Below are 54,388 nucleotides of genomic sequence, written 5' to 3' on the forward strand. Positions count from 1 at the left end.
TGACTAATAGCTTATATTACTAAACCTCACCACATAATTGACCTGCCTTGGACAACAGGCTGCAGATATAGTATGTAATTATGAGAACAGTGTCACTGTCACCGGTTATATAAATAGATTCACAGAAAACAACAGTTGTTTCCACAAATAGAGTCAAGTTGACAGGTGCTGTTATTATGAAATTAATACACACTAACTACAGCGAGCTAGAATCCTACCTGCAGTACATTCTAATGAGCATGACAAGCCAACTGTCTTGGTACTGCCTTTAGAGATGGTATCAGTATGACTGCAGTACATTGATATGACCACAATATTCTAATAAAGCCCAGGAGAAAATAGGAACTGAATATGAGTTCTGTTCTGCACCTCACCACCCCACTGTTCTTACTCAGCATCCTCCTGGGACGTGTGTGTGTGTGTGTGTCCACAGACCAGAGGCTCAATAAGGAAGACAGTATTCAATCAAAAATTATAACCAGTAACTGGTTTTTGAGGATAAGCCATGAAGCTTAATTGTTCCTGGTCTTTTAGCGCCCCCCTCAGAGCTGGGCCTGTAAATATCACATAGCCTTACATCCCATGCATTTAGTCATGATCAAATATGTTGTTGTCACTGACATTTCATTGTGTTCGAATGTATGACAAACATATTTATTAAACTGGATGGGAAGAGTAAAACTGGATATTGTACTGTAAAATGATTTTATATTTTTTGGGGTTAATTCATGACAATTGATATACTGCAGTAAATGTCCCATATTGATCCCTTTCATGATCTCTTTGTTTTGAGGTGTTTCTCACATACTGTGAAAGTGGACACTGAGCACTGAAACGTTCTATTTTGTCTAGATGTTTTCAGAAATACTTCATAAAACAGAGAAGAAATGTCCATTTAAACACCTTTATTTAAAAATGAATTATGAAAATCTCAATTGGCAACTAAGCTCATGAGGCATTTACAAGTTATATTCTTTAAGATTCCCAAATGGATGTACCAATCACAGATTGTCTCTTGAACTCACACATTGAACTCACACATTGAACTCACACAAAAACTATTTTAGGCTGAAAGGAAGGCTGATAGAAGATGGTATGGATGGGTTGACTATAACCGTTTACTTGTGCATTTATGCCCTCTTGGGGATGATAAAAAAAAGTGAATTACAAAAGCAAATATATTGTAAAAGTATTCTTTAAAAACAAATTATAATATTCTGTGAAATGTATACACAAATACACTGAATTAAAATTTAAACTCAACATGCAACAATTTCAAAGATTTTACTGAGTTACAGTTCATATAAGGATATTAGTCAATTTAAATAAATTCATTAGGCCCTAATCTATGGATTTCCTATGACTGGGAATGCAGATATGCATCTGTTGGTCACAGATACTTTTTAAAAATGTAGGGGCATGGATCAGAAAAGCAGTCCGTATCGGGTGGGACCACAATTTGCCTCATGCAGCGCGGCTGAGTTGATCAGGCTGTTGATTGTGGCCTGTGGAATGTTGTCCCACTCCTCTTCAATGGCTGTGCCAAGTTTCTGGATTTTGCTGGGAACTGGAACACACTGTTGTAGACGTCGTTCCAGATCATCCCAAAGAAAGCTCAATGGCTGACATGTCTGGTGAGTATGGCTTCTTTAACAGCTTCGACCCTCAATCCATACGACTGCTGAACAGCTAATGGCTACACGGACTATTTGCATTGTCCCCCACCCCCCAAAAAAGAAAAAATGTAATGTATGCAGGCCATGGAAGAACTGGAACATTTTCAGCTTCCAGGAAATGTGTACAGATCCTTGAGACATGGTGCCATGCATTATCATGCTGAAACATGAGGTGAAGGGGGCGGATTAATGGCATTACAATGGGTCTCAGGATCTCAAATGCCAGTAAAAAAAATGCAATTGTGTTAGTTGTCCATAGCTTGTGCCTGCCTATACCATAACGGGGTGACAGGTAGCGTAGTGGTTAAAGTGTTGGGCCAGTAACCGAAAGGTTGCTGGATTAAATCCCCGTGCTGACAAGGTGAAAATCTGTCATTACGCCCCAAAACAAGGCAGTTAACTCACTGTTACTAGGCTTTCATTGTAAATTAGAATTTGTTCTTAACTGACTTGCCTAGTTAAATAAATGTATGTAAAAAACAATAATGAACATAAAATAAAAAACACAGCCACCATGGGGTACTCTGTTCACAACGTTGACAAAAGCAAACCGCTCACAAACAGGATGCCATACCCAGTACAGTTTTAACTGTTATTAATCTGTGAAGAGCAAACTTCTCCAGCGTGCCAGTGGCCATCGAAGGTGAGCATTGCCCTCCGAAGTCGGTTACCACACCAAATTGCAGTCAGTTCAAGACCCTGGTGAGGACGACGAGCAAGCAGATAAGTTTCCCTGAGACAGCTTCTGACAATTTTTTGGTGCAAACCCAGAGTTTCATCAGGTGTCCGTGTGGCTTGTCTCAGAACATCCCACAGGTGATGAAGCCGGATGTGGAAGTCCTGGGCTGACGTGGTTACACGTAGTTGTGAGGACAGTTCTCTGAATCAACGTTGGAGGCGGCTTATGGTGGAAAAATAAACATAAAATTCTCTAGCAACAGCTCAGGTGGACATTCCTGCAGTCAGCATGCCAATTACACACTCCCTCAAAACTTGAGACATCTATGGCATTGTGTTGTGTGACAAAACAGCACAGTTTAGAGTGGTATTTTGCTGTCCCCAGCACAAGCACCACCTGTGGAATGATCCTGCTGTTTAACACCTGTCACGTGTACGGATTATTTTGGCAAAGGAGAAATGTTCACTAACAGGGATGTAAACACATTTTACCAAAACATTTTTGAGAAATAAGCTTTTTGTGTGTATGAAACATTTCAGCTCATGAAACGTGGGACCAACACTTTACATGTTGTGTTTTATGTTGTTGTTGTAACGGGTTTCGTCCTCTTCGTCTGAGGAGGAGTAGCAAGGATCGGACCAATATGCAGCGTGGTAAGTTTCCATTATGATAATTTAATAAATCAAACAGACCACTGAACGAAAATAACAAAAGTACAAACAAATAACCCGAAACAGTCCCGTATGGTGAAAACACTAACACAGGATACAACCACCCACAAAACACAAAGGAAAACAGGATACCTAAATATGGCTTCCAATCAGAGACAACGACTGACAACTGCCTCTGATTGAGAACCATACTAGGCCAAACACATAGAAACAGACAACCTAGACACACAACATAGAATGCCCACCCACATCACACCCTGACCAAACAAAACATAGAAAGATACAAAGCAATCTATGGTCAGGGCGTGACACTTGTTCAGTATATACACTATATGGCCAAAAGTATGAGAACACTTGCTCATCAACCATCTAATTCCAAAATCAAGGGCATTAATATGGAGTTGGTCCCCCTTTTGCTACTATAATAGCCTCCACTTTAATGGGATATCTTTCCACTAGATGTATGAAAATTGCTGTGGGGAATTGCTTCCATTCAGCCACAAGAACATTAGTGAGGTAGGACAATGATGTTGGGCGATTAGGCCTGGCTCGCAGTCGGCGTTCCAATTCATTCCAAAGGTGTTCAATGAGGTTGAGGTCAGGGCTCTGTGCAGGCCAGTTAAGTTCCTCCACACCAATCTCGACAAACCACTTCGGTACGGACCTCGCTTTGTGCACGGGCGCATTGTCATGCTGAAACAGGAAAGGGCCTTCCCCAAACTATTGCCACAAAGTTGAAGCACATATTCGTCTAGATTGTCATTGTAGCCTGTAGCGTTAAGATTTTCTTTCACAGGAACTGAGGGGCCTAGCCTGAACCATGAAAACATCCCAACACCATTATTCCTTCTCTACCTAACTTTACAGTTGGCACTATGCATAGGGGCAGGGAGTGTTACAATGCATCCGCAAAACCCAGATTCGTACGTCTGACTGCCAGATGGTGAAGCGTGATTCATCACTCCAGAGAACACGTTTCCAATGTTCCAGAGTCCAATGGTGGTGAGCTTTACACCACTGCAGCTGATGCTTGGCATTGCGCATGGTGATCTTAGGCTTGTGTACGACTGCTCATCCGTAGAAACCCATTTCATGAAGTTCCCGACTAGCAGTTCTTGTGCTGACTTTGCTTTTGTGAGCTTGTGTGGCCTACCACTTCACGGCCGAGCAGTTGTTGCTCCTAGACGTTTCCACTTCACAATAACAGCACTTACAGTTGACCAGGGCAGAAATTTTAAAGAACTGACTTGTTGGAAAGGTGGCATCCTATAACGGTTCTACGGTGAAAGTGACTGAGTTCATCAGTACCGGCCATTCTACTGCCAATGTCTGTCTTTGGAGATTGCATGACTGTGCTCGAATTTATATACCCGTCAGCAAGGGGTGTGGCTATAATAGCAGAATCCACTTATTTTAAGGTGTGTCCACATACTTTTGGCTGTGTAGTGTAGTATTCTGTCATCTGAGTGACAGAAGTATCAAACCAAAGACAATACATGTCAATAGATTTACAACACAACAATTCAATACACAATACACTTGCTGTAGCTGCAGATAATAATCATAACACCATATCATTGTTTAAAAACCTGTTGCAGTTAAACCAATATTAAATCAAATATATTTGTTGAAATATATATATAAATCCTTTATGTGTGTGTATCTGTGGGTGTGCTTGCATGTCTGTGTGTGCGCGCATGTGTGAAGAATCTATATTCCCAGGTTTCTCCTGCTCCTCCTCTGATGGTGTGTCCCTCCATCTCCCTCAAGGACCTGTAACATATCACCACACAAAGTTATTTATCCCTCCATCTCCATCAAGGAACTGTAACATATCACCACATAAAGTTATTTATCCCTCCATCTCCCTCAAGGACCTGTAACATATCACCACATAAAGTTATTTATCCCTCCATCTCCCTCAAGGACCTGTAACATATCACCACACAAAGTTATTTATCCCTCCATCTCCCTCAAGGACCTGTAACATATCACCACACAAAGTTATTTATCCCTCCATCTCCCTCAAGGACCTGTAACATATCACCACACAAAGTTATTTATCCCTCCATCTCCCTCAAGGATCTGTAACATATCACCACACAAAGTTATTTATCCCTCCATCTCCCTCAAGGACCTGCAACATATCACCACACAAAGTTATTTATCCCTCCATCTCCCTCAAGGACCTGTAACATATCACCACACAAAGTTATTTATCCCTCCATCTCCCTCAAGGACCTGTAACATATCACCACACAAAGTTATTTATCCCTCCATCTGCCTCAAGGACCTGTAACATATCACCACACAAAGTTATTTATCCCTCCATCTTCCTCAAGGACCTGCATGAAGTAAAACAATCCCCTAAGAATAAAACGGAGATATACTTCAAATAGATACATTAGAATATGATATCAGAACATTAGTTCCATATTTATATCATTTTAGTATCATTAACAAAATGGCTATTATTCTTACCGGGGCATGACCGTGGCTTCAATCGAGAATAGACTGAATCTGCCTCTGGTGGGGTTGCTGTTTCTGTAGGAGGATAAACATCAACATAATAGTTATATCCAGAATCATAAACAAAATAATATCCAGACTAATACCCAGACTAAAACACAGAATAACATCCAGAATAATATACATTTATTCAATATGTGGTCAGAGGTGTGAAGTTCTGATAAGGGGAAAATGGGAGAAGGGATATTCAGTCTTACCTCTCTTCTTCTTGGCTTTGTTCTTCTTTTGGAGGTCAACCTCAGCATAGGTCACATCAACAGGTCCAGCTGCTGCTGACAATGGACATTTACAGTCAACAAATTAAGGAATTAGCTTAATGCATATTCTGCTTTCCAATTGGCCGGCCTGTATCTTCAGACAATTTAGTTGCAAAATAATATTTGCTTTGAGGATGCAAATCCATATGTATGTTAACATCAACACTATAATCGAACTATAATCGAAAATTCATCACATGGATGATAAAAACGTAACATGTGATCAGAAACGTTTTCTCACCAGTTTGTTAGGACATACTTAGATATACTCTAATATGAGAGATACTGTATAGTGTAGTTTCATACCCGTTTAATAGATTTGCTGATTTAGTCTTACCGTGGTCAGTGTATGGATTCACTAGAGAATAGACTGAATCTGTCTCTGGCGGGGTTGGTGTTTCTGTAGGAGAATAAACATCAGAATAGTACACAGTAATATACGGAAATATATAGAATAATATAGAGTTATATACAGGACAATATACCGTTAAATACAGAAAAATATCTAGAATAATGAACAGAATGATAAACAGTTATATACAGAATTAAATCCAGAATAATATCCAGGTATATACAGAATAATATACAGCTATTCAACACGGGGTCAAAGAGGTGTGAGGATTTAACCTTCTATTACAGTGTAGAGAAACTTGCAAGACTTTCCGGATGGTTGTACGAGGTTAGTGACGATTATGATGGTTGGAATATGGAAGAAGGGATGTCCAGTCTTACCTCTCTTCTTCTTGAGTTTGACCCTCTTTTGGAGGTCAACCTCAGCATAGGTCACATCAACAAGTCCAGCTGCTGCTGACAATGGACATTTCCAGTCAACAAATTAAGAAATTAGCTTATCGCAAATTCTGTCTCTTCGTCCCAAACATCACAATGCCATCAGATCTCAGAGAGAGGTAATATAGGTGTAGAATATAGTAGTGAATTTGAGAGATTCCAGTCCAGCCTTCATCTACAAATTAAATCGTATGTCACATGCGCCAAATACAAGTGTAGACCTTACCGTGAAATGCTTAATTACAAGCCCTTAACCAACAATGCAGTTAAAGAAAGAGTTAAAACAATATTTACTAAATAAACTGAAGTAAAACATTTACTAAAAAGTAACATAATAAAATAACAATAACGAGGCTATATACAGGGGGTACCAAGTCAATGTGCGGGGGTACAGGTTAGTCGAGATAATTTGTACATGTAGGTAGAGGTAAAGTGACTATGTTTAGATAATAAACAGCGAGTAGCAGCAGTGTAAAAACAAAGGTCTGGGTGGACTTTTGATTAATTGTGCAGTAGTCTTATGGCTTGGGGTAGAAGCTGTTAAAGAGCCTTTAGGACCTAGACTTGGCTCTCCGGTACTGCTTGCTGTGCGGTAGCAGAGAGAGCAGTCTATGACTTGGGTGACTGGAGTCTTTGACAATTGTTTGGGCCTTCCTCTGACACCGTCTAGTAAATAGATTCTGGATGACAAGAAGCTTGGCCCCAGTGATGTACTGGGCCATACGCACTACCCTCTGTAGCGTCTTACGGTCAGATGCTGAGCAGTTGCCATACCAGGCGGTGATGCAACCGGTCATGATGCTCTCGATGGTCCAGCTGTATAACTTTTTGAGGATCTGGGGACCCATGCAAAATCTTTTCAGTCTCCCGAGGGGAAAAATGTGTTGTCGTGCCCTCTTCACGACTGTCTTGGTGTGTTTGGACCATGATAGTTTGTTGGTGATGTGGACACCAAGGAACTTGAAACTCTCAACCTGCTCCACTCCAGCCCCGTTGATGTGAATGGGGACGTGTTCAGCCCTCCTTTTCCTGTAGTCCACGATCATCTCCTTTGTCTTGCTCACGTTGAGGGTAAGTTTGTGGTCCTGGCACCACCCTCTGCAACTGTATTTTGGACTTCCCGATGGACCGCCCCCTCCAACACCATAATTAAGTTTTGCTGACGACACAACAGTGATATGCCTGACCACCGACAATGACGAGACAGCTGACCACCGACAATGATGAGACAGCTTATAGGGAGTAGGTCTACTCCCTATAGGCTCTCTCATTGAGGTCGGTGATCAGGCATACCACTTGTGTTGTCAGCAAACTTAATGATGGTGTAGGAGTTATGCTTGCGCACGCAATCTTGGGTGAACAGGGAGTACAGGAGGGGACAAAGCACACACCCCTGAGGGTCCCCCGTTTTGAGGATCAGCGTGGCAGATGGGTTGTTGCCTCCCCTTACCACCTGGGGGCGGTCCATCAGGAAGTACAGGATCCAGTTGCAGAGGGAGGTGTTTAGTCCCCGGGGTCCTTAGCTTAGTGAGAACTTTTGTGGGCACTATGGTGTTGAATGCTGAGCTGTAATCAATGAATAGCATTGTCACATACGTGTTCCTTTTGTCCAGGTGGGAAAGGGGATCTGTGGATCTGGGCAGCTCACAGCTGGGTTTCCCTTTGTAGTCCGTAATAGTTTGCAAGCCCTGCCACATCCGATGAGCGTCAGAGCCGGTGTAGTAGGATTCAATCTCAGTCCTGTATTGATGCTTTGCCTGTATGATGGGTCGTCTGAGAGCATAGCGGGATTTTTTTTAAGCGTCCGGATTAGTATCCCGGTCTTTGAAAGAGGCAGCTCTAGCTTTTAGCTCGGTGCAGACGTTGCCTGTAATCCATGGCTTCTGGATGGGATATGTACTGTGGCTGTGGAGGCGACGTCGATGCACTTATTGATGAAGCCGGGGACTCAGGTGGTATACTTCTCAATGCCATTGGATGAATCTCGGAACATATTCCAATCTGTGCTAGCAAAACAGTCCTGTAGAGTAGCATCCGCGTCATCTGACCAGTTAAGTAATTGAGCGAATCACTGGTACTTATTGCTTTAGTTTTTGCTTGTAAGCATGAATCTGGAGGATAGAATTATGGTCAGATTTGCCAAATGGAGGGCGAAGGAGAGCTTTGTATGTGTCTCTGTGTGTGGAGTAAAGGTGATCTAGACTTCCTAGATATAGGACTGTAACGGCTGTCCTCCTCCTCTTCATCCGAAGAGGAGGAGCAGGGATTGAACCAAGGCGCAGCGAAGTTTGAATACATATTTATTTAAACAAGACGAAAAACGAACACGAACTACACTTGAAATGATACAAAATAACAAACGACGTAGACTGACCTAAACATGAGAACTTACATAGACACGAAGAACGCACGAATAGGAAACAGACTACATAAACCGAAACAGTCCCGTGTGGTACGAAATAACATACAGACACGGAAGACAATCACTCACAACGAACACTGTGACAACGCCTACCTAAATATGACTCTTAATTAGAGGAACGCCAAACACCTGCCTCTAATTAAGAGCCATACCAGGCAACCCAAAACCAACACAGAAACAGAAAACATAGAATGCCCACCCAACCTCACGTCCTGACCAACTAACACACATAACAACTAACATAAATAGGTCAGGAACGTGACAAGGACATCGCTCACCAGCTGTTATTCACAAAGACACACACTCCCCCCACCCTCGTCTTTACAGACGTAGCTGTTCTGTCAATGCACAGAAAACCCAGCCAACTAAATGATCCGTGTCATCATTCAGCCACTACTCGGTGAAACATAAGATACAGTTTTTATTGTCCTGTAAGTAGGATAGTCTGGAATGGAGTACGTTCTTCGCGTCGGACTCATTAAAGAAAAAAATCTTCATCCAGTTCGAGGTGAGTAATCACTTTTCTGATATCCAGAAGTTATTTTTGGTCATAAGAGATGGTAGCAGCAACATTATGTACAAAATAAGTTACAAACAATGCGAAAAAACACAAAATAGCACAGTTGGTTAGGAGCCTTTTAAACGGCAGCCATCCCCTGCAGCCATCCCCTTTTTACAATTTAAATGCAAGATAATATTTGCTATGGTGAAAATACAAAGTTATGTAAAAACACTATAATCACAAATTCATCGCACCGACATAAAACGGTAACGTGATCATAAATGTTTTCTCACCAGTTTGTTAGGACATGCTCTGATATTAGAGTATATCTAAGTATTAGTTCCATATCCTTTCAAAAGATTTTGATTAGGGCTTGATTCAATCCGTATCGTGGAAGTTCAGCGCTATAGCAAAATTAACATGTCAATTGCGCTTTAGCAATGAACTTCTGCAATACGGATTGAATCGAGTCCTTAGTCTTACCGGGGGCTGTGCGTGGCTTTACTTGAGAATAGACTGAATCTGCCTCAGGTGGGGTTGCTGTTTCTATAGGGGGTGATAATAAAATATCAGAAAACATTTACAGTTATACAGAACATTATACCGTGGCATTGTTGAATACTCATTTCTGATTGGCTTGAAGGGCATTCTAGAGCATGCATGATTTTGATTTATAAACTGGGTGGTTCAACCCCTGAATGCTGATTGTCTGACAGCCGTAGTATATCAGACCGTATACCACGATGTCCTATATCTAGGAAGTCTAGATCACCTTTACTCCACACACAGAGACACATACAAAAAAGATTGATCTAATTACATTGGTAACCAGTTTATAATAGCAATAAGGCACCTCGGGGGTTTGTGATATCTGGCCAATATACAACGGTTAAGGGTTGTGTCCAGGCACTCCACGTTGCGTCATGCATAAGAACAACAGCCCTTAGCCCTCGGTATATTGGCCATACACCACACCTCCTCGGGCCTTATTTCTTAAGTAATGCAGTGCAATATTCAATGGCTATGAAGTTAATTCTTACATGTCCTATGTTTAAGCTGCTATTGAAAGCAAAAGTCAAATTGATAATATCATTGTCATTGATGAATTTGATTTTCATAATTACAATCTAGGAGGATGGTTAATTAGCTAAGCTAGCAAGTCTCTTTGTTTGGTTACCAAGGCAACTACTGTAGCTATCTAATAACTTGCTACCTAGCTACTTCATTGGATCTTGAATACATTTCTACCGGTAAATGAACACATTTTTACTGTGTTAAATTATAGCCATGGTACAAGCGAGATAATCAACTCAGGGCTCTATGTGTTCTCTGGAAAATAATGCAACTCTGTGGAAGGATGGTGCATTTGTTTTCCAGCAACCTTATATGGAGTAGCATTATTTATAAAGAACAACCTTTCACACCATGCATCATTTTCCATAGAATGCATAGCCCCTCGTTGGTTATCCCTTAGAAATATAGCTATTCAACAATATTTACCTCTCTTCTTCTTGGCTTTGGCCTTGTTTTTGAGGTCCACCGCAGCATAGGTGACATCAACAGGTCCAGCTGCTGCTGACAATGGGACATTTTCAGTCAACAAATGAAATTAGTTTATTGCATATTCTGCCGCTTCATCTGAAACTACAAAATTGCACATTTTGATTTGAATGACTACCAACTTGCAGACTGGGTCTTACCTGTCGCTTTCCCTGTTTTCACCACAGAGTAGACTGGATTTTTAGCTGGATCAGCTAGCTTTTCTGAAGAAGAGGAAGAAGAGCAGAGAATTTGTTAGTTAGTATAATTAGTTATTTTCTTTAATACACTGCTCAAAAAAATAAAGGGAACACTTAAACAACACAATGTAACTCCAAGTCAATCACACTTCTGTGAAATCAAACTGTCCCCTTAGGAAGCAACACTGATTGACAATAAATTCCACATGCTGTTGTGCAAATGGAATAGACAAAAGGTGGAAATTATAGGCAATTAGCAAGACACCCCCAAAAAAGGAGTGGTTCTGCAGGTGATGACCACAGACCACTTCTCAGTTCCTATGCTTCCTGGCTGATGTTTTGGTCACTTTTGAATGCTGGCGGTGCTTTCACTCTAGTGGTAGCATGAGACGGAGTCTACAGTGTATATACATTATATATAATTTTTATACTACAGCTGGGATGATAAACCAAATATGATCGACACCAACCACTTATCGTGGGAATTTTGCTGATATTGTTTATTACGATAAGTAGCTTATACTAGAGAAATGTGAATTTTAAAATGAAATAGCTTTGCTAATATGTGTAATTGTTAATTGGGCAATAGATGTCTACAACCATCCAACAAGTCATATTAGTTAACCTCTTGGGTAGGGGGCAGTATTTTGACGTCCGGATGAAAAGCGTGCCCAAAGTAAACTGCCTGTTACTCAGGCCCAGAAGCTAGGATATGCATATAATTGGTAAATTTGGATAAAAAACACTAACGTTTCTGAAACTGTTAAAATTATGTCTGTGAGTATAACAGAAATGATATGGCAGGCGAAACCGCGAGGACAAACCATCCCAAAAGAAAAGAATTTCAGCCTACCACTATTTTCAATGACTGTCACTTTAATTATAAGGCCAAGTCCTCCCAGATTGCAGTTCCTAGGGCTTCCACTAGATGTCAACAGTCTTTAGTTTCAGGCTGGTTTTTGGAAAATTAGCCAAAAATTGTAGTTTTTCTAGGTGGCTGCCATTTTGGCTGTAGTGTTTCCAAGTGCGTGGAAGAGAGCGTGTTCTTTGGTATTTTTCTCCGGTAAAGACAATAACGATTCTCCTTCTTAAATTGTATTGTTTATTTACGTATCAGGGTACCTAAGGTTTGATTATAAACGTTGTTTGACTTGTTTGGAAAAGTTTATTAGTAATGTTTGGGATTCATTTTGTATGCATTTTGATGGAGGGAAACTGGGTGGATTATTGACTGAAGCGCGCCAGCTAAACAGAGTTTTTATGGATATAAAGAAGGACATTATCGGTTTGCATTCGCCGTAAAGCCTTTTTTAAATCTGACACGTGGCTGGTTTAACAAGAAGTTAAGCTTTATTTTGATGTATTGCACTTGTGATTTTATGAAAGTTAAATATTTATAATACTGTAGTTTGAATTTCGCGCTCTCCAATTTCACAGGATGTTGGCCAGGTAGCGTCCTGCCCATAAGACGTTAAATGAACTCAGTACATTTATCACAATATGGATTTTTTGTCCACATCGCCTGGTTCTTTTTTGTACATCATTTTAACTCTTCTTGGACACACTGCACATTTTTTTAAATAAATATATGTCACAGTTGAGTCACCTTTCTTTTTCTTGTCCAACTTTTTCAGTTGAATCTGGGCGTAAGTCACATGACTTGGTCCAGCAGCAGAAGCACCAGCAGCATCTGAGACATAATACACAAACACCTCCACTTAGTCAAACTCCACATGTCATATTAAATGAAGAGCAGCAGACTACTACACATTCATATTGAAAACATTACATTACCATTATCATTGTTGTCTGAGGAATTGATCGTATCATAGATGTTAGCGTCACCTGTTGATCAAAGAAGAGAGAGACAGGTTAGTTAGGTTGGTTGCCTAGGGACATGTTATCAGGCTTGGGGTCAGTTCCATTTAAATTCCAGTCAATTCAGGAAGAATAATGCATTTGGTTTACTTTCTGAATTGACCAGAATTAAAATTTCGACCCCAAAGCTGGATGTTATAAAAATTACATGTTGATGAGTCAGTGTATGAGGTTACATAGAGAGGAGTGGTAGAGGTTTGGGATGAGATACTGACCATGCTGCTGATGTGTATACCCAGATCCTTGGTCCTGTTGGGGGTCCTGGTTGGTTCTCTGGGGCTGAGGGGGCCTACAGGGAGAGAGATACTCAGCATAAGAAGCACAGAGAAGATGTTATACTGTTTGTATCAGTATGAGTGAGAGACAGCTGTACTCACCAGAATATTCTGTTGAAACAGGAACCTGTAATGACAAACACATTGTGTTATGTACTGAACTTTCTTCACCTATTTCTATGTAGACATTTTTGTTCCAAACGTAATAATACATTTTCCATTAAATGAGACATAGTAAAAGTCTCACCTTTTCTGTTTTGATATCTCACCAGCAGGACCAGGATAATGACCAGTATGACACCAGCAACAAGCAGACCCACAACCACTCCTACTAGGACTGATGTAGAGGACCCAGGAGATACGACTGGAGAGACTGGAGAGGGAACAGCACAACACCATCAGACTGAGGTAGAAAATAAATAAAGTAGTTAAATTCCTGTATGTATCTGAGACTGGCGAGACTGGAGAGAGAACAGGACAGACTCAGAAAGGTTATATGGGTTTACAGTATAGAGCATGAAAAGAAAGCAGGCTGGCCCGTCTTTTGACAATTTAGTTAAAATATCATATTTTCTAGGTCTGTAAATTGCAAACTATATTAACAACTTCTTATGGCTGGGATCCTGTTAACGGGATCGATATGACAACAGCCAGTGAAAGTGCAGGGCGCCAAATTCAAAACAGAAATCTCATAATTAAAATTCCTCAAACATACAAGTATTTTACACCATTTTAAAGATAAACGTGTTGTTAATCCCACCACAGTGTCCTATTTCAAAAAGGCTTTACGACGAAAGCACAACATATCATTATGTTAGGTCAGCACCTATTCACAGGAAAAACACAGCCATTTTGCCAGCAAAAGAGAGGAGTCACAAAAATCTGAAATAGAGATAAAATGAATCACTAACCTTTGATGATCTTCATCAGATGACACTCATAGGACTTAATGTTACACAATACATGTATGTTTTGTTCGATAAAGTTCATATTTATATCCAAAAATCTCAGTTTACATTGACGTTCAGTAATGTTTTGCCTCCAAAACATCCGGTGATTTTGCAGAGAGCCACATCAATTTACAGAAATACTCATAATAAACATTGATAAAAGATACAATTATTACACATGGAACTTTAGATAAACCTCTCCTTAATTAATGCAACCGTTGTGTCAGATTTCAAAAAAACTTTACGGAAAAAGCACACCATTCTATAATCTGAGTACAGCGCTCAGAGCCCAAACAAGCCATGAAGATATCCGCCAGAATAGTATTATAAATATTCACTTACCTTTGATGATCTTCATCAGAATGCACTCCCAGGAATCCCAGTTCCACAATAAATGTTTGATTTGTTCCATAAAGTCCATCATTTATGTCCAAATACCTCCTTTTTGTTTGCGCGTTCAGTACACAATCCAAACTCATGATGCGCGGGCAAGTCCATGCGAAAGTTCAGACGAAAAGTCATATTACAGTTTGTAGAAACATGTCAAACGAAGTATAGAATCAATCTTTAGGATGTTTTTAACATACATTTTCAATAATGGTCCAACCTGAGAATTCCTTTGTCTTCAGAAATGCAATGGAACGCAAGCTAACTCTCTCACGTGCGTGGTCAGCTCATGGCACTCTGCCAGACCCATGACTCAAAGAGCCCTCATTTCCCCCTCCTTCACAGTAGAAGCATCAAACAAGGTTCTAAAGACTGTTGACATCTAGTAAAAGCATTAGGAAGCGCAATATTACCAATATCCCACTGTATATTCGATAGGCTATGAGTTGAATAACTACAAACCTCAGATTTCCCACTTCCTGGTTGTATTTTTTCTCAGGTTTTTGCCTGCCATATGAGTTCTGTTATACTCACAGACATCATTCAAACAGTATTAGAAACTTCAGAGTGTTTCCTATCCAAATCCACTAATAATATGCATATATTAGCAACTGGGCCTGAGTAGCAGGCAGTTTACTCTGGGCACCTTATTCATCCAAGCTACTCAAAACTGCCCCCAGCCATAAGAAGTTTTAACATCAACACTTAAATCAAGTTTTTAACACAGATAATAAAAAGGTAACTTAGTTGTGATCATACACATTTTCTCACCTCTTACTGTCACCCAGCTATCTGGTGATTCTCCTTCACCAGATTTACACTTATAGAATCCTTCATCTGACTTGGATACTGTAGGGATGGTCATCTCTCCTGTGGTCTCATTCTTGATGAGTACTCCGTCTTTGTAGAAATCAGCCTTGAAGTTTGATCTGATTGTCCGGTATTTACAGCACAGAGTCACAGAGTCTCTTTCAGTCACGGGATGGACAGGGCTCTCCAGGATCACATCACCATCTGTGTAACATAATATATCAATAATACTGTACATCTGGAGTCATCACTCACAATAAATAAACATATTTTGAGCTTGTATTTTATGATATGCAATCATTTAGTTAAAGAATTTAATGACCTGGCTAGATCATAATTTACTTTTTAGGGCTGCAGGGGCAGTATTGAGTAGCTTGGATGAAAGGTGCCCATTTCAAACGGCCTCGTACTCAATTCTTGCTCGTACAATATGCATATTATTATTACTATTGGATAGAAACACTCTCTAGTTTCTAAAACCGTTTGAATTATATCGGTGAGTAAAACAGAACTCATTTTGCAGCAAACTTCCTGACAGGAAGTGGAAAATCTGAAATCGATGCTCTGTTCCAGGACATCCCTATTAATTTGCTTGATATGTATTAGTATACATGCACTTCATACGCCTTCTACTAGATGTCAATAGGCAGTGAGAGAAGAAATGGAGTGTATAGCTTGATCTGAGGTCGAATAAGAGCTCTTGGCATGACGTGACACCAATTTCCTGTTTTCAGGAAGGCGCGAGAAGGAACTGGGGATTGCCTTCTGAAAAGCTGTCGTTATAGACGGCTACTATCTCCGGCTTTGATTTTATTTGATAAATGTGACAATATCATCGTAAAGTATGTTTTTTCAATATAGTTTTATCATATTATTGAATTTTTTTCGAGAGGTTAGGCATGTTGTGTTCTGTGCGTTTGTTCACGAAGGAGAGCTTAGCGCCACTTGGCTAGTTATGCTTGCTAATTCAATTGGGAAAAAGGCCATATCGGGTAACCCCGACAGATATATGAAATAACATCATAAATTGTTCTTACTTTTGCTGAGCTTCCATCAGAATCTTGTACAAGGAGTCCTTGGTCCAGAATAAATCGTTGTTTGGTTTTAGAATGTCCTTTTCTCCTGTCGAATTAGCAACCTTAGCTAGCCATGTGGCGCGAACATGCCCATTTTCTCTTGACGCAAAGAACGGAAAATTCCAAAACTACCAATAAACGTTAAATAAACTGATAAAACTTGGTTGAAAAAACATACTTTACGATGTTATTATCACATGTATCAAATAAAATCAGAGCCGGAGATATTCGCTGTGTATACCGAACGCTTATCAGAAGACAATGTCGAGGTACTTCGCGCGCCAGAGAAGAGAAAGAAATTTCCAGACCTGTCACTCCAAAAGTTATTGTTCGGCCTCAGATCAAGCTAGACACCCCATTCCACCTTCCACTGCCTGTTGACATCTAGTGGAAGGCGTATGAAGTGCATGCATATCAATAAATAAAAGCCAGTTGAATAGGCAGGCCCTGGAACAGAGCATCGTTTTCAGATTTTTCACTTCCTGTATGGAAGTTTGCTGCAAAATGAGTTCTGTTTTACTCACAGATATAATTCAAACAGTTTTAGAAACGAGAGTGTTTTCTATCCAATAGTAATAATAATATGCATATTGTATGATCTAGAATAGAGTACGAGGCAGTTTAATTTGGGCACGATTTTTTCCAAAGTGGAAACAGCGCCCCCATATTAACAAGAAGTTCTTAACCCAACTCAACACAGGCTACTGTTTGAACGTAGCCCACGCCAAATAAATCAAGGATCACAGTATGAAATAACAGTGACCATCTCTTGTTAAGGCAAAACTTAAGAGAGTGAACAATGGCTAAGCATGGTCTTAAAGTTGCAGTGTTCCACACCCCTGCCAGGCCCTCCCGCTGCTCCACAAACCACAAGGATGCCCGGCACTGGAACATTCCAGGCTCACCCGTGGTTGGCAGATAGCAGGTTGATTGGCATGTAGGACCCCGCAAACACTGGGTACTGGTAAGTCCAACACAACAAACAAACAGCATAACTTATAACACACAGTCTGTGCGGGTCGCTACAATATGTAAAAACGCTAGTGAATGTTGTACAATAGACATACCATTTACTGTGATGTTGACAGCATTACTGTACTCTCCTGATCCAGACTCACACCAGAACACTCCACTGTACCATGTGTATGTGTAGCTGATGGTACATGTAGACCCTGTTATTGATCCCCAGTTAGAGACACACCCTGACTCTACTCCTCTCTCTGTGTATCTCATCAGTCTCCATCCAGTAGAGTTTCCCTTCTCCTCACAGCTCAGTGAGAGAGACTTTGATCTAAAATGCTGAGTTCTGTTGGGATTTACTGTAAGAGACACTGAAGGCTGCAGATCTGTAACAAAGAGAGACAGTCAAACCTATAGTTATATAGACACATGAGGGTGACTTAAAGATGATTCAATACAGTTTCAATGCAGTTAGTTACCTCCTGACCAGAGAAACTGAGGTTCACTGTAGAGTGTATCATAGACTGGGTCTCCTCTCCCAGCTCTACACACATATCCTCCTGTGGGAGTAGGACCAGCAGGGATCAGAGTGTAGGAGTCTTCACTAGTCCGATTGTCAGATAGGGGCTGTAGAGAGTAAGACTTGTCTGATAGGGAGGGTAACCCAGCTCTGTAGGGAACAGTCCTGTACCAGGAGAACCTCCAGCCTGTAGACGTCTTGTCAACTTCACAGCTCAGAGTCACTGAGTCTCCAGGGTTCAGCCACTGAGGAGAGATACTCAGGACAGGTTGAGGTTGATCTGTGATTTGATAGAGGACAGGTTTCAACCTTTCAGTCTTAGAAAGTATTCTAGTGAACCCAATTTATTTTATACATGATTAGATATACTTACCAGACACGGTCAGTTGTACAGCTTCACTGGTCTTGGAGATCTTGTTGCCCTTTACACCCACACAGGTATATGAACCACTGTTAGACCTGTAGACAGGACTGATTCTGTACTCAGGCTTTGTGCTAAAGGGGATCACTAACTGACTATTCTTATACCATCTGTAGTTCCAGTCAGAGTCTCCTCCTCCCTGTATGTCACATCTCATAGTAACAGTCTCTTTAATGAATATCTGGGTCCAGTTGGGTTGGAGGACCAGAACAGCAACAGGTCTCTCTGCACAGACACAACACAGACAACTAACTGAATAAACAGTTGTAAAATTTGAAATGTATTAATTTATCAATAGGTCTACTCATGAATATAGCTTCAAGTTAGCTATAATTGTTGCGATAGAATCAGCAGACAAAATATCATGCCCTAGATTACTTTCTATCCACACTAGCAACCCTTTATCATAAAACTGTTTTAGACTCACCAGTAATGTTTATCTGGACTGGGTCACTGTACAGGGTGTAGTAGACTGAGTCTCCTCTCCCAGCTCTGCACCAGTACTGTCCTCCATCAGAGACACTGACCCAGCTGAGTGTGTAGGAGTATCCAGAGGTTGTGGTTACTGGTGTAGAGTCTGGTCTGTGTCTGTACCAGTAAAACTTCCATCCAGAAGACTCTACAGTACAGCTCAGTGTCACACTGTCTCCTGTGAATATGTCCTCTTTGTCAGAACTCAGTGTAGCTGTCGGACGATTATCTGTTGGAATCAAGAAACGTGTTTGATGCATCTGGAAAACATGGATCTGATCTGCTGCATGATTTGTCCTCTTGATGGGTAACTGATCAGAATTCAGTGAGGCAGAATAGTGTACAGACACACAGAAAATGTCTACATGATTGACTTGGAGGCAAAAGAAATAACACACCTACTTAGGGTAGGTGCTGGCTAGTGGACACTTGAAAAAGAAAAGGAGAGCAGCACACTCTTAGAGCTCAGATGCAATAATGTCATAACCTAAGAACCAACGTTTCAACAGACACGCTGTCTTCATCAGGGTTTAATGTTAAACACTGTGGGTCACTAGTTTATATTGTGTCAAAGGACACAACACAGGTGTCTGTAATCATGGCTGGGTGTGGCTTGATATCATTGGTTAATTTACAGATATAAATAGAAAATATAAAAAACATGAAAGTAAAGCATTTGATCATAGATACAATGTGGCTACATAGGCCTACAAACATTTACAATGAATAGAAAAATCACAATAATCACTAGAATGGCTTCAGATCAAAGTCTACGTTGAGACAGAAGGCAGCAAGAGTCTTTAAATTAAAGATCCAGGCAGCCTCTCATTTGAACAATACATTGTCGCGGTCACCCCCTCTCCTATGGAGGGTGACGTGTTTGATGCCAAAATATCGTAGAGACGAAATTGAGTGGTTCGCTTACAAAAAGTCAGCTGCTACTGGATATGTAAAGTTTTTACACCAGTGTATAGAGCATTATCCTCACACAAAATCAGAATTGATTTGACGTGTGGCAGGTTGCATAGTAAATCTCAGGTGCTCAGAACAAGATGTAAGAAAAGCATGGAATGCCTGGAGCTGTTTTGCATCAGCCTTCATAGAAGAGAGTGATTGTAATTGGCTGGAGGTACAAAATAAGTCTTACTTCTAAAAGGAGTCAGAGTATGTGCAGGTGAGCAGCCTACATGTTAAAATACCACGATTAGGGTTTCTAAAAAACTTTAACATGTCTACCTTACTGTAACTCTAAATCGTTGCACTGAGTTGTAGGCAGAAAATATAACCATTTATTAACCAAGGAGACATGGGCAGGGTTCAATATCTTACTTGATAAATTAAACATGATTGACTCACCAACAACAACAGAGTCTATCTGTATGACGAGAGAGAGCACAGAACAAAGTAACTCACCTTTTACAGTGAGAGTAATAGCATTACTAGGTTGTGAAGATGTGGGTCTAGATACTCTGTTCCCTTCACACCAGTACTGACCCTGGTCAGACACATCAGCTCTACTGATGGTGTGAGAGACTCCAATGTTACTGTAACCAGACTGGGATACTACATTATCATTCCTGTCTTTGTACCACTGATAGCTCCAGATACTGTCAGACCCTACAGAACACGTCAGAGTAACTGTCTCTCCGGGGAACACAGGGTTGGGTTTTACAGTCAGTGTAGCTTTGGGCAGAGCTGAGAAAACAGAGCACAAAACATAAGGATTTATTTTTATTTTATTTAACCTTTATTTAACTAGTGTGGTGGTTAATTCCTTTACTATCAAATGAGGAGAGACAAACTTATCACACAAGTCAGAGTTATACTTAAACTAAATGTTTAATCACTTATTAATAAGGGAGCAGGTCAATACAACGCACACATATAAAGTGAATCAATTGAGTGCTCTACGATAATGATGGCTGGTCGACGAATCACCCTCAGATGATTCGTTGAGAGCCCCTGTCTCCGCCCACACACACACACACACACACACACACACACACACACACACACACACACACACACACACACACACACACACACACACACACACACACACACACACACACACACACACACAGAGAGAGAGAGAGCAAGAGAGGGAGATGGTACTGGGGGTCTGGCGGCAGGCCAAGGAGACACAGGATGAGCAGTAGAGGGCGTGGCAGGAGCAGATGTGACAGATACTTATAATTCACAGCAGACAGTGTCAGTGTCTTATCTTTGTGTACAGACCAGGGTCTGACCCTGGGGTCATCTCTCCTCGGTACCATATAGAACAGAAACATTAACTCATGCTCTGGAATGAGATCTCTTTAGGTTTTATCACCCAAAAGACATCATAAATCTCCTGTCAGTGTTAAATCTCCCAGAGGCCCATCCTCAGTAGAACACACACAGATGAGCGTTCTAACAACCCCTTGTTCTGTTGCATATACAATTTGATGCAATACAATTATTATAACATGATCTTGTAATTTCCACCATACTAGGCAAGTCAGTTAAGAACAAATTCTTATTTACAATGACGGCCTAGGAACAGTGGGTTAACTGCCTTCTTCAGGAGCGGGACAACATATTTTTACCTTGTCAGCTCGGGGATTTGATCTAGAAACCTTTCGGTTACTGGCCCAACTCTCAAACTACTAGGCTACCTGCCGCCCCGCCTCTGGATTCAAGCTTGTTAATTCAGCTGTTGTTGTGATAAAAAGTCTATTTTACATATGGGTGTGTTGACTCCATTCAGTTAGAATTTACAGTGTATATATCTGTATTTAGATTAACCCTCATTGGCTCTGAATTTACAAAGTCCAGATTGAAGACAAACAGTGAGCTCACCAGTGATGATGATGATGATGATGATGATGGGGAGAGAAAAGCTGAGATATGACTTCTGACAATGATTTATACAAACTGTCCAATCCATGAGTACAACCGACCCACCCTTATCAGCAGGGCGGGTAAGGACTGACATGTCGGATTGTTAATCAAGCAAAGATTGTTTTTCATCCTTAGATAAATTATGGAAAGGTATGTACTCACCAGTGACGATGATGGGGAGAGCTGAGCTGGAATATGACATCTGGGGCCGACCTCTCCTCGTCCCAACACACCTGTACTGACCAGCCTGGTCAGGGAGAGAGATGGTGATGGTTTTTCTGGTCTGAATGGGAAGCTCTTTATTGTATCTGAACCAGCGGTACGTCCAGGCTGTGTAGTCTGATATGTCACACTGCAGAGTGACTGTCTCTCCAGGGTAGAGGAGACCCTGTGGAGTGGCTATCTTCACTGAGGCGGTGGGCAGAGCTGTGGAAACAGTTATATGAAGACAAATGCAGTCAGAGCAACAATCTTTCCAAAGTATGATCTGACTTCAGTAAGTAATACGGTAACTGTTATTTTATATATATAAACTAAATATGCAAAAGTATGTGGACAGCTTTTCAAATTAGTGGATTCGGTTTTTTCAGCCACACCCATTGCTGACATGTGTATAAAATCAAGCGCTCAGACATGCAATCTCCATAGACAAACATTGGCAGTAGAATGGCCTTACTGAAGAGCTCAGTGACTTTCAATGTGACACCGTCATAGGATGCCACCTTTCTAACAAGTCAGTTTGTCAAATTTCTGCCATTCTAGAGCTTACCCAGTCAACTGTAAGTGCTGTTATTGTGAAGTGGAAACGTCTAGGAGCAACAACGGCTCAGCTGCAATGTGGTAGGCCACACAAGCGCACAGAACGGGACCGCCGAGTGCTGAAGTGCCGAGCACGTAAAAATGGTCTGTCATCGGTTGAAACACTAACTACTGCGTTACAAATTGCCTCTTGAAGCAAACTTAGCACAATAAATGTTCATCGGGAGCTTCATGATATGGCTTTCCATGGCAGAGAAGCTGCACACAAGCATAAGATAACCATGCGCAATGCCAAGCGTCGGCTGGAGTGGTGTAAAGCTCGCAGCCATTGGACACTGGAGCAGTGGAACAGATTCTCTGGAGTGATGTCCGACGGACAAATTTTGTTTGGCTGATGCCTGGGGAAGGTACCGCCCGATTGCATAGTGCCAACTGTAAAGTTTGGTGGAGGAGGAATAATTGTCTGGAGCTGTTTTTCATGGTTTAGGCTAGTCCCCTTAATTCTAGTGAAGGGAAATCTTAATGCTACAGCATACAATGACATTCGTGACGATTGTGTGCTTTCAACTTTGTGGCAACAGTTTGGGGAAGGCCCTTTCCTGTTTCAGCATGACAATGCCCCCCGTGCACAAAGCGATGGTCCATATAGAAATGGCTTGTCGAGGTCGGTGTGGAAGAATTTGACTGGCCTGCACAGAGCCCTGACTTCAACCCCGTCGAACACCTTTGGGATTAATTGGAACGCCGACTGCGAGCCAGTTCTAATCGCCCAACATAGTTACTCACCATTCAGGGTAATAGTGACAGGATCACTGATGATTGATGATATGGATCTGGACTGGATCTCTCCCTGACACCAGTAGAGACCCTGGTCAGACTCAGTAACTCTACTGATGGTGAGAGTGTCTCCTGTTATAGTGTGTCTGACAGACTGGGATACTACATTATAATTCCTGTCTTTGAACCACTGATAGTTCCAGCTACTGTCAGACCCTACTGAACACGTCAGAGTAACTGTCTCTCCAGGGAACACAGGGTTTGGTTTTACAGTCAGTGTAGCTTTGGGCAGAGCTGAGGAAACAGAGCAGAAAACATCTGGATACCTGCCTGGTAATTCAGCTGATGCTGTAACATTGTGATAAAAGTATATTTGACATACGTTGACTCCATTCAGTTAGAATTTACAGTGTATATATCTGTATTTAGATTAACCCTCATTGGCTCTGAATTTACAAAGTCCAGGTTGAAAACAAACAGTGAGCTCACCAGTGATGATGATGGGGAGAGAAAAGCTGGGATATGACTCCTGGGGCCGACCTCCCCTCGTCCCAACACACTCGAACTGACCAGCCTTGTCAAGGAGAGAGAAGGTGATGGTTTTTCTGGTCGGACTGGGAAGCAGTTGGTTGTCTTTAAACCAGTGGTACGTCCAGTCTGTGTAGTCTGATATGTCACACTGCAGAGTGACTGTATCTCCAGGGTAAAGGACAAACTGAGGAGAGATACTCACTGAGGCTCTGGGCAGAGCTGTGGAAACACAGTTAAATATGAAGACAAAAGCAGTCAGACCATGTAGGGTCTTACTTTAGTAGGTAAAATGGTAACTTTTATTTTGGATTGACATACACACGGCAATGTCTCCTCTAAGCTGTGCACAGGCGGACCGGGGAAGTACCACGTGCATAAGAAATCTCAGCCCAAGCAGAGAAGCATGAGATTCATTTTCCATTTAGTTAACACTATCAACATCGCTCTCTAGTGTGGGGATTTTGATCGAATCAACCCAATGTTAGCCACTTTCAATATAACATACCGAAACAACACGAACTATGCAAACCATAGTATGGAAAACTAACTGTGGAAGAGCGCACTGGTGTAGGATTGTATTACACTGACAGGCACTACTCAGTCATTTTACATTTACATTTTAGTCATTTAGCAGACACTCTTATCCAGAGCGATTTACAGTAGAGTGCATACATTTTATTACATTTTTACATTTCATTACATACTGAGACAAGGATATCCCTACCGGCCAAACCCTCCCTAACCCGGACGACGCTATGCCAATTGTGCATCGCCCCACGGACCTCCCGGTTGCGGCCGGCTGCGACAGAGCCTGGGCGCGAACCCAGCCCAGCCGCGAACCCAGAGACTCTGGTGGCGCAGCTAGCACTGCGATGCAGTGCCCTAGACCACTGCGCCACCCGGGAGGTCAGTCCTATGCCTACACAGACCGGTGCACCATAACCAATCAGTGCTGCAGTAGGCCTATTATGCAAATAGCCATTGCCACATAAAATATGGATCTGAGCCATTCACTTTGAACTGGACTGTATGAGAGGTCGCAAGTAGTTTAGCTTAATTTGAGCTCAAAGTGAGAGCTGCATGTAGCAAAGTGTGCACATTTGTTCATATTCCTTGCTAGTTAGTGAGTTATTAGCACAGTTATAGCTCTTTTCTGGTCAACAATGAGCAAGTGGTGGCTTCCTACAAGAACACAACATGTGTGTTTTCAGCCATCTTTGAAAAAGGAGTCATGTAAAGAGCTTTTTTTGTCTTAAAGGGGCAGTGTTGTATTTTGAGACGGTCTTGAAAAAGCTAAGTAGCCAATAGGCAGAGCGTAGCATAATTTGTCTGATTCGCTAATAATGGTATTGGAATAATAATGTATTTTATTTTTGTAAAGATTTCTTGAATTAAACAACACAAAATATTCAGTCACCCCATTGTCTGAATGACTACTGGATTAACAGATGAATGTCAAACCCTGCATGGTTTTTTTCTTCTCAAAAGTTTAATGGAATGTAGGCCTACATTGAGTCCCGCACATTGGCTGCTACTGTAGGCTGTATGATAGATATTTGCTATTTTATAAGGATCCCCATTAGCTTATGCAAAAGCAGCAGCTACTCATCCTGGGGTCCACACAAAACATGAAACATGACATAATACAGAACATGAATAGACAAGAACAGCTCAAGGACAGAACTACATTAAAAAAAGTGTAAAGTCACAGTCTACTTTTAAAAACATACAAAAACTATTTAGAACAGCTATTTCCACGTTAAAATGTTATGGGATGCATTTTTCACAGTTGTTTTTTATGGTAGGTCACTGGTAGGCCAACATTATAATCAAATAGACACAGTATCAAATAGACACAGTAGCCTACTTGGCCACTGTTAATACTGTAACTTAAAGCGGGTACAGTCTCAGTGTTCACAGTAAATGCTTGCTGGAATTTGCAGAGACAAAATTAGAGGGAACATTCCACACAGACCATGTCTACATACACTGAGTGCACAAAACGTTAGAAGCACCTGATCTTTCCTTGACATAGACTGACCAGGTGAATCCAGGTGAAGCTATGATCCCTTATTGATGTCACTTGTTAAATTTACTTCAATCAGTGTAGATGAAGGGGAGGAGACAGGTTAAAGAAGGATTTTTAAACCTTGAGACAATTGAGACATGGATTGTGTATGTTTGTAATTCAGAGGTGACTGGGCAAGACAAAATATTTAAGTGCCTTTGAACGGGGTCTGGTAGTAGGTTCTAAGCGCACCGGTTTGAGTGTGTCAAGAACTGCAACACTGCCGGGGTTTTTACGCTTAACAGTTTCTCGTATGCATCAACATTGGTCCACCACCCAAAGGACATCCAGCCAAGACACATGAAGTTAGTTGATTCATACATAGAATCTGCTCTATCATGATTAAATGTAGTTAGTTGATTCATACATAGAATCTGCTCTATCATGATTAATGTAGTTAGTTGTTTCATACATAGAATCTGCTCTATCATGATTAAATGTAGTTAGTTGATTCATATATAGAATCTGCTCTATCATGATTAAATGTAGTTAGTTGAGTCATACATAGAATCTGCTCTATCATGATTAAATGCAGTTGGTGCACCACACTTTCCAAAGTATGATAACCATATTTATTGAATTGTTATATGAAATTAGACAAAAAATACATTTACAGGTAACTGGCTAAATAAAGGATCCACTTGAGTCAGTGATGTATACAACAGATATTGTAAGTAGGTGCTTCCACACAGGTGTGGTTCCTGAGCAATTCCGAAGCAATGAACATCCCATCATGCTTAGGGTCATGTATAAAAATAATGGGCAGGCGCAGTTGCCCATTATTTTGGCTACCATGGTTATACCCCCATAGGATGACAATATCTCCCATCCACAGGGCACGAGTGGTCACTGAACGGTTTAATGAGCATGACAACGATGATAATCATATGTCATGGCCATTTCAGTCACCAGATCTCAACCCATTTGACCATTTAGGGGACATTCTGGAGCGACGCCTGAGACAGCGTGTTCCACCACCATCAACAAAACACCACAGACACTTAGAATCTGTTCTGGCTAGAGGCCCAAAACTCTATTAAGACACTTGATGTTGATGCTTCCTTTGTTTTGGCACTTACCTGTATTGTTGTTATTATAACTAAGAATACTGACAAAAAGACAATGATTGACTCAAAATAAATAGTGTCCATCTTTATGACAACAAAACACACTACAAAGCTACTCACCATTCATAGTGATGGTGACAAGATCACTGATGATTGATATGGATCTGGACTGGATCTCTCCCTGACACCAGTAGAGACCCTGGTCAGACTCAGCAGCTCTACTGATGGTGAGGGTGTCTCCTGTTATAGTGTGTCTCTCAGACTGGGATAATACATTATAATTCCTGTCTTTGTACCACTGATAGTTACAGATACTGTCAGACCCTACTGAACACATTAGAGTGACTGTCTCTCCAGGGAACACAGGGTTGGGTTTTACAGTCAGTGTAGCTTTGGGCTGAGCTGTGAAAACACATCACAGATTAGATATTACCTATCCTAAAGACGCAAGAAAAGATCACATTCAGATTTAGAAGAGCTCATTTAGTGATGGAACAGATGAAGTGAACACATTACCTAAACTGGATACATGAGTAGCTATTAAGAATATATCTTCAAAGGCAAAGAAAAGTTTTACTCAGAATTAGGAACGTCCAGTTAGTGATGGAAAATCAAAAGTGAACTCACCAGTGACACTGATAGTGATGTCATCACTGGGTTGTGACCTCTGCGGCTGATCTGTCCTCGTCCCCTCACATCTGTACTGACCAACCAGACCAGTCTGAGTGGTGTGGATGGTGATATCGATGACTTTACTGGTCTCATCAGGAAGGTGTTGGTTGTTTTTGTACCAGTAGTACCTCCAGTCTGTGTAGCCTGGTATGACACACTGCAGACTGACTGTCTCTCCAGAGTAGAGGAGACCCTGAGGAGAGACACTCACTGAGGCCACAGGCAGAGCTGTAGAAAGACACATAAAGTTAGTTGAGTCATACATAGAATCTGCTCTATCATGATTAAATGTAGTTAGTTGATTCATACATAGAATCTGCTCTATCATGATTAAATGTAGTTAGTTGATTCATACATACAGTATATCACAAAAGTGAGTACACCCCTCACATTTTTGTAAATATTTGAGTATATCTTTTCATGTGACAACACTGAAGAAATGACACTTTGCTACAATGTAAAGTAGTGCGTGTACAGCTTGTATAACAGTGTAAATTTGCTGTCCCCTCAAAATAACTCAACACACAGCCATTAATGTCCAAACCGCTGGCAACAAAAGTGAGTACACCCCTAAGTGAAAATGTCCAAATTAGACCCAATTAGCCATTTTCCCTCCCAGGTGTCATGTGACTCATTAGTGTTACAAGGTCTCAGGTGTGAATGGGGAGTAGGTGTGTTAAATATGGTGTTATCGCTCTCACACTCCAATACCGACTGGTCACTGGAAGTTCAACATGCCACCTCATGGCAAAGAAATCTCTGAGGATCTGAAAAAAAGAATTGTTGCTCTACATAAAGATGGCCTGGGCTATAAGAAGATTGCCAAGACCCTGAAACTGAGCTGCAGCACAGTGGCCAAGACCATACAGCGGTTTAACTGGACAGGTTCCACTCAGAACAGGCCTCGCCATGGTCGACCAAAGAAGTTAAGTGCAAGTGCTCAGCGTCATATCCAGAGGTTGTCTTTGGGAAATAGACATATGAGTGCTGCCAGCATTGCTGCAGAGGTTGAAGGGGTGGGGGGGGTCAGCCTGTCAGTGCTCAGACCATACGCCGTACACTGCATCAAATTGGTCTGCATGGCTGTCGTCCCAGAAGGAAGCCTCTTCTAAAGATGATGCACAAGAAAGCCCGCAAACAGTTTGCTGAAGACAAGCAGACTAAGGACATGGATTACTGGAACCATGTCCTGTGGTCTGATGAGACCAAGATAAACTTATTTGGTTCAGATGGTGTCAAGCGTGTGTGGCGGCAACCAGGTGAGGAGTACAAAGACAAGTGTGTCTTGCCTACAGTCAAGCATGGTGGTGGGAGTGTCATGGTCTGGGGCTGCATTAATGCTGCCGGCACTGGGGAGCTACAGTTCATTGAGGGAACCATGAATGCCAACATGTACTGTGACGTACTGAAGCAGAGCATGATCCCCTCCCTTCGGAGACTGGGCCGCAGGGCAGTATTCCAACATGATAACGACCCCAAACACACCTCCAAGACGACCACTGCCTTGCTAAAGAAGCTGAGGGTAAAGGTGATGGACTGGCCAAGCATGTCTCCAGACCTAAACCCTATTGAGCATCTGTGGGGCATCCTCAAATGGAAGGTGGAGGAGTGCAAGGTCTCTAACATCCACCAGCTCCGTGATGTCGTCATGGAGGAGTGGAAGAGGACTCCAGTGGCAACCTGTGAAGCTCTGGTGAACTCCATGTCCAAGAGGGTTAAGGCAGTGCTGGAAAATGATGGTGGCCACAAAAAATATTGACACTTTGGGCCCAATTTGGACATTTTCACTTAGGGGTGTACTCACTTTTGTTGCCAGCGGTTTAGACATTAATGGCTGCGTGTTGAGTTATTTTGAGGGGACAGCAAATTTACACTGTTATACAAGCTGTACACTCACTACTGTACATTGTAGCAAAGTGTCATTTCTTCAGTGTTGTCACATGAAAAGATATACTCAAATATTTACAAAAATGTGAGGGGTGTACTCACTTTTGGGATATACTGTAGAATCTGCTCTATCATGATTAAATGTAGTTAGTTGAGTCATACATAGCATCTTCTCTATCATGATTAAATGTAGTTAGTTAATTCATACATAAAATCTGCTCTATCATGATTAAATGCAGTTGGTGCACCACACTTTCCAAAGTATGATAACCATATTTATTGAATTGTTATATGAAATTAGACAAAAAATACATTTACAGGTAACTGGCTAAATAAAGGATCCACTTGAGTCAGTGATGTATACAACAGATATTGTAAGTAGGTGCTTCCACACAGGTGTGGTTCCTGAGCAATTCCGAAGCAATGAACATCCCATCATGCTTAGGGTCATGTATAAAAATAATGGGCAGGCGCAGTTGCCCATTATTTTGGCTACCATGGTTATACCCCCATAGGATGACAATATCTCCCATCCACAGGGCACGAGTGGTCACTGAACGGTTTAATGAGCATGACAACGATGATAATCATATGTCATGGCCATTTCAGTCACCAGATCTCAACCCATTTGACCATTTAGGGGACATTCTGGAGCGACGCCTGAGACAGCGTGTTCCACCACCATCAACAAAACACCACAGACACTTAGAATCTGTTCTGGCTAGAGGCCCAAAACTCTATTAAGACACTTGATGTTGATGCTTCCTTTGTTTTGGCACTTACCTGTATTGTTGTTATTATAACTAAGAATACTGACAAAAAGACAATGATTGACTCAAAATAAATAGTGTCCATCTTTATGACAACAAAACACACTACAAAGTTACTCACCATTCATAGTGATGGTGACAAGATCACTGATGATTGATATGGATCTGGACTGGATCTCTCCCTGACACCAGTAGAGACCCTGGTCAGACTCAGCAGCTCTACTGATGGTGAGGGTGTCTCCTGTTATAGTGTGTCTGACAGACTGGGATACTACATTATCATTCCTGTCTTTGTACCACTGATAGTTCCAGATACTGTCAGACCCTACTGAACACATCAGAGTAACTGTCTCTCCAGGGAACACAGGGTTTGGTTCTACAGTCAGTGAAGCTTTGGGCAGAGCTGCAGAAAGACACAACATACATTTTTAAAACAACTAAACAGCATCCTTAAAATGGGGCCCAATGTCAAGTGGTTATAAGAACGGAGGCACAGATGTGAATGAGAGATAAGATGACGTACGTGTCACTGTCAGTGTGACTGCATCACTCCGTTTAGAATCCTGCTGCTGATGTAAACCCAGACAACTGTAGTCACCACTGTGGGAAAACTCAGCTGCACTGATAATACATTCATGTTCTTTCTGTGGACATTGATCTGGACTGGGTGTTAACCATGTGTACTCCCAGTCAGTGACTCCTCCCCCCTGTATGACACATCTGAGAGTGACACACTCTCCACTGAATATCTGGGAGGTGTTGGGGTGTATGGTCAGAACAGCCGTCACCACTCCTGCACAAAATCAAACCAGGATGATACAGTTGCATTATACATGTTATTTTGAGACACAAAAACTCAAAATATGTCCAGCCAAAATCAACTTTAAAAATCACAAATAAAGAAATAGGAAGAAGCATTTAGAGATGGAGGCTTGATGAAGTGAACAAATATCTACCATCATCATCTTCAGATTGTCCAGAGTTGATGTGTGTATTCAGCACTACAACAAAGAAAGTCACATTGCACCAATATTAGCTTTAAATAAATAACAACATGCCATATTCAGGTTACTGATTACCACATCTGTCCTGTACTTATTTTTAAGGTGCATTCTGAGATTTCTAATTAAATGTTTGCACATTTCAATTAATCATATCCATTGAAGTGTATAACTTTTAATTGCCCCCTTTATGGAAAAAACTAATGATTCCACAAGTGGGAAATGAAATGTTTTGGAACACTTCACGTGTGATGATATTTCACATGTGGACTTTCACATGTGATCACATAACCTTTCACATGTGAAATCATGTAAAACCATGTAGTTTTGGAACACTTCACATGTGATATTTCGGGTGCGTTTGTAAATTCTCTCTGGAGTGCTAGAGAGCGCTCAGAGTGTGCTCTGGGCGGTTGTAAATTCAGAGCAGTGTCAGATTGTATATTCGTAAATTCAGAGTGTTTATCTCTCGGAGCGTTTAGTGTGCACACTGGACGCTCTGGCCGAGGAGTAGGGTTGATCCAAGAGTTCTGACTTCACAACGGCAGTCAAGCACCAAAACTAACTGGCTAAAGTTAGCTAACTTGCCATTTACTTCCAGTATAAATGAGAGAACACCTCACTCTGACCATTTTACTTGCCCTAGCAGAGATGGTTAAGCTGTTTTCATGTTATCGAGAGCGTTGGAGACTGTAACTGTGCTGCTTATTTAAGCTTTTTTGCCGATGTTTACTGAAACTGGCCATATTCAACAGGTGTTGAGCGTTGGTAAATTCATCAGTTATTCTGCGCTCATGCACACTCAGACGTTGAGTGCTCTGAAATCGGAGTAGATAGCCAGAGTGAATTTACGAACGCGCCCTTCATATGAAGTTTCCCATGTGGATTTTTTTCACATGACATTTCACAGGTGATGCCCTGCAAACAGAAATTAGTTGTTAGGATGTCCCCGGAACGTCACGCAATCACAGTGTTTTCAACTTTCATATTTGGAACAATTTGACATACATTATAACATTGTGTTTGTGTTTTTATAATGACATTATTATGCAAGATGTACATTATTATCCCCTTGACCAAGAAAGGGAAAGTAACTGGACTGAATGACTACCGACCCATAGCACTCACTTCCATCATTATGAAGTGCTTCGAGAGGCTTGTCAAAGACTACATCACCTCCTCCCTCTCTGATACACTTGACCGTCTTCAATTCGCCTACCGCCCCTACAGATCCACGGACGACGTAATTGCCATTTCACTGCACACTGCCCTCACCAACCTGGACAAGAGGAATGCATATGTGAGGATGCTGTTAATCAACTACAGCTCAGCCTTCAATACCATAGTGCTCTCTAAGCTCACCAGAAAACTCACAGCCCTGGGACTGAACTCCTCCCTATGCAACTGGGTCCAGGACTTCCTGACCTGCTGCCCCCAGGTGGTGAAGGTAGGCAACATTACCTCCTCAACACGGATTTTCAACATGGGGGCCCCACAAGGGTGCGTCCTCAGTCCCCTTCTGTACTCTCTGTATACCCATGGCTGCATGGCCTCACACAGTTCTAACTCCATCATCAAGTTCACTGACGACTTGACAATAGTATGATTGATTACCAACAACGACGAGACAGCCTACAGGGAGGAGGTAGGCACTCTGCCGATGTGGTGCCAGGTAAGCAACCACTCCCTCACCTTCAGCAAAACAAAGGAGCTGATTGCGGACCTCAGGAGGATCAAGGACCTGGGCACGCCCCATCATCATCATTGCGGTCGCCCTGGAGACGGTAAAAAATGTTACGTTTCTCGGGGTACATATCTCTGAGGAGCTGAAATGCTCAAACCCCTCGGGCACCATGGTGAGGAGGGCACGACAGCGAATCTTTACCCTCAGCAGGCTGATGAAATGTGGCCTTTCCCCGAGGGCCCTCACAGTATACTACAGGGGCACCATCAAGTGCACACTGTCGGGCTGCATTCATTTAACATGTCCTCACCTGGGATTTTGAACCAACCTTCTGGTTCACGTTATTCTGATCATCCTGCGATGCCACAAATAATTACTGACTTCACCTGTGTTCCTACACTTAGGACTTCAAAGAAAATCTCAGCTTTGTTTAAAATACACTCAATAAAGCCTATTATATTTATCATAGTTATTCAGGAGTACATTCAGGAGTACATTCAACTACATTCAACATTAGACAATAATACAGAACCTCAAATTGCTTAATTCAGTAAATTAAATAAATCATGACACAATAGTCAGATTAACTGATAACTAAAATAGCAGTGCAGATGGCATTATTTTGCAGAGATGTATTATAGGTAATTCATCTGTAGGGGACTTCTTAGAACGCTACAGACTTTGTAGCGCAGCATAAAGATCAGTGTTCCTCAAACCCAGACGTTGTGAAATCTCAGGTGGGTTCATATTGAATGTCAGGACTAAGTGATCATGTCGAATGTGAAGTGTATCACTTACCTAATAACCCCCATACCATTTCATTACTTCCCTTACAAAAAAGACTTATGTGAAAATTTTATTTTCACGTGTGAAATAGCTGTTTTCACATGTTGAGCTGAAATGTTAACATGTGAAAGTGTATTTGTCATGTGTAGTTTCATGGTATCACTTTAAAATGTATTCCCATTTTGTCACATGTATTTCACGAGATCATGTGTTCACGTGCTAAAATAGTTTCACATGTGTAGTTTAATATTATCACATGTTGTGATAACAACCCTGGTGTCATGTCAAAATACACCATTCCATCATCTCCCCCTCATTCCTGATTGGCGTAATACATTGTGTTCAGAAAGTATTCATACCCCTTGACTTTTTCCATATGTTGTTGTTACAGGCTGCATTTCAAATGGATTACATTGAGATGTTCTGTCACTGGCCTACACACAATACCCCATAATGTCAAAGTGGAATTATGTTTTTCGAAATGTTTACAAATGGTTTAAAATGAAAAGCAGACATTTCTTGAGTCAATAAGTATTCAGGTACTTTGTTATGGCAAGCCTAAATCATTTCAGGAGTGAATTGTGCTTAATAAGTCACATAATACGTTGCATGGACTCACTCTGTGCAAAAAGTGTTTAACATGATTTTTGAATGACTACCTCATCTCTGTATCCCACACAGACAATTATCTTTAAGGCCCCTCAGTCGAGAAGTGAATTTCAAACACAGATTCAACCACAAAGACCAGGGATGTTTTCTTATTGGTAGATGGGTAAAATAAAATAAAAAACAGACATTAAAAATCCATTTGAGCATGGTGAAGTTAGTAATTACAATTTCGGATGGTGTATCAATATATAGGATATAGATGTCCTTCCTCACTATGTTGAGGCCAATGATGACTTTAAAACAGTTATAGTATTTAAAGGCTATGATAGGAGAAAATTGAGGATTGATCAACAATATTGCAATTACTCCACAATCCTAATCTAATTGACAGGGTGAAAAGAAGGAAGCCTGTAACGCCCTGGGTGTCGGGGGGTGCGAAGTCAGACGCAGGAACAGCAGAGCTTCAATATGTTGAGTCTTTAATGCCCAACTGGCAAACAAAATGTCCAACACGGACGTACTGGGTGTCATACACAACGGTCCAACGACACGAGAAACAAACCCAGTCCACAATAACAATATACACTCCCGAAATCCAAAAGCTACAATATAACTGTCACGATCGTCAAAGGGAGAGAGAGAGGACCAAGGCGCAGCGTGTGAAAAATACATCTTCTTTTTATTATAAGAAGGAAAAAAACGAAACAAACCAACAAAACAGACGACCGTGAAGCTATACAAACATAAGTGCTGACACAAAACACTTTGACATAGACAATTCCCCACAAACAGCTAAAGCCTATGGTTGCCTTAAATATGGCTCCCAATCAGAGACAACAATAACCAGCTGTCTCTAATTGAGACCCAATTCAGGCAACCATAGACTTTCCTAGATACCTACACTCAACCATAGACACAGCTAGACTTCTATACTAAACATAAACCCAACTACTCTAATAAACCCCCTAAACCTTACAACCACCCTAGACACTACAAAAACACATACATTCCCCATGTCACACCCTGACCTAACTAAAATAATTAAGAAAACAAAGAAAACTAAGGCCAGGGTGTGACAATAACAATCCCGCACAAAGAAGCGTACGGGCTGGCTGACTAATAAAGCCACACTAATTAACAACTAACTGAACACAGGTGATACAAATAAACACATAAGGAGGGGGAGGAAAAAGAGTCAGTGGCAGCTAGTAGGCCGGTGACGACGACCGCCGAGCGCCACCCGAACGCGAAGGAGAGCCTGCCTCGGTTGAAGTCGTGACAAAGCCTGTACTGAATATAAATATTCCAAAACATGCATCCTGTTTGCAACAAGGCACTAAAGTAATACTGCAAAAAAATGTGACAAAGCAATATACTTTTTGTCCAGAATACAAAGTGTTATGGTTGGGGCAAATCCAATACAACACATTAATGACTACCACTCTCCATATTTTCTAGTGGTGACTGCATCATGTTATGGGTGTGCTTGTAATCGTTAAGAACTGGGGAGTTTTCAGGATAGAAAATAAACAGAGATAAGCACAGACAAAATCCTAGAGGAAACCCGGTTGTCTGCTTTCCATCAGACACTGGGAGATGAATTCACCTTTCAGCAGGACAATAACCTAAAACACAAGGCCAAATCAACAATGGAGTTGCTTACCAAGAAGACAGTGAATGATTGGCGAAATTACAGTTTTGATCTACTTGAAAATCTATGGCAAGACCAGAAAATGTTTTTCTCGTAATGATCAGCAACCAATTTACCGAGCTTGAATAATTTAAAAAAGAATAATGGAAAAATATGGCACAGTCCAGGAGTGGAAAGCTCTTAGAGACTTACCCAGAAAGACTCAAAGCTGTAATCGCTACCAAAGGTGATTCTATAAAGTAATGACTCAAGGGTGTGAATAGTTATGTTAATGAGATATTTCTGTATTTAATTTTCAATACGTTTGCAAACATTTCTAAAAACATGTTTCCACTTTGTCATTATGGGTATTGTGTGTAGATGGGTGAGAAAAATACATAATTTAATGCATGTTGAATTCAGGCTGTGACACAACTAAATGTGAAATTAGTCAAGGAGTATGAATACTTTCTGAAGGCACTCTATCACTCCTCACCTCTCCACCTAATAGCTGATCTGTGGTGAGCGTTCTGACACACAACTGGTTGTCTTGCATCACCCAGGTGGGTGCAACACATTGCTGGTGGAAGAGGTGAGTTTCCCCCTACTATGTAAAGCACTTTGAGTAAGTCAATAGAAAAGTGCTATATAAATCCAATGAACTTTTAATTTTGTTATCACAGTAACTTCTCATAAGATCACGTGATAACATGAGATCACATGTGAATTCATGTGTTTTTTCCATAAGGGTAGTGCCACTGTCTTCTCCCATGATAACACCAAATAAACTGCTATTTTATGACAATGTTGGTTAACAATGTCAGTGTAAACAAACACTGCTAACTTAATGCCAGACCCTAAATTAGGATAAAAAGCGTATTTTAGTTTTCATGTATTCTTTCCGATGTGTAGACAATTTAGACATTGCAGCTGGCCCATCTACTGGATATCGATCAACTCTGCCTCCAGCAAAAGATTCATCCCAACAAACATCCACCTACCGTTCTGGATACAGAGAAAGTACGGAGACCAAATACTCCAAAACACCATTCAATCTCTTAGTACAGTTTCCTCTAACTCTAGAGAATGAACTCTCAACCATTTACAATAATCACAACTTGATACTAGAACACATCCAACAAATATAGCATTTTGCATTCATTGCCATTGATAGCACATTTTGCAACCACTGAATTAGAGATACTCTTTAGTTCCGGATTTGTGACCTGGTTAAATGCACACCACACCACCACACTACCCAGGTCTGCATGGCATCTGCTATACAAGCTCAGGTTCTCACAGAGATTCAATATAAATGTAGGATGGTCATTCACTCTCACATCACATACAGGTGTAGGATCTTAATTTGACCTACATTTTCAGTGCAAAACAAACAGGATTTGAAAAACGAGTCAATAATGTTGCTTGATTGGTGGTTAGGTTATTAGCAGGCCTAAGTAGGCTACATGAAAAGTGCAATACTGTTAAAGCTGCAATATGTACGTAACTTTTTGAGCGACCCGACAAAAGTCACATAGAAATGTGAGTTATAGATAAGTCATTCTCATTGAAAGAAAGTATTAGAAGCGGTAGATCTGTTCTATGTGCACTTCTATGCTTTCCGTTTTTCAGTTGAGTTTTTGTATATTTTACTTTTGGTTTTGTACACCAGCTTCAAACAGCTGAAAATACAACATTTCTGCTTATGGAAAATATATTTCAAAGCGGTTTAGATGGTACAATGATTCTCTACACTATACTTGCTTCTTTTCTCACATAAACTGAAATTAGCCAAAATATTAGCATTTTAGCATCCAGGACTTGGCGGAACATTTCTGCAGTGCATCTTTAATCTATTATTGTGGGTTATCAGTTAATTCATGTAAATCACAAAGCTCATCTGCATCTCCTGTGGTGCAGGAAAATTCTCAGCTGCAAAAGTTTGATCAAATTAAGATCCTACATATGTAGACCCACACCGTATTTGCTGCAATCCCACTTTAGTGCCATTTACTAAGCATTTGCACTGTTTTCTCAATTAGAGATAAAACACCCCTCAAAAAGCTAATGCATGAAACTGTCTTAATTTACATCAGGTAATTAGTGTTCATACACAAACACCCTAATTCAGTACTTACAGAGTAACACACAGAGCAAGGTGTGCTCCATTCTGTCCTGATGATGATCTCTGAACTACAGTTCTTCTGACAAACCCCTCTACTTCCTATATGACGACAGATGGATTAGTTCACGTCTCTTTACCGACATACAGAGAAATAGAGAGAAGCATTCTACAGAAATGTACGAAGACTGCAGGAAAAAAGGGTAGCGGTTAAAGCCGTGTTTATTTTTTGACAAACTTCTGCTTATGGTTAGGTACATTGCCTCACTGGTTCCTTCCTCATTATTGGAAGAAAGGAGGATGAGTTGAGAGCTTGTGGTTTGATTTAAGAATGTGGAGAAGTTTGTTACATTTGCATAGATAGATAGATAGATAGATAGATAGATAGATAGATAGATAGATAGATCTACCAGTTGCAGCCACCCCTCCCTTCGTACACACACACACACACACAGCTGTTTAGTAGTAACGTGTCAAAACCACAGTCAGCTACCTGATTCTTCTCAGGGGTTTGGTGGTTGACTTGTTCATTAGTCAGATGGTTTTGTTATAAGGGATATGTTTAGTTAGACACTGTCTACACACAGTATGACTTTGTTGATGGGTTATTTATGGTTGTGTTTTAATTTGTTTGTTTATGTGATCAGTCTAATTGATCATGAATTGTGCACGTGTGTGTGTGTGTGGTTTGTGTGTATGTGTGTGTGGTCTGTGTGTATGTGGTGTGTGTATGTGGTTTGTGTCTACTGTATGTACTGTATGTGCGTGTGTACATCAGAGGAAAAGTTGTGGGGAGTTCATTAAAACAGACCAGAGAGGTGTTTCAAAACTGTGACTGGGTTTCCAGGGTAAAGTGTTAAGTTTAATTTTCATTCATTTGGTATAGCCAGGTAAACATCTGGGGTTTCTTATCACCCCCTTCAGGGACAGGCCTGTAACTACTCCACATTCTAGTGGATCACAATATAGAAAGTAATATGGTTGTTGGTCACATGGCAACAACATAAGCCCTCAGTCTACTGGGTCTGCCCTCTTTTTCCTTCCTCTCTCTATCTCATCATAATTGTACAGACATGGAACACTTCAGTATGGGTTCATATCAGTAGAAGTCAATCTGAATGTGGTTTACAACACACCTTCTCCAGTTTAAGTTCCATGGTGGAACACTCATCTGGCTCCTATAACAACTACTGAAAACATTTTACAAAAGACTTACATGTTGAAAACTGATTCCTGCCGTAAAACTTTCTTTTTGCAAAATACTTAGACAGTATTTCTAAATTAATATAAGACAAAAATGGAGATTAAAGGTTGACTCAGTGATTTAACTTAGATGTAGAAAGTAAACTGCATAGTGGTTCATTTTCCACAACAACTAAGAGCGTTGAAGCATGAGGCTCAACTTCTCCTCTGTTTTGGTCCTGTGACTTCCAGACTGTGAACATGAAATGAACCCGTGCATATGTGCAGATACTGTGTGTGACTGTGAGAGAGTGAAGTCCTGCATCTCGCTCATCTCAACATCTACGGTGGTACTCGTGGTAACATAATTTCTACCTTTGATATAAAATAAGCATTAAAGCTATCTTTACTGAGATACAGTTCCTATGAGGAAATCAGTCAATTGAAATCAATTCATTAGGCTCTAATCTATGTATTACACATTACTGGGAATACAGATATGCATCTGTTGGTCACAGATACCCCAAAAAATGGGCCTCACAATGGGCCTCAGGATCTCGGTACGGTATTTTTATTCATTCAAATAGCCAATCGATAAAATGCAATTGTGTTCGTTGTCCGTAGCTTATGACTGCCCAAACCATGACCCCAACCCCATCATGGGGCACTCTGTTCACAACATTGACATCAGCAAACTGCTCGCCAACACGACACCATACGCATGGCCGGTTGGACAGACTGCAAAATTCTCTAAAACGACGTTGGAGGCGGCTTATGGTAGAGAAATTAATATTCAATTACCTGGCAACCGCTCTGGTGGACATTCCTGCAGTCAGAATGCCAACTGCATGCTCCCTCAAAATGTAGACATCTATGGCACTTTAGAGTGGCCTTTTATTTTCATAAGCACAAGGTGCACCTGTGTAATGAGGCCCTCTTTGCCCAGATGAAAGGGAATCTAACAGGCTAGAATATCAATGATCCAGAGATCTTCACCATGATCGACCCCTTATAAAAATATTGCAGAGAATCCATCATACAAATCATTAAGATGCAGTTTGTCAATGGGGGACTGGCTGTAACGATCGTCTGTGGTGGAAGAAGGATCGGACCAAGGTGCGGCGTGGTAAGTATTCATGACTTTTTAATAAACAAAACTGAACACTGGAACAAAACAATAAACGAAGTGAACAAACTAAACAGTACCGTGTGGCGAACAAACACTGACACGGAAGACAAACAACCACAAACCAAAAGACAAAACAGGCTACCTAAATATGGTTCCCAATCAGAGACAATGACAAACACCTGCCTCTGATTGAGAACCATATCAGGCCAAACGACAAACCCAACATAGAAACACAAAACATAGATAACCCACCCAACTCACGCCCTGACCACACTAAAACAAAGAAAATACAAAAGAACTATGGTCATAACGTGACACTGGCTCAGATTAAAATACTGCAGTTATAGTGTAATAGATGAATAAAATATTGTTTAATTTTAATAGGACTGTCACGTTCTGACCTTTATTTTCCCTTGTTTTGTCTTTATTTGGTATGGTCAGGGCGTGAGTTGGGGTGGGCAGTCTATGTTATTTGTTTCTATGTTTAGGTTTGTTCATTTAGCCTGATATGGTTCTCAATCAGAGGCAGGTGTTTTGCATTGTCTCTGATTGGGAGCCATATTTAGGTTGCCTGTTTTCACTGTTGGTTTGTGGGTGTTTGTGCTATGCTATATATACAACCATATATACACTCACTAGACTATATATACAACCATATATACACTCACTAGACTATATATACACTCACTAGACTATATATAGAACCATATACACACTCACTAGACTACATATAGAACCATATACACACTCACTAGACTATATATACAACCATATATACACTCACTAGACTATATATACAAACCATATACACACTCACTAGACTATATATACAACCATATACACACTCACTAGACTATATTGTGGCAAACCTCTTCAAGGTTATGAGCATTTGTCACAAATTAAGTGGGAAACTGTCACCAAATTACCCCAGAATGAGAGTTCTTTCGAACAGGACAGTACCTGTGTGTTTGTCTCTCCGTCCTGGTCCACCCAGGTCGTAGGCAAGGTCAAGGATAGCAGGGTTCGGTACACGAATCGGGTTCTCAGTAGGTCCAGGTCCAAACGCCAACAGGTAAGTCCAAAACAGTCCAGCTCATACACAGTAAATCCAGCCAATATCTATTGTCTCTTTCTCTATGGTTCACAGATCCTTCCAGCCCTCCCTTCCCCTTCCTGGTTTTCCTTGACCCTTTATCTGTGTGTCGGCTCCACCTTCTGTGGGTTCCCCTTGCTTCTGGGACTTGTAGTTTTGGCAGTCGGCCATTTTGTGATCTGTAGTTCTGATCGGGGTGGCCATTTTAGTGATCGGGCAGAGCCCATTTATTAGTTCTGCTCTCACATATCTGCCATTTATCACTCGACCCCCTTCTTTGCCACAATATATACAACCATATACACACTCACTAGACTATATATACCACCATATACACACTCACTATACTATATATACAACCATATATACACTCACTAGACTACATATACAAACCATATACACACTCACTAGACTATATATACAGACCATATACACACATTCACATACACTACAAGGGTTCTTGATTTTACTCTTGTTATTATCAATCCTGATGCCTAGTCACTTTACCCTTCCTTCATGTACGTATCTACCTCAAATACCTAGTACCATTGGAAAATTCATCTGGTACTGGTACTCCCTGTATATAGCTCCACATTGATCTGGTACTGGTAGTCCCTGTATACAGCCTCACATTGATCTGGTGCTGGTACTCCCTGTATATAGCCTCACATGGATCTGGTACTGGTACTCCCTGTATATAGCCTCACATTGATCTGGTACTGGTACTCCCTGTATATAGCTCCACAGTGATCTGGTACTGGTACTCCCTGTATATAGCCTCACATTGATCTGGTACTGGTTCTCCCTGTATATAGCCTCACATGGATCTGGTACTGGTACTCCCTGTATATAGCCTCACATTGATCTGGTACTGGTTCTCCCTCTATATAGCCTCACATGGATCTGGTACTGGTACTCCCTGTATATAGCCTCACATTGATCTGGTACTGGTTCTCCATGTATATAGCCTCACATTGATCTGGTACTGGTACTCCCTGTATATAGCCTCACATTGATCCGGTACTGGTTCTCCCTGTATATTGCTCCATTCTTGTGTATTGGATTTTTTTCCTCTTGTGTTACTATTTTAAACTCTGAATTTTGACTCCACTGCTTTTGACCAATCAGATCATCTCTTTTGCTGATAATTAGGCAAAACATCAGAATTGGGCTGCCTGTGTAAATGCAGCCAGTGTGAGGAATATGTGAACCCTGGGCTCATTTATTCACATTCTGTCTCTAAGGCTGTGTTTACACAGGCAGTCCAATTCTGATCTTTTGCCCAATTATTGTCAAAAGATCTGATCTGATTGTGCAAAAGAGAAATAATTGGGCAAAAGATCAGAATTAGCCTGACTGTCTAAACGCAGTATGTCATTGTTTCTCATTCCAGATATCTCCTTTCTCTTTCTGGTTATCTCTCCCTTAGTCCATAACTCTTGTGCTCTCTTAAAGGGGCACACACACATTTAACAAGAACATCACAGGATGTAGAAGTGAAGTTATCACATTTCAATGATGTTATCTCTTCTCTCTTCTTGGGAATCAGAAGAGATGTAATACCAGTCAGCTGTGTTCTCCTGGCTGGGAGTTCCACAATGGATCATGTTACTACTTCTCTAAAGACAAACTGACCTGGGAACAGAGTCAGTACGCCTGCATCCACGATGGAGGACACCTGGTCATCATAGAGAGGCAGCAGGAGCAGGTAAGATTGGAGGTGTAGTACACTATATATACTAAAGTACATGGACACCCCTTCAAGTCAGTCAATTTGTCTATTTCAGCCACACCCGTTGCTGACAGGTGAATAAAATTGATTACACAGCCATGCAACCTCCATAGACAAACATTGGCAGTTGAATGGCCTTACTGAAGAGCTCAGTGATTTTTAACGTGGCACTGTCATAGGATGCCACCTTTCCAACAAGTCAGTTCCATTTTTGCCCTGCTAAGGCTTTCCTGGTCAACTGTGACTGCTGTTATTGTGAAGTGGAAATGTCTAGGAGCAACAGCGGCTCAGCCGCGAAGTGGTAGGTCACACAAGCTCACAGAACGGGACCGCAGAGTGCTGAAGCGCGTAGCAGTCCGGACAAATCTGCGTTTGGTGGATGCCAGGAGAGCACTACCTGCCCCAATTCACAGTGCCAACTGTAAAATGTGGGGCAGTTCTTCATGGTTCAGGCCCCTTAGTTCCAGTGAAGGGAAATCTTAAAGCTACAGAATACAATGACATTCTAAACAATTTTGTGCTTCCAACTTTGTGGCTACAGTTTGGGGCCCGTTCCTGTTTCAGCATGTCAATGCCCCCATGCACAAAGCGATGTCCGTACAGCAATGGTTTGTCGAGATCGGTGTGGAAGAACTTGACGGGCCTGCTCAGAGCCCTGACCTCAACCCCATCAAACACCTTTGGGATGAATAGGAATGTCGACTGCGAGCCAGGCCTAATCGCCCAACATCAGTGCCTGACCTCAATAAGGCTCTTGTGGCTTAATGGAATTAAGTCCCCACAGCAATGTTCCAACATCTGGTGGAAAGCCTTCCAAGAAGAGTGGAGGCTTTTGTAGAAGCAAAGGTGGGACCAAGTCCATATTAATGCCCATGATTTTGGAATGAGATGTTTGACGAACAGTTGTCCATTTACTTTTGCTCATTTAGTGTAATTTATTGTTACATGACTCTCAGATATAAGTGCAGACTTCACGTTAGGATACATCCTTCTTTCAGTATCTCTGTGTTTTGCATGTCGGTCTCAATTGGTTGACTTGAGTGGAAAGCAGACAGGGCTCTCACTCTTCAAGTTAAAAATATGGTTTATTTAGAATAGTATAAAAAATGAATGTTCAGCCATCAAGGCTTTCATCAGGATGAGAAGCGTTGTGTGGTTTTCTCCATAGGAGTTTATAAAACAGAGAGTTGTAACACTGGGAATTAATCCTTATGAACACAGCCCCTGGATTGGACTGACAGATGAGAAGCAAGAGAAAGTGTAGGTCTGGATGGACAATACAACTCTTAATGAGAACCTCAAGTAAGGATGTTTTTAAGGCATACATTCACACACACACACACACACACACACACACACACACACACACACACACACACACACACACACACACACACACACACACACACACACACACACACACACACACACACACACACACACACACACACACACACACACACACACACACACACATACAACTAATCAACATTTTGCTGGGGAACAATAATAATAACTATGACGTTAAAACCTTGTTGATATATAAATAGATTTGTATAATGATAGATGGATAGAAGGTATGAACAGAAGGTAGAAGCTAGTAAATAAGACTGACATATGTCCTCCATGCGTTGTGATTTGGTCCCTGCACTGACGTGATTGTTGACGATACACTGGATGAATCCATTACCACTGGAGACGGTGATGTTGACCTCAGAGACTGACAGAGAATCCTGGTACAGTGGGCACTGACCTCCATCACAGACAGAAAACATCCAGCCTGAACAATTCACTGTGATGGTACAAAGTCCTGTACTTGAGTTGTAGTAGGTCACCTGCATGGCTGGAATGGGAACAGCTTCTACAACAACCAACACAGTTCAGAAAGATACATTTTACATGTATGACTGGTGAAGACACTTTAAAGGAGATTAGCTATTTCAAGCAAAGCAGAAACACATAGCAGACTACCAAAACACAACAAATCACTAAACTCACCCAACACCTTAAGCCTGTATGAAGACGTTGAATCTGTCCAATATATTTTCTTTGCATTTGCAATGTAAATTCCACTGTCTGTGTCCGTCAGATTCTTAATGCACAGTGTTTGGTTCACTGGATTATAATCCACTTTCTCCTTGTATTTAGGAGAGAACTCTTTATCATCAACTATTACAGTACTATTGACCTTCCATCTAAGTCCTTTAAGTTCCTCAGGTTGTTCTGCAACAGCCAGACACACTGAACCTCCCTTCAACCCATACTGGTCCTTTGGAGGGTCTTCAGCCCACGTATCTAAAGAGAGGAAGAGGTTGCATCTGTTTTTTCAGTGAGGGAAAAAACACCCCCAAAAAACAGGCTAAAACGTGTTCATTTACAATTTACTTTAACAATTCTTATTTTACCTTTTTCTTCTGTCCTCAATGCATGGGTGCAATCCCGGTAACGGGATCGATATGACAACAGCCAGTGAAAGTGCAGGGCGCCAAATTCAAAAAACAGAAATCTCATAATTAAAATTCCTCAGACATACATGTGTCTTATACCATTTTAAAGGTAATCTTGTTGTTAATCCCACCAAAGTGTCCGATTTCAAATATGCTTTTCAGCGAAAGCACTACAAACGATTATGTTAGGTCAGACTAAACCACAATGAGCACAGCCATTTTCCCAGCCAAAGATAGGAGTCACAAAAAGCACAAATAGAGATAAAATGAATCACTAACCTTTGATGATCTTCATCAGATGACACTCATAGGACTTCATGTTACACAATACATGTATGTTTTGTTTGATAAAGTTCATATTTATATAAAAAAATCTGAGTTTACATTGGCGCGTTACATTCACTAGTTCCAAAAACATCCAATGATTTTGCATGGCCACATCGTTTCAACAGAAATACTCATCATAAATGTAGATGATAAGACAAGTTATACACATGGAATCTACTTTCTACTTCCGGCGCCGACAGAGATGGCCAGCCTCGCTTCGGGTTCCTAGGAAAATATGCAGTATTTTGTTTTTTGATCCTCAACACTGGGGCCCCACAAGAGTGCGTTCTGAGCCCTCTCCTGTACTCCCTGTTCACCCACGACTGCGTGGCCATGCACGCCTCCAACTCAATCATCAAGTTTGCGGACGACACTACAGTGGTAGGCTTGATTACCAACAACGACGAGACGGCCTACAGGGAGGAGGTGAGGGCCCTCAGAGTGTGGTATCAGGAAAATAACCTCACACTCAACGTCAACAAAACAAAGGAGATGATTGTGGAATTCAGGAAACAGCAGAGGGAGCACCCCCCTATCCACATCGACGGGACAGTAGTGGAGAAGTTGGAAAGTTTTAAGTTCCTCGGTGTACACTTCACGGACAAACTGAATTGGTCCACCCACACAGACAGCGTTGTGAAGAAGGCGCAGCAGCGCCTCTTCAACCTCAGGAGGCTGAAGAAATGCGGCTTGTCACTAAAAGCACTCACAAACTTCTACAGATGCACAATCGAGAGCATCCTGTCGGGCTGTATCACTGCCTGGTACGGCAACTGCTCCGCCCACAACCGTAAGGCTCTCCAGAGGGTAGTGAGGTCTGCACAACGCATCACCGGGGCCCTCCAGGACACCTACACCACCCGATGTCACAGGAAGGCCATAAAGATCATCAACGACAACAACCACCCGAGCCACTGCCTGTTCACCCCGCTATCATCCAGAAGGCGAGGTCAGTACAGGTGCATCAAAGCAGGGACCGAAAGACTGAAAAACAGCTTCTATCTCAAGGCCATCAGCCACCACTAACATTTAGTGGCCGCTGCCAACATACTGACTCAACTCCAGCCACTTTAATAATGGGAATTGATGGAAATTATATAAAAATGTATCACTAGCCACTTTAAACAATGCCACTTAATATAATGTTTACATACCCTACATTACTCATCTCATCTCATATGTATATGTATATACTGTACTCTATATCATCTACTCCATCTTGCCATCTTTATGTAATACATGTATCACTAGCCACTTTAAACTATGCCACTTTATGTTTACATACCCTACATTACTCATCTCATATGTATATACTGTACACTATACCATCTACTGCATCTTGCCTATGCCGTTCTGTACCATCACTCATTCATATATCTTTATGTACATATTCTTTATCCCTTTACACTTGTGTGTGTATAAGGTAGTAGTTGTGGAATTGTTAGGTTAGATTACTTGCTGGTTATTACTGCATTGTCGGAACTAGAAGCACAAGCATTTCGCTACACTCGCATTAACATCTGCTAACCATGTGTATGTGACAAATACAATTTGATTTGATTTGAATTATAGATATACCTCTCCTTAATGCAACCGCTGTGTCAGATTTCAAAAAAACTTTACGGAAAAAGCAAACCATGCAATAATCTGAGACGGCGCTCAGAACAATAGTCAAATTAGCCCCCATGTTGGAGTCAACAGAAACCAGAAAATACATGATAAATGTTTCCTTACCTTTGATGATCTTTATCAGAATGCACTCCCAGGAATCCCAGGTACACAATAAATGCTTGATTTGTTCGATAATGTCCGTTATTTATGTCCAATTAGCTACTTTGGTTAGCGCGTTTGGTAAACAATTCCAAAGTCACAAAGCGCGTTCACTAAAACCTGACGAAATGTCCAAAAGTTCCGTAACAGTCAGTAGAAACATGTCAAAAGATGTATTGAATCAATCTTTAGAATGTTGTTAACATAAATCTTGAATAACGTTCCAACCGGAGAATTACATTGACTTCAGATGAGCGATGGAACGGAGCTCCCTCTCATGTGAAAGCGCATGGTCAAAGAATGGTCACCTCATGGCAGTGGTGACTAATTCTCCTCTCATTCGCCCTCTCTTCACAGTAGAGTCATCAGACAAAGTTCTACAGACTGTTGACATCTAGTGGAAGCCGTAGGAAGAGAATACTCATTCATATCTCGCTGTGATTTCAATGGTATCTTGGTTGAAACTCGACCAGCCTCAGAATTTCCACTTCCTGTTTGGATTTTTTCTCAGGTTTTTGCCTGCCATATGAGTTATGTTATACTCACAGACATAATTCAAACAGTTTTAGAAACTTCAGAGTGTTTTCTATCCAATACTAATAATAATATGCATATATTAGCAACTATGACTGAGGAGCAGGCCGTTTGCTCTGGGCACCTCCGTGCACCTTTCACCCAAGCTACTCAATACTGCCCCTGCAGCCATAAGAAGTTAATCCCTTTGGAAAATACAGGTGCACCATTTAGTAAATCTGTCCATATGTAGTAAATCTGTCCATTTTCTATAATATCAGCCAGCATTTTTTAAAGAAGTTTTTTGTCCTTAAGATCCTGTTCAATCTCTTAAAATGAACGTATATATGTTACCTGTGAGGATGAGTAGAAACCATAAAATGTTCATTTTAGACGTGTGAGAGATACCGTCTGGCATCGTTCCCTGATCTCTGCAAAGATGAGTGACACAAAAACAATTAAGGCACTTTAGTATTACTCATCTCTCACCTTCCTCAATTGTGTTTTTCTTTTGAGTCACCCCATATACAGCGCTTTCGGAAAGTATTCAGACCCCTTTACTTTTCCACATTTTGTTGTGTTACAGCCTTATTCTAAAACGGATTCAATCGTTTCCCCCCCCCCCCCTGATCAATCTATACACAATACCCCATAATGACAAAGCAAAAAAAGGTTTTTAGATTTTTTTTATTTTTAAATATAACATTTACATAAGCATTTAGAACCTTTACTCAGTACTTTGTTGAAACACCTTTGGCAGCGATTACAGACTCGAGTCTTCATGGGTATTATGTTAGAAGCTTGGCACACCTGTATTTGGGGAGTTTCTACCATTCTTCTCTGTAGATCCTTTCAAGCTTTGTCAGGTTAGATGGGGAGCATCGCTGCACAACAATTTTCAGGTCTCTCCAAAGATGTTCAATCGGGTTCAAGTCCGGGTTTTGGCTGGGCCACTTAAGGACATTCAAAGACTTGTTTCGAAGCCACTCCTGCGTTGTCTTGGCTGTGTGCTTACGGTCATTGTCCTGTTGGAAGGGGAACCTTTGCCCCAGTCTGATGTACTGAGCACTCTGGAGCAGGTGTTCATCAATGATCTCTCTGTACTTTGCTCCGTTCATCTTTCCCTCGATCCTGACTAGTCTCCCAGTCCCTGCCACTGAAAAACATCCCAACAGCATGATGCTGCCACCACCATGCTTCACCATATGGATAGTACCAGGTTTCCTCCAGACGTGACGCTTGGCAATCAGAGCAAAGTGTTCTATCTTGGTTTCATCAGACCAGAGAATGTTGTTTCTAATGGTCTGAGAGTCCTTTAGGTGCCTTTAGGCAAACTCCAAGCGGGATGTCATGTGCCTTTTCCTGAGGAGTTTCTTCCGTCTGGCCACTCTACCATATAATCCTGATTGGTGGAGTGCTGCAGAGATGGTTGTCCTTCTGGAAGTTTCTCCCATCTCCATAAAGAAACTCTGGAGCTCTGTCAGAGTGACTATCGGGTTCTTGTTCACCTCCCTGACCAAGACCCTTCCCCCCGATTGCTCAGTATGGCCAGTCAGCCAGCTCAAGGAAGAGTCTTGGTGGTTCCAAACTTCTCCCTCTTAAGAATGAATGAGTCCACTGTGTTCTTGGGGACCTTTAATGCTGCAGAAATTGGTTTGTACCCTTCCCCAGCTCTGTGCCACGACACAATCCTTTCTCGGAACTCTATGGACAATTACTTTGACCTCATGCTTGTTTTTTTACTGTGACATGTGCTGTCAACTATGGGACCTTAAATTGACAGGTGTGTACCTTTCCAAATCATGTCCAATCAATTGATTTCCCTCAGGTGGACTCCAATCAAGTTTTAGAAACATCTCAAGAATGATCAATGGAAACAGGATGCACCTGAGCTCAATTTCAAGTCTCATAGCAAATGATCTGAATACTTCGAGACAATGTCAAAACCTAAACTATACTGAAACTAATTTCACAAACAAGAGTAAGCCTATAGACACGACTAAATTGACATAAATATGATGAGTGACAATATTAGGCGTGTCAGTTGTCAACTAATACATAAAACAATGAGTGTATCTTGTCATTGACATATGCAGGGAAAGCAGCATCACTTTATCAAATCCTCCTTCAGAGTCACATGCAGGTAAAATATTTGATCTATATGTTTTTACACACACATATTATTTCTACGTAGCTGCTGTTCACACTCAGCCTCCCTTCACGTTTCTCTCTTTACTCACCATCCTCTGAACCATGATGATGTAGCTTAAGTCTCTGCCTCATTTGAACGAACATTCAAGGCCTTTATGAAGGTTACAACCTTCTCTGTTTAATGGCAATTGCAGTTGCACAAGCAGGATGCAGTCCCTACACATTGCATGGAGCAAAAACAATCTGCGTTTTGTGTGATGATGTAGGCTAATGGCAGTGGAGAGCTGAGCAGCAGCTATGTAGGCAGCGAAGTAGGCAGCATCTAAATAAATGTAAAAAACGATTATCGGGTTTCCAGAAAATCCAGAACTGCAGCCACTCCGATATGGGAGCTTTTGTCCACAGGACTAATGCTTTTAGTCAGAATTGACTGCCATATCTGTAGTTCCTCCACATAACCAGCTGGATGTGACAGATACCTTTTATAGTTATGTTTGTAAATATGAATTCTCATCGTATAAAATAATTAGAAATACAGTATGTATAAAAAAAATAACATTATTACATAGTCGGTAGGTTGTTGCTTGCTTGATTTATTTATTAATTGAATGATTGGTTTATGTATTTATTGATTGATTGGTCGATTTGATTGATTGAATGGATGGGCTTCCCATTTTCAAACCGCTGATTTGTATATAAACACTTTTTTAAAGCATGTATAGCGCTACTGTATTCATCTGCATGTTTTCATTTTCATTTACAGAAATAAGACTGTTTTACATACTTTCTATCGCTAAAGGAGGAAATCTGCAGTCTAAATAATAACAACTCGGGTACCCTGCCACCAATTGTTTTACAAATACAGTTTTTACAAACAATGGAGTTAAACAAGCATAAGTTGTATTCTGCATGGATCAATAGTTATATACAATTCATTTCAAAGTACGTAGGAATTGCAGATTGCCACTTTAAATATGGATGAAATTAGACAAAAAATGTAAAAAGCCATTATCACGATTCTCTCTCCTTCATAATTTCCCCTGTGTTTGCTGTTCGGTATCTGAGTCTATGGGTTAAATCTTAGTCAATGTAACATCAGGGGTCTCTGAGAGGGATGGAGGGGTAGTTTAGCAGGGTAGTTTGTCTCCTATTGTGCAGTACACCGTGTCTGGTTTCTTTAGATTATTTCCTTTTCCCACTGGGTGGCGCTGTGCTGCAGCTGGTATCTGTAGGGTGCTGTAGACTGTCTCTGCCTGTTGGGGGAACTGTGGTTCTTTCCTCTCTTCTGGTGAAGTGTACTCCTTGTCCCCTGGATGCCCCTCTTCTCCTCCTGCTGCTGCTGGTACTGCTCCTGGTCTCACTGCAGTAACATAGATAGATGTCACCTCAGATCCAGGGGTGTTATGGAGTTCTGGTCTTCCTGGTATAGCGCTCACTGGGTTGTCAACTTCTGGAACAACGACCTGTTAGGAGATGAGCAATCATAACATGAAAATTATAATTATTTAAAATGTTTAAAATTCTATAGACTCTAAGACGTTGGGGGAATTGCTTTAATATGGTTATACCATGCATCATTTAGCTATTTGATTTTGAATTTATAAATGTTTTGATGAAATATTGAATTTGGCCTTAAGTCCCAAATCCCATAGAAACGCATTGAATAACACATTCATAAATGGCAAAAAAGACAGTAACAAATAAATAATGAGTAAGGTTTTGAAGTGTCTCAGGAAATATTTTAGCTTTTTTCCACCCACATATTTAACTATACCTCCAAACTTCCATAATTTCTTTTAACCAGTACCGGTTACCTTCAAACAGGTCATAGAGCAAAATGGGAGAAAAAAATTGCTCCCCTTTCCACAGTGGGGTCACATTAGTTTGTAGCCCAAACCGTTCAGACGCTACAAACGTTTTCCTGAGACAACCGATTTCAGGAATGTCTTAGGGTCTGACAAACACTGCTGTAGTATGGGCTGCATCTCAATCTACCACATCCGCCTATGGCGGCATTCCGTATCTGTGGTTGATTGAGATGCAGCCCATGCAAAAAAAAACATATCTCTAGCTTAACCTGACAGATTTGTATGTGGATTTTATTATTATGTTACATATATTTACACACTGGTGCGTCTATAGACTATGTTTTTTAAAACATAGATTAATGAGAGGGTACCTTCAGTAGCAGTTTTTCTTTAGGGGATCGCCTTCTTCTGGTTGATATGATGCATCGTACACCAACTAAGAATAATCCACCAGTAACAATGAACACAATGATGCCAACTAGTGATGCTGCAGCGATCCCCTTCTTCTCACCAATACCTGAGATGTCACACACACACACACACACACACGTACACACATATACATACAAAAACAGCATTATCCACATTTTTGCTGGAGAAGAATATAACAATGATATTACAACTTTGTAGATTTTTTTTATAATGATAGACAAACACACAGGAAGTGGAAGTTAGTAAATTAAACTGACATATGTCCTTCATCCGTTGTGATTTGGTCTCTGTACTGATGTGATTGTTGACGATACACTGGATGAATCCATTACCACTGGAAACGGTGATATTGACCTCAGAGACTGACAGAGAATCCTGGTACAGTGGGCACTGACCTCCATTACAGACAGAAAACATCCAGCCTGAACAATTCACTGTGATGTTACAAAGTCCTGTACTTGAGTTGTAGTAGGTCACCTGCATGGCTGGAATGGGAACAGCTTCTACAACAACCAACACAGTTCAGAAAGATACATTTTACATGTATGACTGGTGAAGACACTTTAAAGGAGATTCGCTATTTCAAGCAAAGCAGAATCACATAGCAGACTACCAAAACACAACAAATCACTAAACTCACCCAACACCTTAAGTCTGTATGAAGACGTTGAATCTGTCCAATCTTTTTTCTTTGCATTTGCAATGTAAATTCCACTGTCTGTGTCCGTCAGATTCTTAATAATTCTTAATAATCCACCTTCTCCTTGAATTTAGGAGAGATCTCTTTATCATCAACTATTACATACTTTTGTAACTTCCACATAATTCCTTTTAGTTGATCAGGGGGTTCTGCAACAGCCAGACACACCGAACCTCCCTTCAAGCCATACTGGTCCATTGGAGGGACATCAGCCCAGGTCCCTAAAGAGAGAAGAAGAGGTTCACTGGGCTCTGAGTTTGCACCTGTTTATTCAGATAGGGATGTTCTTAATAAGTGTTAATCTAGAAATACATGTTTTTACTGAGTTACAGTTAATTTAAGGAAAACAGTCAATTGAAATACATTTTATTTCAGAGAGAAATACTCCTCAGCACCGGATGTGGAAGATTTGGGCTGCGGTTGTGAGGCCGTTTGTTTTAGATCATTTGGCAGTAAGATCAATGTTGGAGGTGGTTTATGGTAGAGAAATGAACATTACATTTTTTGGCAACAGCTCTGGTGAACATTCCTGCAGTCAGCATGCCAATTGCACCCTCCCTCAAAACTTAAGTCATCTGCGGCATTGTGTTGTGTGACAAAACTGCACATTTTAGAGTGGCCTTTTATTGTCCTCAGCATAAAATGCACCTGTGTAATGATCATGCTGTTTAATCAGCTTCTTGATTTGCCACATCTGTCAAGTGGATAGATTATCTAGGCAAAGGAGAAATGCTCACTAACAGGGATGTAAAGAAATGTGTGTACAGAATTTGAGAGAAATAAACTTTTTGTTCACATGGAACATTTCTGGAATCTTTTATTTCAGAACCAACACTTTACATGTTG

General features: G+C 41.1%; 3 protein-coding genes across 3 annotated transcripts; all 3 read right to left on the bottom strand.

The window, feature by feature from the left end:
• Positions 1 to 890: 890 nt before the first annotated feature.
• LOC129835373 (basement membrane-specific heparan sulfate proteoglycan core protein-like) lies at positions 891 to 38,383 on the bottom strand. The gene is made up of 28 exons (XM_055901011.1): positions 38,275 to 38,383; positions 31,383 to 31,427; positions 30,950 to 31,219; positions 30,548 to 30,829; positions 27,725 to 27,997; positions 27,218 to 27,499; positions 23,921 to 24,181; positions 23,441 to 23,725; positions 22,058 to 22,321; positions 20,426 to 20,707; positions 18,969 to 19,241; positions 18,494 to 18,766; positions 18,080 to 18,400; positions 17,708 to 17,986; positions 15,526 to 15,768; positions 13,665 to 13,790; positions 13,520 to 13,544; positions 13,358 to 13,431; positions 13,059 to 13,109; positions 12,871 to 12,954; positions 11,226 to 11,288; positions 11,026 to 11,100; positions 10,009 to 10,071; positions 6,545 to 6,619; positions 6,150 to 6,212; positions 5,753 to 5,827; positions 5,508 to 5,570; positions 891 to 4,799 (listed from the first exon to the last, which is right to left on the bottom strand). Exons 1-28 carry the CDS (start codon positions 38,303 to 38,305, stop codon positions 4,792 to 4,794), a joined length of 4,509 nt encoding a protein of 1,502 aa, XP_055756986.1. The 5' UTR covers positions 38,306 to 38,383; the 3' UTR covers positions 891 to 4,791.
• A 4,571-nt stretch (positions 38,384 to 42,954) lies between these two features.
• LOC129835466 (uncharacterized) lies at positions 42,955 to 48,869 on the bottom strand. Its single transcript, XM_055901102.1, has 4 exons — positions 48,806 to 48,869; positions 45,393 to 45,689; positions 44,980 to 45,273; positions 42,955 to 42,968 (listed from the first exon to the last, which is right to left on the bottom strand). The coding sequence occupies exons 1-4, from the start codon at positions 48,867 to 48,869 to the stop codon at positions 42,955 to 42,957; spliced, it is 669 nt and encodes a 222-aa protein (XP_055757077.1).
• A 2,324-nt stretch (positions 48,870 to 51,193) lies between these two features.
• Positions 51,194 to 53,567, bottom strand: LOC129835378 (uncharacterized). Its single transcript, XM_055901016.1, has 4 exons — positions 53,483 to 53,567; positions 53,100 to 53,345; positions 52,782 to 52,927; positions 51,194 to 52,065 (listed from the first exon to the last, which is right to left on the bottom strand). The coding sequence occupies exons 2-4, from the start codon at positions 53,323 to 53,325 to the stop codon at positions 51,730 to 51,732; spliced, it is 708 nt and encodes a 235-aa protein (XP_055756991.1). The 5' UTR covers positions 53,326 to 53,345; positions 53,483 to 53,567; the 3' UTR covers positions 51,194 to 51,729.
• Between the last annotated feature and the right edge of the window lie 821 nt (positions 53,568 to 54,388).

Source organism: Salvelinus fontinalis, chromosome 36 (assembly GCF_029448725.1).
Source record: "Salvelinus fontinalis isolate EN_2023a chromosome 36, ASM2944872v1, whole genome shotgun sequence".
NCBI classification, from domain to species: domain Eukaryota; kingdom Metazoa; phylum Chordata; class Actinopteri; order Salmoniformes; family Salmonidae; genus Salvelinus; species Salvelinus fontinalis.

Excerpts from the sequence above, each read along its gene's own strand:
- LOC129835373 (XM_055901011.1), bottom strand. The coding sequence starts at position 38,305 with ATGGAGCACACCTTGCTCTGTGTGTTACTCT. Across the intron at positions 30,830-30,949 it reads AGTCACACTGACAGTGACAC|CTCTGCCCAAAGCTTCACTG; the intron begins GTACGTCATCTT and ends GTCTTTCTGCAG. Across the intron at positions 24,182-27,217 it reads TGTCACCATCACTATGAATG|CTCTGCCCAGAGCCTCAGTG; the intron begins GTGAGTAGCTTT and ends GTGTTTCCACAG.
- LOC129835466 (XM_055901102.1), bottom strand. The coding sequence starts at position 48,869 with ATGCCAGACGGTATCTCTCACACGTCTAAAATGAACATTTTATGGTTT. Across the intron at positions 45,690-48,805 it reads GTTTCTACTCATCCTCACAG|ATACGTGGGCTGAAGACCCT; the intron begins GTAACATATATA and ends TCCTCTCTTTAG. Across the intron at positions 45,274-45,392 it reads ATACAGGCTTAAGGTGTTGG|CTGTGTTGGTTGTTGTAGAA; the intron begins GTGAGTTTAGTG and ends TATCTTTCTGAA.
- LOC129835378 (XM_055901016.1), bottom strand. The coding sequence starts at position 53,325 with ATGCAGGTGACCTACTACAACTCAAGTACAGGACTTTGTAACATCACA. Across the intron at positions 52,928-53,099 it reads ACAACGGATGAAGGACATAT|GTATTGGTGAGAAGAAGGGG; the intron begins GTCAGTTTAATT and ends GTGACATCTCAG. Across the intron at positions 52,066-52,781 it reads AAGAAAAACTGCTACTGAAG|GTCGTTGTTCCAGAAGTTGA; the intron begins GTACCCTCTCAT and ends ATCTCCTAACAG.